This window comes from Nicotiana tabacum, chromosome 6 (assembly GCF_000715075.1).
Source record: "Nicotiana tabacum cultivar K326 chromosome 6, ASM71507v2, whole genome shotgun sequence".
NCBI classification, from domain to species: domain Eukaryota; kingdom Viridiplantae; phylum Streptophyta; class Magnoliopsida; order Solanales; family Solanaceae; genus Nicotiana; species Nicotiana tabacum.
In genome coordinates, this window is record NC_134085.1 from 186,983,326 (window position 1) to 187,055,414 (window position 72,089).

The following is a 72,089-nucleotide window of genomic DNA, read 5'->3' on the forward strand; positions in this document are numbered from 1 at the left end:
AGTTGTATATGAACTTTTTGTCCTCTCTCTCCGGGAACAACATAAGGGCTGCTTCTCTGAGGTTTGAGATTTCAGTGAACGAGCTTGTGGGCAGTGGAATGTCCATGATCTCTTCCTCCATCTCTATTTCTTCTTGTTCTTGAGGAGGTGGGATATCCATTTGGTTTTGATTGAGGGGAGGATCCTGGCTTGCTAGGGTTGCCAAGGAAAGATCAGTGGATTGCCAATGGTCATCTCCAGTAGGGAGAAGAATGGGAGGTTTGGTGGTATATTCATGTTGAGAGGGGGGTTGAAGTATGGATGGAGGTTCCAATGGTAGTGCATGTTGTGATAAGTGCGAGTGCTAGATCTGGGGCTAGGGGATCTAGCATATTGGACATCCACATGTGGTTTAGGTAGTTGTCTAGGGCCAATCTCATGCCTTTAGATATCATCTGCGCCAGGAAGGTTGGATTCTGAAGAACTATCAGTACCTCCCTACCTTCTATAGTCATGGTGAAGAAAACTGTTTGGCCTTGTAGCCCTTGCTCGATCCATGACTGAGGTTGCTGGGCAGGGTTGGGAAGATGTGTTACATACACTAGTTAGTGATGAGCTATGTGAGGGGGCATGGGAGGAAAATTCTCCATCGGATTCGTTGGAGGCCTGAAGTGGTAAAGAGTTGGATTTCTTGTTAATACAGGAAGGAGGGGAATTATCATGCTGAGATATTGGAGAGGGTATTAATGGAGCCTCATCAATAGAGTGAGGACAAGAGAGTGATGATTGAGAATCTCTGTTGTGAGATTTATTAGAGGATGTATTGGTTAATTCTTGCGTGGAGTAGTGTTTATTAGAGGCTAGTGTATCAACTTGCATGGCCATTTGTCCATCCGCCATAGCCGCGTGTGTTGGTGAGGAGTTCTGAGGGTGTTGATTAGGTTGTTTTTTTGCAACTTGGGGCCTACCTAATAGGTTATTAGAGGGTTCTGTGGGACTTGAGTGTAATTCTTTTTCATTAGGTATAACAGGTTTATACACGTTTATGACACGTGTCACATTTGTTTGAGAAAGCTGCTTTGTTTGTATCGAAGAAGATGGAAATTGCAGAAAAGCGGCGTTAAACAATTCGTTGGGCTCTTCACCCTCTTTATCAGGTGAGTGGAGTAGATTAAATTTATTGGAGAGAGTGATCTTCTCTTTAATGGAGCTTTCTTGGATTGTGCTTTTGTTGTCGATTGCATCTAACACTTCACTTTAACTCAAAAGATTAACAAGACTTTATCCAAAATATTTTAAGCAACAAACATAAACAAATCAGGCTTTTATATGATCTTTCCAGCAATATTAATACTTCCCCTAAACTTTACAGTAACAAAAAGTGACCCAAAAAAAAAGCTTAGATCAAACAGAATTCTTCGTTCACCAACTCAACAAATCTACTCCTAAAAGTCTTTATAGAACCTTTATACTTTCTATTATAAAAATATTAGCATCAATATCTCATAAAACCCACTGGGACTGCGACTCTGCGAGTGATAATATTAAGAATCCAAATGCAATCACACATGAGAAGTGAAGAAGTAAAGCATTAGTAACATGGATCTAAAACATTTGAATCATATACTGGACCTTGAGCAATAAAACTTTCTCAATGTATTGATAAGAAATTTCAAATAAACCAGCTGGTACAGTTGCAAAACGTCAAACCCAATGTGAAACCAAGGAAACTGAAGCGGAGCTAATGGATGTAGCTCGGACGACCTCGCACTCGACGGTAACCGGACCTTCTGAATGGGTTTTGCCTCAAATTTTTCAATCGATTTCGGATGAAACTGGCAAGTTTTAATAGTGATTTATTGGCTGGTTTAAGGTGGTGCTTTTGGGCGGCTCGCTGGTGACTCGATGGCAACTGATTTTGGACTATTTCATGTCGGTGTTAGTCATTTTAATATTAAAATTATAATATTAAAGTGCATTATTTTTTGTGAGATAGTGGTTACAAATTGACAAGAAAGTGATTATTATTTTGTTGTAACTCTTGAAATCACTAATGCCATGATCTACTACTTATTACACACTAAAACTTATATTTTGTAACCACAAACTCATATTCTATTATTTTATTATCCTACTATCTTATTATTTATTTCAAGGAAGAGATTCTACACCTATAAATTGTGGTGTTTATTCTTTGTTTTCAGTATGAGAAAAGTGTTATAGTGTACGTGAAAAAGGTATGACTGATATTGTGAAAAAGAGAATTAAAAGAAAGAGAAAATCTAAGTCTCGAACTTTTTCTCTACAAAAGAGAATATTATTTTTGTTGAAGGAAGGAGTTCATTCTGATGGAGCTTTGGACTCAATAACTTGCCTAGAGTTTGTTCGAGTCATACGACATTGTTGGGCTGCTGTATTTTGGAGGGGACAAGTCAAGAGTATTGTTGTTGGACTTGTGAAGATGCTACCACAGTAGGCTTGAATCTCCTTAAAAAGAGCGATATATCCGTGCCTCAGCTTGAAGATATTATTTATTTTTCTTCATCTTATTTTTAACTGTAGTTACTTATAATCTCACCAACATTATAGTTAGCTAACTGCATTTATGTGGCTGATTTTGTGGTATATAAGGGCGTTTTGGAGCCGGTTCTAAGGTGGTAATGGCAGTGGATTTACATAGTCCCCTTCTGGAAGAGTTGGCCCTTCCCATTTCTACTAAGGGATTTTTTCATTCATGTACACTATTTGAAACCTTATTACGAAAAATGTTCATGTTGTTGAATTTACCCGACCTAAACACGGTTTAGTTATAAAATATATCCAATCTATTATTAGTGCTTAAATTAGGGAATTTAGTTATATCTTTTTCCTATTTTCTCTCCACTCATCTTTTAATAGGACTCCTTCCAATTGTGTATTAACTATTTTAATCCATAACAAACGGAACTTCAATCACACAAATTTTAGAGCAAACACTATTCCCGTTCTGTCACAAGTTCATAACTACCAAATAGTTCTAGTCCTATTCTGTTTACAATTTGGGTCAAATTAAGCATTAAAGTTTTTTCTCCTTAATTTATTTTACTTTTTTTCCCCCTTCAGGCGAGGACTTGGGAGTTGAAAATAAACCTAGAAATTACAATTACCACCTTCATTTACAAGAAGACAACGATAAGTATATGTAAGCAAATGTCAATGACGAATATTGGTGGGTTATTGCATTACTGAAGTTATCTTAAAGCAGTTTAAGTTTTGCGTTGCTCTAATTAATCTGAGACTTCGCGGTCTGCTCTTGGACTATCGCTCTTTTGAATGTGTTCATGGTTTCAAGAAACTTGTAAAGTGCCTACAATAGTGAGACTCAAATAATTAGCGGCATCTCGAACAATATATGGTACAACAACATACAAATTTAAAATATTTTTCGTACAAATTTAATACAAATTGACATATCTATAATAATATACATACTAAAAACAAATTTCATTTAACTAATTATATAGTATACACTTATTTACAACTTATCTACAACTTTCATACATTATTTTTTCCTAGTTAAATGTATCTACAATATCACACAACTTAAATATAATTTTCATACAATTTATATACAAAATATCTTTTGTATGTATTTTGTATCCTATCTATACATAGTAAAAACAAATTTCATATAGCTAATTATATATTATATGTCACGACCCAAACCGAATGTCACGACCCCAAATACCCGGTCGTGATGACGCCTATCATATTACTAGGCAAGCCAACCCAAACCATTAACTACAACGAATTCCTTTTATAAAACCATTTTCTAACACAGGTTTAAATACCAATTTCCATAATAAGTGTTTAAAAACAACAAAATATAAGCAGAAGTCAAATAAACATGAACTACACAACCCCAAATATCTGGTGTCACGAGTCTAGAGCCTCTACTACATAACTGATTGTCTGAAACAACATAAGTCTAGAAAATGCGGAAAAGAACAAGATAAGGAGGAGAAAACTGGGCTGCGGACACCATGCAACTACCTTGAAATCTCCGGCAACCTCTGGATCAGCTAAGGACACTCACTCTGCCACTCTGGCACCTGGATCTGCACACAAGGTGCAGGGAGTAACGTGAGTACGCCAACTCAGTAAGTAACTATAGTAAATAAGGTCTGAAAGCACTGACGAGCAGTTAAAAATCATGTAACTGAATAAACAACAGGACAACAGGTCAACTTCACAGTTGAAAACCAGTTTCGTCGTAAATCATCAAATTTCAGTTTAAACACTTGAAATCATATACTTAGCAATTTTTCCAATAGAGGCTTATTTTAAAAGAAGAGTGAAATCAGTGAAAATAACATAATTGGGCCCCTCGGGCAACCTCTCAGTCACTCGTGACTCAACTCTCGTCACTCAATACTCACTCTCAGCACTCAGGCTCATTCATATCTCATAGTAATGGAAATTATAGTAACCGTTGCGGTGTGCAACCCGATCCGTAATTTATAGTCGACTACGCTAACTGGGGGTGTACAGACTCCGGAGAGGCTCCTACAGCCCAAACGTCATATCGCTGCGGCGCGCAGCCCGATCCAATACATATATTGTTGCGGCATGCAGCCCGATCCAATATATATATCGCTGCGACATGCAACCCAATTCATATAAGTATCGTTGTGGCGTGCAACCCGATCCATAATATATATACATATAATATCCTCACTATTAGGTTCTCAACCTCTCTCAGTCATTAACCTCATAGCCTCTCGGGCACAACAATAGAAATTAGGGAACTCAGTCCAAGCAGTCCTCACAATTAGAAGTGGAGTAATAAAACCAGTTTTAAACATTTAAACAGGTAAAACATGACTGAGGATATGTTTTCAACAAGTAAAGTGAGGAAAACAGTAAAAATGCCCTTAAGGGTCTCAACAGGTCGGCACAAGGCCTCAAACATGGCGTACAACCAATAATACAATATAAATGACTAAAGTACGGAACAATATAAGATTCCAAATCAAATACATAGCTTAATAGTCGCTAAGGGACGGACCAAGTCACAATCCCTACAGGTGCACGCCCACACGCTCGTCATCTAGCATGTGCGTCACCGTATTTATCAAAACAAGTCAAAAACCGGGGTTTGTACCCTCAATTCCAGATTTACAATGGTTACTTACCTCAAACCCGTGAAAATACTACTCTGCAATGCCTTTGCCCCTCGAATCGGCCTCCTCTCGCATCGAATCTATCCAAAATCAGAATTACGGTGTCAAAATATGCTAAGGGAACGAAGCCCAAGCGAAAACAATCAAATAATACCAGAAATCTCGAAATTGGCCAAACCCAACCCCCGAGACCACATCACGAAACTCGATAAAAATCATATCAACGGAATCCTTATGCTCCCACGAGTCTATATATATCAAGAACACTAAAATCGGAGTCCAAATGACCCCTCAAATCCTCATTTAAAGGTCTCTTACTCTCAAGCCCTAATCCCCAATTTTTCTTCCTTAATTTCCACTAAAACCATGATTAAACAATGGAAAAATGATCTTAAACCCAAGTAATTAAGTTTAGGGAACTTATCCAACTGATATCCTTTGATTCCTCTCGAAATCCTATGCCTTAGCCTCTTTCCCGTCTAAAAAAATGGAGTATTTTGCAAAAATTCGCGAAGAAAGCAATATATACCTTCTGGCCAGGGATTTTTCGCATCTGCGGCTATATTTCCGCTTCTGTGGTACCGCATTTGTGGTTCTTCCTCCGCTTCTGCAGAAATCACTTACTCACCTTAGTCCGTATCTGCGGTCCCCTACCCGCATCTGCAACATCGCATATGCGGTCCTCTTAGCCGCTTCTGCGGTTCCTACTCCTCAAGCCATTTTGCTTCTGCGATCAATTCCTCCGCTTATGCGGCGCCGCACCTGCGGTCCCCAATCCGCAGGTGCGGAAATACCAGAAGCAGCAACTTCATCAGTTGCAACAAAGTCCAAACTTCTCCGTTAACCATCCGAAATTATCCCGAGGCCCCGTGACCTCAACCAAAAGCACAAACATATCCTAATACCTTATTCAAACTAGTACCAATCTTCAAAACACCTCAAATAATATCAAATCAACCAAAACACATCGGATTCAAGCCAAATTTTCTAAAAATCTTCCAAATTCCGCTTTTGATCAAAAATCCAACCAAACCACGTCTGGATGACCTGAAATTTTGCACACACATCCCAAATGAAACCACAGAACTACTGCAACTCTCAGAATTCCATTCTGACCCCTATATCAAAATCTCACCTATCAACCGGAAATCGCCAAAAATCCGATTTTGCCAATTCAAGCCTAAATCAACTCCGAACCTCAAAAATTCATTCCGATCACGCTCCTAAGTCACAAATCACCTCCCAAAGCTAACCGAACCATCAGAACTCACATATGTGCCCTCTAACACATAAGTCAACATCCAGTTGACTTTTCCAACTTAAACTCACTCTAAAAAGACTAAGTGGTACAAACTTTACCAAATCCTTTCCAAACTCGATCCGACCAAATTGATACCACATAATACGGATAAAAAAAGCATAAAGAAGCAGAAATAGGGAAAATAGAGCGGTAACTCATGAGATGACTGGCTGGGTCGTCACATCCAAGGGCGGTGACGGGCACCCGGTACCTTACTCAACCGAGTACCAACATAACATATCTTTCTTATCATACTATTGTCACACCTCCTTTTTACCGCAAGGGCGCAGGGGAGTTTTTCCAATTAAAGGACAATCGAAACAGGATTTATTATTTAATTCAAAGTCGCCACTTAGGAGATTTATGGTGTCCCAAGTCACTGGTTAAATCCCGAATCGAGGAAAAGATTGACTCTGTATTACAGCCCGCGAACCAGAAATCTGGATAAGGAATTCTGTTAACCCGGGAGAAGGTGTTAGGCATTCCCGAGTTCCGTGGTTCTAGCACGGTCGCTCAAATGTCATATTCGGCTTATTTATCTAATTTTAATACATGTTGAACCTATGTGCAAATTTTAACTTTTTACCGCTTTTATTATTATTATTCTTAACGAGAATTGCAACGTCGTGAAAACACATCTCGAACCACGTCACATCAATGCACCCGTGGTTATTGACACATTTCGACTCCGTTGAGATTTGGATTTGGGTCACATAAATGTGCACCCGAGTTTAAGAAAGTAAATTATTAAAAGCGCGTCTAAAATGACTAGCACGTTATTATCTTTGGGGAGGGCCGTGAAATTCACTAAATGGCCTATCCCGAATTCTAAATGTTTTATTTTAACCATTTATTAAGGGCCCCGCAATTTATATATTTTTGTTTTGCGATGCTCGTCTCATTTATTATTTAAAAGGCAAACCTAAAAGCGACTATGATTTGCTATTTTTATTTTGTCTCTAAAAATTAAAGAAAAGGCCCTAATTAATTAATACGTCAACAACCTTACTATGAGAAAGATTGCCTCCAACATTGGGCCTACAAGGACGTTTGCAGCCCAACGAGCCCGGGGTTCGAGCCTGGACGGGAACATCGCAACACGAATCTGGGCAGCCCAATCAGCTCCAAATGAATCATCTGATGGCCCAGACCCAAACAGTACTTTATTTACATTATCAGTACTGAACTAGTACTCGAATAACTTGGTATTTTAAACTATTGGGATACGGAAGTGAACTATATGAAATCCGGAGCTATTTGAACTTATTTTTACAATTATTGAAACGAATCAATGCTTAAGAACTGTCATGAAAAAAATAAACTAACACTAACCACTTTAATGATTCACGATTTCCTAATAGAACTGCTGAAGGATACATTGAGACTAAAAACCATTCAAGCCTATTTTATAACTACTGAAATTAAACATTCAAGGTAGGCCTTTTAACTAAGGTTCTAAAAGAACTACTGAAATCAAGTCACACTATACAGCCGTAGTAAACCATCCAGGGAAATTTTGGCAGTCTACTACAATCCCTATACAGCCTGGTCATATTTAAATTACCTGTTGAGAATGAAACAAAACAGCCACTCCAGGTTTTTTCTTATACTACGCTAAACGGATTCACAAAGTTCTTTAACACGAAATTAACTATGACTAGTCATGAACTACTATGTACCATGAATTTGGCTACAACCAGTACTCAACAGGTGTAAGAATCAACTAACAAGGAATTAACTACAATTGGTGATTTACTGGGAAAACCAATCCAAGAAAACTAAGCTATAATAGTCTATAATCCAGTTATTGCATAGCCCAGTTCAGTTCAGCCAACGCAACTATAAACAAGAGTCTAAACATCCTTAACGAACAAAAACGTTCAAATATACAAATCAGAAACTGAATTAAATTAAAATCTTCAGGCTTCAATTACAAGTTCATCCTTTACATTTCAGCTTCACAATTATTGAAGTCAAGCGATGTACCTGGAATTGGAACAGAAATAAATTAGAAGAAAGATCAGCAACATCAGTAATACGAGCAGCAATACAACAGCAGTTCACAGCAACAATTTGAAGTTCCAAACAGCCACAAACAGACTCAACCGAGCTTGAGTCAAGCCAAGATTCTACTACAAAACTGATCTTTTAAACTCTCAGAAACTGACTTTAAGCTTTTGAAATTAGTTCCAAAACTGACTGCCTTTCAAAAGAACTCTCAAAAACTCTCTGAACTCCTCAGAATATTGTTCAAAGACTGACTAAGCTCTCCAGTCTTTAAGCTTTAGAAACTGATTTTCAAGACCCTCTCTAACTGATTAAAGACTCTAAAAAATGATCTCTGAAACTTGAAGCAGAGAATTTTAAAACTGTTTATGATTCTCAGGGAGCTGGACTACTTGCTGAGATTTTGACAAGTTAATTAAGGTAATGAAACAGTAAAAGATCTCTCAACTCTCTTCCTTAAGGTCTGAACCCCCCTATTCTAAGGTCTGCCCTGTATTTTATACCCTAAGACAGACCCCTTTTCCAGCCTGTTTTAACACTTAGATCATTAAGAAATGTATTTCTTCCATCATATTCCCTGACAACCACTACTAAGTGTCTAATTTCATTATTTAATTCAAAGGTGTATGGGCAGCTTGAATTTAAAACTCAGGCGTGCCCTGACAACCAGAATGGGCTTCCACTTGATTTTAACACTTTCACTTCAGTGATTTACCCTTAACTTCATTAACTAATGATACCTAAACTGACTAACAAGCATGATACAGATTCAAACAACAGCTAAAACAAACAAATTCACAAAACTCAACTAATTAACCAATTCAGTGTTTTATTCCAACAGCAAAAAAACAAGATAACACTGAATTGCCCATAAGATTGTTTAACAATACGCACGAGCATGGGATGAACAAGTTCTATTAAGCTGAAATGAACCAGTTTGACTGACTAAATTATTAAACAAGGCAGGGTTTCACACAACTGACTATACAGACTTGTGAGACCAAGAACAGATTCCCCAAATATTATGACAAACAAAACAGCGAATTGACAATAGAATAAACAAAATGCCAAACGTTTGTTCTTGATAAACAAAATGGTCGAATAAACAAAATGCCAAAACAGAGGACTGGTCGAGTTTCAATCCAAAAAAGACCAGAGAAAAGAAAAAGAGACGGGGAAAGATTGACAACAGAGTAAACAAAACTAGGAAATAAACTCACCGGCCAGGCTCGAACTGGGAAATGACATGCTGAGTCAACACAACATAATGCCAAACATTTGTTCTTGTTGGAGAACAAACGGGCGTCATTATTTGATGTTGAAACAGACTTGAATAAATCAAGAAATCCAAACGAACGACCCCCTTGTGCATTGGTCCCAATTTAGGGTTCTAAGGCTTGAACTTAGATTTGATATTCGACGAACTTTGGTCTAATTCGAAAGAAATCCATGATGAATTCGTTATGAAGGAGTCACGGGAGGTATGTGGTGTTGATTTGGGGTCGATTTGGATGAACTAGGGTTTGTGTTGATTTCTTTGATCTAAGATTCGAGAGGCTCGGGGGTGATTCGAAGAAAAATGAGCGTGGATTCGGAGAGGGGATGGTTTGGTGGTTCAGGGGTGTGATTTTGGCGGTCATTGGAGTGGTTGTCGCCGGGTTATGGGCAGTGGCATGGAGGGGCAGCTGCTAGGGTTTTGGGGCTGTCTGGTGAGAGAATTGGGAGAGACGAAGGGGATGAGGGTTTGGGTGAGTGAAACGGGTTTGAGGGTTTAGGGGGGGGGGTCTTTGGTATGATGAGATTAAAGAATTAATCTAAGCCGTTGGATTACGAAAATCTAACGGCTGTGATCAGTCTCTTAGGGCGAAACGGGGTCGTTTGGTTTAGTAGGGGTGGAGGGTTGGACCGAGTTCAGGGACCGGGTCAGGGTCGGGTTAAGCCGTGTTATGAGAGGGGTGATCTGGACCATTGGATTGATTTAATCCAACGGTTTGGATTACACGTGACAAAAACGACGTCGTTTGGTTTGGTCCAGTGGCGGATTGGGTTGGGCTAAAAAGACTGGTAATTTGTTTAGGCCTGGATATTCGGCCCAGTTCCGATTTTCCTTTTTCTTGTTCTGTTTGTTTCTTTTTCTTCTTTTTCTTTTGTTTCCTAATTAATAAAACTAAAATTCTAAGTTAAATTATAAACCAAATTAGCTTAACATACTAATTAATTCCTAATAACAATTATCACACCAATTAAATACCAATTAAAATAAAATCACACAATTGGACGTTAAATGCTAAAAATGCAAAGTACATATTTTTGTGATTTTCATTCTCGTAAAACCAAATATTGTTTAATTAATTCCTAAATTGTAAAGTTAAATCCCAAATGCACAGGCAACATATTTTTTGTATTTTTCCTTAATTAAAATAAAAATAAACATGCACAGACAAATACAAATAAATCACAAACAACACAAAACTATTTTATTTTGAATTTTTGGGAGTAGTTCTTGTAGGGCAAAAATCACGTGCTCACAACTATTATGGGTAAATGTGCCAAAAGGGTCATCATGAGATAAACATAATAAAATATAAGTTAACACTAGACATATGATGACCTAACATGACATAGAAACTTATATATGTGACATATGTGCCTATAAGACCAAAGTGATCACTCATACACTGAACATAGGCCGACAATGCCATACAATTTTCACATACATGACATCTGTCTACAAGTCTCTAAGAGTACATAAACATCATAAAGGTCGGGACAGGGCCCCGCCATACCAATTAATACATGTCTAAATCATACTAACCAAATAGGCAACTCCGGAGCAAGTGGAGTGCACCAACACCTTTCGCTGAGCTGATAGCCTACTAGGAGGAATGTAAACCTGTCTATCGGGACCTGTGGGCATGAACATAGCATCCCCAGGCAAAAGGGACGTCAGTACGAATAAAGTACTGAGTGTGTAAGGCAGGAAAGCATAAACAAGAACAGTAATGTAAAGAGAGATAGAGGAAATACAACCTGTAACATATGAGTGCCTCTGGGGGCTACTAACATGAAATGCATAATACATATATATACATAAACTTTTAAAAACATACGCCTCTGTGGGCATCATTATCATCACATCGTACCCGGCCTCAAAGAGGACTCGGTAAAAACATACCCGGCCATTATAAGGCTTGGTAGAATCGTACCCGGCCACGTGGAGCTCAATAAACCCAACTGATCAGTGGTTGCACAATAAGTGTCGTACCCCACCGACTATAGCGCGGCTCGGTAGAGTAAAATAGATACATATATATAATGCATGCTAGACTCATGGAATCACGTTCTAAACCTTTCGGAGTGACATAAGGTCGTTGCACCTTCGATTAACATTATGGACATCCATACCTTCAAAATGAACCTTGGTAAGATTCAAGGATCATACACACTTGTTTAGAATAACTTTATAAGGAAAGAACAACATGGACAACCTTAGTTTCTAGGAGTAGATCAGTTATGAATTAGCGTACCGTTTATGTTCATTTCACTTTAGATCAGCCAATAGAAAGAAGTAAGTTCCTTAACATACCTTAACCACGTTGAGTCCATAATACCTCCCAAGCAACTCCACGTTGAGTCCATAATACCTCCCAAGCAACTCTTCAACCAACTCAACTCAATCTACCATTGCATAAGGAGATTCAAAATCAGTATTGAATAAAGGCTAAGTCTGCAACTTAAACTTGTAGCTCGTTCATATAAATTCGGGCAGCATCTCCCCTGTAACAAGAGTCTCCTTCAATACCATATACCAAAACAAATTACCAGAGAAATCCAGCAATACATAATTATGAACAACAAGACACCATAAAACAACAATAAGTCATAACTATTTTACGACGAGCGACAAGCTCCAATTGAAATTCGTATACCCCATATCACCCCTTATAGACTTTTTACTTTAACTTAATAGTATCATTAACATGATAATAAAGTCATTCATCAATAATTCCAGCCTTATACCATATATCCATAACACAGAAAACGATCCACAATTCCAATTATTCTTAATTAGCAACTTTATTCACTAGTTCATATCTAGTTCATCCATTTAACTTAACCAATGCCAAGATAACCTTAAGCGCCTGTAGGAACACAATATAATTATCTCCTACAGTGTATGCAAGCCAAAATCCATGTTATATTTAGCTTGCAACATCCCAAAACACCCCAATCAATTCATACCAAAAACGACGACTATAGTAGTGTCAAACACCCCAAAAATATTACAAAGAATGACTAATCCATCATTTCGCCATTATGTGGTGTTTATCCACACCATTTATCCTCCAAAAACTCCATTAAATAGAAGCAAAATATATAGATCAAAAGCTACACGAAACAGCCCACAAGACAGTCCATTACAAATCAAATAACTCGAACTCACGGCTTCCGATCACCGTCCCGTGAGTTCTAACTATTATGAAATGAATTAATCAACCTTAATTGACATTTAATAGCTTGAAACCAGAAATTAGTCATTTTTATTAACTTCAAAATACCTTCCAAAACTCAAACTACAAAGAAAAAGAGAGGCTATATAGCGATACTTACGTCGTGGGGATCGTTCTAGTGTTATTGCTTCGTGATTTCGTGCCATAGATGATAATCTTGTTGGATATCCTTGTGGATAGCTTGAGGGTGAGGTTAGGAGTGATATTTGGTCTAGGTCTCTGGAATAATGGAGAAGGAGACGAGTTTGGGATGTAAATATCCCGTTTTTCCAAAAGTCAAAAAGGTGCCACTTGGCACCCTCACATAGGTCCTCCTTCAGGCACTTCTATCTTTTTATCCGGATGTCATATGAACAAACGGTTTAGAGCGTTGGAAACTAAATTCCAAGACCTTAAATTTGGTATATAATATTTCCCAAAAAGACCTCATATAATATACAAAATTTATTGCTCAAAAAGCTCCATTACAAGGCAAATCCTTAGTCGGTTTTTCCACAACTTAAATCCGATTTTTCTCAAACTTTATACTTCATATCCAAACATCATATATAGTCATATCATGGCTTTAAACTCATTTAAATCATGATTAACAAGTCTCACATTCATCTTAACTTACTTAACACTTCGGCAAACCTTTCTTATCCTTGTAGAAGAATTTCATCCTTTTTGAGCTTACATTAGATAATCCTATAATGATAGTGACGTCTGAAGTACGGGGTGTAACAACATGTACCCTTATAGACATTTGTCCTTAAATATTAACTCTTAAAGGCTTGCAAAAAATGGGACGTAACGCCAAATATACGTTCAAAGAGGATCTCATTTCTAAGCTTACATCAATTGACTTACGACGTAATTTCACGTACAAAAACATGGGTTGTAACATTATACAACTTATCTACAATTTTTATACATTATTTTTACCTAGTTAAATATAACTACAATATCATACGACTTAAATATAATTTTTATACAAATTTTATACAATATGTCTTTGTATATATTTTGTATCTGATTTGTATATATTTTGTATCTGATTTGTGATTCTTCCTCTCTAAAATTCTAATCAAACTTACTCTCTTAATACAATTTTGATACATATCAATAACTCTATATAAAAAGATTGTATTGATAACTTAAATGCAAATTTTATACAACGATCCATACATTATACAACTATTGTTTTACTTTCATACAACATTCAAATAAAAAAAAATATATAACTATAGCAGAATACAATTTACATACATTTATACTACAATTTTTCTACAACTTCGTAAGTACATGATATGTCATGTGTTCTTCTTCTTCTTCTTCGAGTTTCAATTTGAAATTCAGTCAAATCAAGTCTTATCTTCATCAAAACACCCTCAAAATTGAGATATAAACTCCAAACAATATTCTTGATTGTTTGTAAAAACACCCAATCAAACAAATAACGGTTTTCGAAAACCCAAATTTGATTTCAAAGCTTCAAAGCTTTTTAATGGATGTCAATGGTGGAGAGTCAAAATTTATTGATTGACAATTTCAATTTGAACACTAATTGTGCAACATGAAAGGAAATTAAGTTAAAATGATTGAAATCCATTGATGAATTTCATTAAAACTCTATACAATAAGAAATCATAAAAAACAAAGAACATCAAATGAAGAAAATTGAGAAAAATAACAGAGAAAGAGAGGAGAGAGACGATGTCACGACCCAAAACCTAGACCCGGTCGTGATGACGCCTCTCGTGAAGACAAGGTTAGCTGACACAACACCCAATTCATTTTAAACAATTAAAATAACACAATTTAAGTCATTAACATGATTAAATCCCAAAAGAAATAGTGAAACAATACAATTTGCGGAACAAACACAGCCCGACATCGGGGTGTCACCAGTCATGAGCCTCTAACATAAGTCTATAAGTCTGAAAGGGTTTATACAGTCTATTACAGAACTAGAAATAGAAAGTAAGATAGGAAGGAGAAACATTGGGCTGTGAACACCGAGCAGCTACCTAGTGGACTCCAAATAGCCTACTGGGAGCGATCAACCCTCACTGACAGGACCTGAAGCTCTTGAATCCACACACAGGGTGCAGAGAGTAAAGTGATTACTCCAACTCAGTGAGTAATAACAATAAATGAAGACTGGGCGATAAGAAATCACGTAAAAACACAACAACATGCTATAAAGAGGCAGTGTAAAACCAATAAAATGCAATAAAATAGTGAAATCTTATAAAAACACCTTAGTTCAGAATAATCTTCTTTAAAATACCTTTTTGAAAGTTAAACAAGTAAAATGAAAGGCAGCTAGAAAAGATAAACACATAAAATCCGTCCCTCGGGCATAATGTCAACAGAATCAGCCCCTCGGGCCATAACATGGAACAACACCAGCCCCTCGGGCTATATCTCATATCATAATGGGTACACGCGCTCACTAAGGGTGTACAGACTCCGAGAGGGGCCCCTTACGGCCCAAGCGCAATATCAAGCCATCTCGTGGCATAATCAAATAGGCTCTCGGCCTCATATCAAGCCACCTTGTGGCGTAGAACTCAGGCCCTCAACCTCATAATCATAATCAGTACAACATTGTTGCGGCGTGCAGCCGATCCCATAATAACCTTACAACACAGGCCCTCGGCCCTACTCAATCAGAAATCTCTAAAAGTCACTCGGGCACAGTAAAATATGATGCTTAGCCCAAAATATCATTTAAAGTGTTAAAACAGAGTAAACATAGCTGAGTTAGGAAAATAATATAATATAGCATGACTGAGTACAGATATAAAAATCAAAATAGTTAGGAAATAGCAGTAAAAATCCCCTAAGGATCCAAAACCGTTGGCACGAGGCCCAAATATGGCATTCAACCCAAAACATAATCATAGCAAACAGTTTCTAATCAAATACGCGGTAAAATAGTCATTCGGGATAGACTAAGTCACAATCCCCCAATGGTGCACGACCTCACGCTCATCATCTAGCATGTGTGTCACCTCAATATAGCATAACGATGTGAAATTCGGGGTTTCATACCCTCGGGACAACATTTACAATCATTACTCACCTCTATCCAATCCAAACTCTAGCCCGCGATGCCCTTGCCTCTCGAATCGGTCTCCGTATGCTGCAAATATAACCAAAATCAGTGCAAAACCATCAAAACATGCTCAGGGAACAAAACCCACTCGAAAGAAATTAAATTACAACACAAATTCTGAAATTGGCCAAACCCGACCCCCGGGCCCGCGTCTCGGATCTCGATAAAATTACATCAATAGACTCCTTATCACTCCCCGAGTTCATTCATATCAAAATCACCAAAATCCAACCACAAATGATCCTTCAAATCCCTAATTTTAGGTCTCCAATTGCAAGTCCTAGTTCTTCAATATTTAGGCTTAAATTCAACAATTTTCATGATTAATTAGGTAGAAATCACATTAGGATCGAGTATTAAGTCCATAAATCTTACTTCCAAGTGTTTCCCCTTAAATCCCTCTTCAATCCTGTGACGACCCGGCCGGTCGTCTTAAGAATTAATGCCCCGATCCCCTATTAACTGCTTTCCCCAAGTTTATTTATGCTAATGTGATTTGCCGGGATACTCGGTTTTGAGTTTTGAGGAGTTTTGGGACACTTAGTACCTAAATGAGAGCTTAAGTGTTAGAAAGTCGACCAAAGTCGGAACAGTGGGGAGACAGCCTCGGAATGGAAATCTGACGGTTCCGTTAGCTCCGTTAGGTGAATTTGGGGTTGGGAGCATGTTCGGAATGTGTTTTGGAGGTTCGTAGCTAATTTACGCTTGAAATGCCGAATTTTGAATTTTTGAAGTTTCCGGTCCGATAGTGAGATTTTGATCCGAGGGTCGGAATTGAATTCCGGAAGTTTCAGTAGCTCTGTTATGTCATTTGGGATGTGTGTGCAAAATTTTAGGTCATTTGGACGAGATTTGATACAGTTTTTGATCGAAAACATAATTTAAGGGTTCTTGGAGTTCTTAGGCTTGAATCCTATGTGAAATTGGTGATTTGATGTTGTTATAAGAGTTCCGAATTGTTGATCAAGTTTGAACGATGTCATGGGATGTGTTGGTATAATTGGTTTGAAGTTCCGGGAGTTCCGGGTAGGCTCCGGGATGTTATAGTGCAAAAATCATAGCTGTAGCAGGTCTACAGGGGTTGCAGGCCCCAGAACTCACTCACGCGATCCTCACAAAAATTAGTGCGCCTGCGTTGAGTGTTATGCGGACCGCACAAAAGTGGCCGCGGCCGCAATAGGCGTCACGCGGACCACACAAAGTGGGGCGCGGCCGCGGTGAAGGGCTCTCCCGCTGGTCCTACTTCGGAAGCTCATATCTTTTTATCTACAAAGAGTTTTGAGGTGATTCAAAACGAAAGTTGTAGCTCTTCGTGTCTAGTTTCCAGAAAAGTAAAGATATTGCAATGTGGACATCTGTAGCAAAAGTTATGGCCAAAATACTAAAGCCTGTCACTGCAGAGGGAGGCATGTGCGGCCGCACGTTGCCTTTGCGCGGACCGCACTGACTTGCGCGGACCGCGTGAGGTTTGGTGCGGCCCGCAGTAGCTGGAAACCTGAGGGGTACCTATAAATACGAGGTTTTGGGTTTTATTTAATATTTTGACCTAGAGAGCTCGGATTTTGGCGATATTTCGAAGGTTTTTCAAGAAATTCATCGAGGTAAGTGATTTTAACTCAGATTTGGCTAGAATACATGAATCTAACACTGAATTCATCATTTAATTCGTGATTTGAGAGGGAATTTGGGAAGAAAATTGTGAAACCTTTCAAAAATGTAAAATGATGATTTAAAGGACCAAATAGTGTCGGAATTATATAATTTTCATATGGTTAGACTCGTGATAGTGCGAGGTTTTTGGGAATATAAATTTTTACCGATTCCGAGATGTGGGCCCGAGGGGCATTTTGGTCATTTTCCATAATTTAGCGTATTAGCTTTGAATTAAAACATAGGATCATTTGTTTGAGATGATATTTACGATATGCAATTGAATTGATTAGATTTGGGCCATTTGGAGTCGGATACTCGTGGCAAAAGCGTGGTTTCTAGTTGATTTTGAGCCGGTTCGAGGTAAGTGGCTTGTCTAACCTTGTGTGGGGGACCTTTCCCCTTAGGATGTGCTATATTTGATAATTGAAATGCCCTGTACGTGAGGTGACGAGCGCGTACTTGAGCTAATTGTTGAAAATCCGGTTTTTCCTTAAGTATTTCAATTGAGTTCTTTTCTTGTTTTATTCTACTTGTGAATTTAGCATGTTGCTAGTCTAGAAAGGCATGTTTAGTTGACTTAATTGCCTATTTGCTTAAATTGCATTACGTGAAGCATGTTAGGCTAGAAGTAAATGTTTACTCGGTATGAATTAGCGTTTAATTTAATATTCTTATGTTGTTGCTATGTGTTTTAAATTGGGACTACGGGTTAGATTCCCGGGAGATTCCCCCTGCACATTTACTTTGGGACTACGGGTTAGATTCCCCATGCATATTTACTTTGGGACTACGGGTTAGATTCCCGGGAGCTTCCTCCTGCACATTTACTTTGGGACTACGGGTTAGATTCTCGGGAGATCCCTCGTACATATATTGAGGATACCGAGAGATTCTCGGAGTACCAAGAGATCCCTAGTACATATTGAGGATACCAAGAGATCCTCGGGATACCAAGAGATCCCTGACTTATATTGAGGATACCGAGAGATCCTCGGGATACCAAGAGATCCCTAGTACATGTCGAGGATACTAAGAGATCCTCGGGATACTTAGAGATCCCCGGTTACTTTCCTTATGGTTTGCTTTCATCATTATTTCCGTTATTGTACTCTTATTATCCTGCATAGATTCTTACTGTAGGTTCTCAATTGCACTGCTTATCTTATCCTGCCATCTTTATATTTTATATAACTTCAGTAGGGCCCTGACCTTCCTCGTTACTACCCAACCGAGGTTAGGCTTGGCACTTACTAAGTACCGTTGTGGTGTACTCATGCCTCTTCTGCGCATGTTTCTTTTTCATGTGCAGATCCAGGTACCTCTACTCAGGCGCACTATCAGTGAGGCAGGAGGACTACGGAGACTTCGAGGTAGATCTGCTGCGTCCGCAGACCGACGAGTCACCCTCTTTATTCTATCTTTAGTACTTAGTTCTCTTTCCTTCCATTTGTTAGATATTCTGGAGTTTGGAGCCTCACTATACATTTCTGTAGCCTATGTTTTCCCGTGAGTTTCCGGGTTTTGGGATTGTTTTAGTCTTGAGATATTGAGTCGTATATGCCGAGCGGCATTCAGTACAATTTCCTTTTTAGATAATTAAATATGGTATTCTATTTTTCCGCAATTATTATGTTTCTGCAAGTGTTAGGCTTACCTGGTCACGGAGACTAGGTGCCGTCATGACATGTTCACGGTTGGTGAACTAGGGTCGTGACAAATCCTCTTCAAAAAGCTTCAAAATCGCCCAAAAATGGAGGAACTTATGCTCAAAATCGCAGAAATGGGCCTTTTAAACATTCTGCCCAACTATCTCAATTCCTTCTTCGCGAACGCGGTCAACGCCTCGCGTTCGCGAAGCACAAATTTAAGTTGACCAAAATCCCTCTTACGCGAACGCGATGACTCCCTCGCGAATGCGATGCCTCAGCAGCTCAAACCATCGCGAACGCGTCTGCTATCTCGCAAACGCGATGCTTCCTGACTCCAACCCTTTGCGAACGTGGGACCTCCCTCGCGAATGCGAAGGCCAAATCTCCAGCCTCTCATCCTAACCCTTCGCGAACGCGAGGGCCCACTCGCGAATGCGAAGGCCAAAAGTCTGCAACACTCACAGCAAATTTCTGTAACTTTTCACAACTTAAAATGATCCGTTTAACCACCCGAAACTCACCCGAGGCCCTCGGGACCTCAATCAAACATGCCAACGTATCCCATAACATCATTCAAACTTGTTCCAACCTTCGGAACGCTCAAAACAACATCGAAACACCATATTCGCATCGGATTCAAGCCTAAGAATTCCAAAATCTTCTAAATTCTGCTTTCGATAAAAAAGTCTATCAAACCACGTTCGAATGACCTGAAATTTTGCACACACATCCCAGATGACACAACGGACCTACTGCAACTTCCGGAATTCCATTCCGACCCTATATCAAAATCACACCTATCAACCGGAAAAAGCCAAAATTTCAATTTCGCCAATTCAAGCCTAAATCTACTTCGTACCTCCAAAATACATTCCGATCACGCTCCTAAGTCCCAAATCACATCCCGAAGATATCAGAATCATCGGAACTCACATACGAGCCCTTTAACACATAAGTCAACATCCGGTTGACTTTTCCAACTTAAGCTTACTCAAAGAGACGAAGTGCCTCAAACCTTACCAAAACCTCTCTGAACCCGAACCAACCAACGCGATAACACAAAATACAACTGAACAAGGCAATAAGAAGCAGAAATGGGGAAAACAGAGCGGTAACTCATGAAACGACCGGTCGAGCCGTTACAGACGAAGACAGATAGAGAGACGAAGAGAGAGAGAGAGAGAGAGAGAGAGAGAGAGAGAGAGAGAGAGAGAGAGAGAGGGCAAGTATAAAGGGATAAGGAAATAATTGATATTTCTTATTCAATTCCTAATGTAAAGGGATACTCATTTAAAGCTTATTTGTATATAATTGGTAAATTGTATATGACTATGTAATTAAATTGAAACTTGAGTAGGGAGGGTAATAAAGTTTCAAATAGTGTATAAGAATATAAAAATCTCTTCTGCTAAATAGGTCCTTTTCACTCTTTTCTTTTCACTTTTTATGTCTTATTAAAGTACTTTTCTTTTTGGATTTCTTTTAGAAGATACTAAATGAACAAACAAAATTCTACTCTAATTAAATTAAAGCTGCCAAGATAAAAATATTAATAAACTATTTTTAGTTTAGGAAATATATAAAGATTACTAAAAAGAATTATAAAATCATTAGCTTGAACATAAATATTTTTTGTGAATTTCCTTTTCTTTTTCTAATAAAAACAAAGTAGTATTTTAAATATGAATCTTTTGTTGGAAATATAAATATGGTCAAAAATTATATGCTCATAGTTATGAAGTACATAAATTTTAATCCCAACTAAACATTAAAATTTCAAAAGTGCCACAGTTCGGACACCATGAGTCCTGCTTCTATATAATAGTAAAGTAATAAGGATAAAAGTACATTGGATGGATTAGAGCGTAAAAGGAGAGAGAATGATCAAAGTTTAAGACCCAAGACATGTACACTTCAAAAATTCACCTGCACATTGCCATGCACTGATCATGAACAATGCTTATGTTTTTTTTTTATGGACTAGAAACTTTAGCGAAAGTGTCATGTCCTCTCCTGTAACAACAAAATATATTGCTTCGCCTAAATTAATTTGAGCATCCTGAGGAGCGTAAAACACTAACACGAAATTGATACTTGTTAGCCAAAGATATAATAGTATAACTATCGTCTCTACAGTGATTGAATTTGAATAATGTTTAAGTAATTTTCAGTTTTAACGACATTCAAAATAATTAACAATTTAATTGGGGTGTTTATGAGATAAAATTAACTATTAAAATTAAAGCAAAAAAAAAAATGATCACAGAAAACTAGAGAGTAAAGCAATGAGTCATTATCAAGACGAAGAATAAGGGTTTTAATATAATAGGTGCAAGATTGCTATCCTGGATATGACACTGTTATCTTTCACTCTTGAGGTTTTATCGTTTCCCACGAATTCAATAGGTGATTAGCTTATACTTCCGATTCAAACTCCTCTCTCGATTAAATCTAAATCTTTCAAATAAGCTAATGTGAAATGTGGTAAAACTTGCATGAATCTATTGATAGGAATGATCTAAGGGAAACTTCTCGCGAATATTTCTCAATCTTAATTTAAACAGTAATTCAAAAAGCTCTCTCGATTATTTCAAAGAATCACCAAAATAAACTAAGGCATACGCTACTGATGGATTATTATATGCAACGGAAGCAATCCCAGTATCAAAATCACATGTAATCTAGACAACTAGTGTATACGGGTTTTACGGGTTACCTCTTGAAGCGTGAACATATCTCTTCTATCACGTGAGCCTTCAGTTCCATAACTTCTCAATGAATCTCCATCACCTGCACAATCGTGATCCTCGAACGTTCCACGGTCTTCTACTGTGTTATCCAAATAATATCTGAAAATAGCAATTTCATGTGGGCGAAATTTTCTAAGGAAAAAGGCTGAAAATTTCGTCCACCATCTCTATCTTCTCTAGGTGGAAAACCTTATGTATTTATAGCACAAGTTTTAAGGGTTAAAACCCTTTTTCAAAACCTGTTTGGTTTTCTTTTCCACCAGAAAAAGATTCCTTTATTTTCTATTATTTAGGCACATTAGGGACCGCAGAATTTAATTAACAAGGCTTCCAATTATGGAATTAATTTGTAATATTTGAAATTAATATTCACCATAATTAATTACGAATTATTCCACTAAAAATTCGTAGTTGCACTCCTTATTCAATTTCGAAATTCATCCATTAAATCTTATTTAACTCCCCATGTTAAGATCCAGATACTAATCAATTAAATTAAATTAGTGACGATTTAGTTTATTGATTATTTTCTTTAGACTTTCGCTTAACTTATTTCATGTGTCGGATACAAAATCCACCGGCTGGGTTAACACATGAAAACTTATAAGCTTTCATAAAGGTGTATTATCAATCTCTAAACCGAGACATGGATTCCATCAACTAACTATTATTTCGCCAATGTACATTATTATTATACAATTTACCAGGCATATTGACCCACGAAAGAATCTTTCCTTTTAATAAATCAAAATAATAATAATAATAATAATAATAATAATAATAATAATAATAATAATAATAATAATAATAATAATAATAATAATAATAATAATAATAATAATAATAATAATAATAATGTACATAGCTAATAATAATTATATCAAGATTAAGAGTATAAGTACATTTAATGGCTAGAGAGTTTATTTTATTAAGTCAGTATAAAATACTTATCTCTACTTGATCCGTTCAATACATACAAAATGTACTAGTACAAGAAGTTGGAATTAAATCATTCCCATAATCAAGATAAATTATATTTAATCTTGTGCTAAAATCATTCCTAATGGTTTGTCCAATTCCATCATTAGATTCTGAATTCAAATTTATACTTATAAGACTGTTGATTTAGTCTTCCGTGTATATGTCACGACCCAAATTTCCCACCCTAGGGAGTCGTGATGGTGCCTACTAATGTGAGCTAGACAAACCAATCCTTTAACTACTTACTTCTTTAACCAATTATTTCTTTTTAATAAATATAAGGCGATAACGTGATAACAGCGGAAATCCAAATTTAAGCGGAAGACAACCATAAAATATATGAAATTTGTATCTATTACAAATACTTAAGCCTTAACCACCCAAAATCTGGTGTCACAGTGTCACAGACAGTCTATGATTGCTACGTACAAAGTCTGAAGAAATAACAGTACACTGTTTCTGAATAAAAGGGAAATGAAACAGGAAATAAGGATAGGGGGAGACGTCAGGGCCTGCGAACGCCTGCATGACTACCTCGGGCCGCCTGATGAACAAGAATCAGCAATTCTACTGCGGTCCGGAGTCTACAACACTGGGGTCTGCACAAAAGAGTGAGAGTGTAGTATCAGCACAACCGACCCCATGTGTTGGTAAGTTCCTAGTCTAACCCCGGCGAAGTAGTGACGAGGCTAGGACCAGACTAACAAATACACCTGTGCATTTATATAATATACAGCGGAAAGTAAAGCAGAAATAAGCAAGTAAAGGTGGGAGGGGAAAACATGTTGCAGGGGTATACCAGTATTAATAGTAAATCCAGAGTAACAGTCTAAGGGCAGCTTAGAATTCACAGCAAAACAAAAGAAACTAGTATCCAAACTAAACACACTTGTATCAATAATTGTTGCGGCGCCCAACCCGATCCCAATATATATAAACACTGTTGCGACGTGCAACCCAATCCACATATATCATTGTTGCGGCGTGCAAACCGATCCACATATAATATTGTTGCGACACGCAACCCGATTCACATATAATATTATTGCAACGCGCAACCCGATCCGCATATAATATTATTGCGGTGTGCAACCCGATCCACATATAATATCATTGCGGCGTGCAACCCGATCCACATATAACATTGTTGCGGCGTGCAACCCGATCCACATATAACATTTTTGCGACATGCAACTCGGTCCACATATAAAATTGACAATTATGACGAGAGTCCCGACAAGGGATCAATAAGGTCTACACTATCCTGGCAACGGATTTGACAACATAAGTAATTACGTCCCGGCAAGGGAGAAACAGCTATAACCAAACTTGTTACAACATCTAACTACCTCAGCTATAATCAAACTTGTTCCAGCATCTAACTACCTCGGCTATAACCAACTTGTTCTAACATCTAACTACCTCAGCTATAATCAAACTTTTTCCAACATCTAACTAACTCAGCTATAATCAAGCTTGTTCCAACATCTAATTACCTCAGCTATAATCAAACTTGTTCCACGAGAATAACCATAACCCTTACCCAACACAAAGAATCATCAACCTAATTAAGCATCCGTAATACCAATTAAGAACACAATGCAAGGGAACCACAATTCAACAATAGCCCAGCAAGGGGGCAACATAATGATCTCTTCTCTTTCTCACTTTTACTTCACAATTCACTTCACAACTCGAGCCAATGCTCTAGAGGTTCAATTATCACTTATACTTTCACAATTCGTTATACAACTTGAGCCAACGCTCCTCAATGTTCATAGGTCACAATTCTTTCCACAAACTTTACCCAGCAATAGAAACTTTTACCAAGGAAAGAATAATACAACGAAGTCATGAAAATCACAATATAAGACTCATGGTCATGCTCGACACCAACGTATAGATACTCGTCACCATACCTATACGTCGTACTCAACAAGAAACAAATAGCAAATAGGACACAACTCCTAATCCCTCAAGCTAAGGTTAGACCAAATACTTATCTTGATGTCACGAACACAATTTACGTTTCAATTATAGCTTTACTCCTTGATTCCACACCAATTCGCGTGTATATAGCCATAAGTTACTTAATTACATCAATAAACGCTAAATGAATCAACCCCAATGCATGAAAATGAGTTTTACAAAGTTTTACCCAAAACGTCAAAAATCGCCCCGGGCCCACATGGTCAAAACCCGAGGTTCGAACTAAAACCCGATTACCCATTCCCCCATGAACCCAAATATATGATTTGTTTTGAAATCGGACCTCAAATCGAGGTCCAAAGCCCCAATTTTTTTGAAAAACCTAGGTTTTATCCAAAACAACCAATTTCTCCCATGAAAACCATTGATTTTAAGTTGAAATTATGTTAAAAGATGTTAATGATTGAATAAATCTAGTTAAAAATGACTTACAATTGATTTGGGGAAGAAGAAGCCTTTGAACAATCACCCTAGTATGTTTATGTTTTGAGAGAACATGAAAAATGGGTTAAAATTCGTCTAAGTATAAAAGTTGCAGGTCTCAGATATGGGAATTGTGAATAGGGGTTCGCAACCGACCTCTGCTGGGTTGGGAAATGCGAAGGGTGAATCGCAATTGCGACTGGGGGTCTCGCATTTGCGACTGTAGGAGATTTAGGCGGGTGTCGCATTTGCGAAATATACTTCGCATTTGTGAAGAAGACTGCCCATGCCACCTCTCGCATTTGTGATGCATGGCTCGCATTTGTGAGCTCGCATTTGCGAGACATGCGAAGCTTGCATGTATGAAACACACCAGCATAAAACCTGCAATTTTTTAAGTTCAAAATGCACCATGTGGCCTATCCAAAACTCACCCGAGCCCTCGGGGCTCCAAACCAAATATACACACAACCTCAAAAACATCCTACGGACTTATTCGTGTACTCAAATCACCAAAATAACATCATGAACATCGAATTAAACTTCAAGATCGATGAAATTTCTCAAAACTTCTTTAAACAGCAAATTTGCATTTAAGGTCCGAATCACGCCAAATGGGTTCTGTTTCTTACTACTACATGTTTCACATAACATTTCACTTTCAAAAACCTTTATATTTTTCAGAAAATAATTTCTTTCAAAAATTCATTTCTCGGGCTTGGGATCTCGGAATTCGATTCCGGGCATACGCTCAAGTCCCATATATTCCTACGGACCCTCCGGGACCGTTAAATCACGGGTCCAGGTCCATTTACCCAAAATATTGACCGAAGTCAAATTAATTTATTTTATAGTCAAAATTTATCATTTTTCACAGATTTTCACATTTAGGCTTTCCGGCTACACGCCCGGACTGCGCACGCAAATTGGGGTGATGATAAAAGAGGTTTTTAAAGCCTCAGAACACAGAATTCATTTTAAAACAAGTGGTCATCACAGTATAAGCTAAACTCTATACACTAAATCATCTACTATATAAGCAAAGGACACAGACTAATATATGATCTATTTAAAACTTTATTAAAACTGAATAAGCAATTATTTCATAATAAATACTATATCTAAACCAAACCCATGGTTAATAGTATATATTCCAACAATCTCCCACTTAGACTTTTAACCATGACAATTATTAGAATATACTATATCCAAATGCATGGTTAATAGTATATGCCCCAATAATCTTTCACTTAGACTCATAACCATGCATCTACAACTTTCTCAGGCATTCTTTTAAATGACTATTAAAAGTCTTCACCAAATAAGATTTTGTTAAAGAATCTTGCCAAGTTATATCTGATGCAATAATTGTCCAATAGTGCTTTGCCGTAACTATCTAGTTTGGTATTAAACTCTTCAGGGATCCTGTTACCGAAACTATCCTAAGAGTGTACACCACTATGATTTTCTTTAGAATTCTTTCACTACGAAAAAGTACTACTAATATTCACTTCATTACCTTACGACATTGAAATATTAGTGACTTCTTACTATAGTTGTCACGACCCATTTCCATAATAGGTCATGATGGCGTCCAACACCATTGTCGGCAAGCCAACGCGGAAATACTAGATAAGTTCCCATTTACTTTTACCCAAAATAATTGCAATGACTTCTTAAGTTGAACTAGAAATAATAAATGATCAGTAAAGCCGAAATAATCATACAATCCCAAAATAATAGTCTACTAATGTGTGTGCCAAGACCTGGTGCCATAAGCTATGGACAACTAGTAGAATATACAAAACAATCACACTATCCTACTGTCCGAAACAGAATAGATAGCAAAAATACATAAGAGAGACTTCTTCAGGCTGTGGAACGGCATGGGAAAGAGAGCAGCTCACTGTAGAAGTCTCGAAATCCGCTTAGGGATGTGCACCAGACTGATAGCTAGAGACACCTACCTCAGATCCTGTACAATTAAGTATAGAAGTGTAGTATGAGTACATAAACAATATGTACCCAGTAAGTATCCCGTCTAATCTCGAAGAAGTAGAGACGAGAGGTCGATTTGATACTTACTAGGGTCAAATAATATGAGAAAGAATTTATAATAAGCAAGGATCGCACAATTAATTAACATTTTATGGCAAGGAAGAACAGTTCTTTCTCCAGATAATATCATGGGTATCCATTTACGTTTCAAGGCATATATGAAGTTCATTCCACATAAAACACTAAATAAAACATGCGCAAGTAACACCTCTAGACATGTAATTTTTTATCTTCCCTGAAATTTTATACCTTTAATGCTTAGATATTAATTTTAGGTCTAATAGTACTAATTATTTTTTTAAAAAAAACTACAAAAATATTTTTCTTTATTTTATGAAGTTTATATTTTTGTCTTGTTAGTTATACTCTTAAAAAATATATACAAAAATAGCCTTGACACTTAGTTTCCAAAAGAAAAACAAAAATAAAATAAAATTTATTTACTTATTTTAGTATTTAAGTTGTAGGGTTGAATAAATATCAAATAATGTTTAAACTACTTTGATATAGCTCTTAATTTCTTTTAATATTTCATGGTTAAGCAAAAAAAAAAAAAAGATTAAACTAAATAAGAAACAAAGAAAAAATGAAAAAAAAAGTAAGTAATGAAGCAAAAATAGAACGGAAGAAGCAAAAGCAAGAAAGGAAAATTAAAGTGGCCCCATTTTCCCATCTTTCCTACAAAAACCACGTGCCCACCTAACAGAATTATTCCCTGACAACACACACCCACTCTTTTCCAACGGATTCCCTCTCTTCGTCTCTCTCTTATATATACAAGAAGACACTCAATAATACAGGGAGACAGAACAAAAGAGAAAGCTGGAGGAACGCCTAAAAAATCCATCAAATCCGTCGTTTACTCTAAACGATCCTCTCCAACATAAAAAAGGAACCGAATTCAAAAATCCATGGCTGCTCTTTCTTTGGCTTGAAGCAAACAACCGCAGCGCACAATGAGAGAGAGGAACCTAATTCCAAAGTAAAAAACAGAAAAAAGGAAGAGAGAGCCGATTCTCATCTGCTTCTTCTTCAGGAATCAAAAACCAAAAGAAGGATCCCTTTTTCGGATTCCCAAAAATTCCATTTAATCTTATAAATTTTTCTGCTCAAATCCAACGCCTCCTCTTCTCTTTGCCATGTTGATCAAAATTTTCCATCAATTCCATTGATTAGCTTCATTCCATTTTGAAGCAAGTCTTTATCGTATTTGGTTAACTTGAAGACAAAAGTTTGGAGCCGCATACTCCTTCTCTGAAACTCACTAATTTTCTAAAATCCTCGCACAACCCAACTCTTTCTCGAATTGGTTTTCAATTTTAAAAACAGAGGCGCTTTTCCTTTGCTCCGCCGAGGTAGCGAGTTTGGAGGTCCTTGGATTCCGGCGAAGTTCTTTGCATAAAGGTTCTTTCTTCCTTCTCTGTAATTTGTAAATTTTTTATGACGTTCTTCATTTTACTTTTTGTCTTTAGTTAGCAAAATCTTTCTTATTAAAACCGATTTCATCTTCTATTCATCTCAGTTGGACAGTTTCTCGCATTTGATATCATTTTATTTAAGGTTATCCCTAAATTCTAAATAAGTCCTGATGGATTTTTGAGTTAAGATTAAATTGACCATGATTACTATTATTTCTTGTAATTAGTACTATTTTTGGTCTATTAAAAGTAAATTTGGCAGATTTCTCCTCCTTGAATTTGTGTGTATTGATTGTTAGAATATTGATTGTTAGAAGAAAGTATTATGTAGGCATCTGTAGTAACTTCCACGTTCAGCTCATGTGTTGCTCGATGATATAATTCTGTTTCATGTTAGTCGTACATGATTTTAGATGAATTTTTTTATTTCGTTAGTTAGTTAAGTATACATTGATGAATGTGACGATCCGACCCGCCGTTTCATGAGTTACCGCTCCGTTTCCCTTATTTTAGCTTCTTTACGCTTCGTTATCCGTATTTTATGTGAACGGGATGATTAGTTCGAGTTCGGAGAGTATTTGGTAAGAAATGAGACACTTAGTCTCTTTTAAGAAGGCTTAAGTTGGAAAAGTCAACCGGACGTTGACTTATGTGTTAGAAGGCTCAGAAGTAAGTTCCGATGGTTCGGTTAGCTTCGGGAGGTGATTTGTGACTTAGGAGCGCGATCAGAATGGGTTTTGGAGTTGTAGAGAAGATTTAGGCTTGAATTGGCGAAGTTAGTATTTTGGCAATTTCTGGTTGATAGGTGAGATTTTGATCGGGGAGTCGTAATGGAATTCTGAGAGTTGCAGTAGCTTCTTTAGGTGATTTTGGATGTTTGTGCAAAATTTCAGATCATTCGGAGGTGTTTTGGTCGGGTTTTTGATCAAATGCGTATTTCGGAAGTTTTTAAGAAATTTAGGCTTGAATCCGATGTAATTTGATGGTTTTGGTGTTGATTGTGGTGTTTTGATGATTGGAAAAAGTTTAAATGATGTTTTAGGATGGGTTGGCACTTTTGGTTGAGGTACCGGGGGCCTCGGGTGATTTCGGATGGTCAATCGGACCAATCCTGGTTTTTGAAGTTGCAGATTTCAGCTGAGTGTTGCAGAACCTTTTTGTTCTCTACGATCGCAGGAGTGCAATTGCGATGGCATAGAAGGTTTGGGGAAGATCGTTCTGATTGCTCAATGCGATCGCGGAATAGGGTATGCGATCGCATAGGTTGAGGAGGTTGTTCATTGTGATCGCATGAGGAGTAATGCGATCGCGTAGTGTTAAATGGACCCGAGGTTCTGAGGGGTACTTTGCTCAATGCGATCGCGGAGTAGTGTATGCGATCGCGTAGGTTTGATTGGTGAAGCAGTGCGATCGCAGTTAAGGGGTCGCGTTCGCATATGACATTGGAGGCTTGGGAAATTTGAGCTATGCGATCGCAGAGGCTTGGATGCGATCGCATAGAGTAAAATCTGGGCTGACAGAAGGGTTTTAATAAACATTTCATCCGCGAACCAAACTCATTTTTCCACCATTTTTGAGCAACCTTGAGAGCTTTTGGACTGGAATTGAAAAGGTTTTGACAGGAAGTGATTGAAGGTAAGTCCTATGAACTAAATACATGATTATATTGTGAAATCATCCTTAAAATTCATGAAAATATAGTCAAATTGTAAGAAATTAGGGCTTGAAATTGAAATTCTAAATTTGGGATTTGAGGGGCCATTTGTGGTCCGATTTGAGAGATTTTTGTATGTATAGACTCGTGGCGAGATAAGGAACCCGATGACGTAAAAATTTCTGAGTTTCGAGACGTGGGCCCGGGGCTCGGGTTTTGCTAATTTCGGGATTTTTGATATTTTTCGAATGTTTTCGCTTGGGCTTTGTTCCCTTAGCACATTGTGACGTATTCGTTCTGATTTTGGATAGATTCGACGTGTGTAGAGGCCAATTCGAGGGGCAAAGGCGTCGCGAGCTAGAGAATTAGCCAGTTCGAGGTGAGTAATGGTTGTAAATGATGTCCTGAGGGTTTGGAACCCCGGATTTGCACATCGTAGTGCTATATTGAGGCAAGATACGTGCTGGATGATGAGCATGGGGTCTTTCACTACTGGGGATTGTGACTTGGTCCATCCCTATTGATGATTTTACCGAATATTTGACTGAAATTCATTTGTTATCATCATGATTTGGGCTGATTGCCATATTTGGGCTTCCTGCCAACTGTTTGAACCCTTCGGGGATTTTTATCACTGTTTCCTCACTGCTTGACTTATTATTTTAACTCAGTCCTGTTGATATCTACTGTTTTACAAGCTCAGCCACTTTTATTCAAATTTGAAACTTAAATGATGTTTCTACATCATGTTCTGGGCTGAGAACTACTGTTTTACTAATGCCCAAGGGGCTTGTGATGATTTTTGGACTAAGTGAGGCCGAGGGCCATATGTGAGGATATGCTGAGTGATATGAGGCCAAGGGCCTGAGATACTTTATATGCCACGAGGTGGCTTGAGTGATGTGAGGCCGAGTGCCGAGTGATGATGCCACGAGGTGGCTTGATATAGCGCTTGGGCCGTAAGGGGCCCCTCCGGAGTCTGCACACCCACAATGAGCGCGGGTACCCATTATGCTGAGTGATTGATATTATGCCCGATGGGCTGATATGAATGATTGTGAGGTAGCCCGAGGGGCTGATATGAGTGATTGTGAGGTAGCCCGAGGGGCTGATACTGTCCTGAGAGATTGATACTGAGCCTGGGAGGCTGATACTGTACTGAGAGTGAGCCCGAGGGGCTGATACTATGTTGAGCGATTGATACTGTGCCCGAGAGGCGGATTTCTACTTGTTATCTACCTGTTAATTTTACCGGTTTTACTTGTTTCAAAAGGAATATCATTTGATTCTTCACTGATTTACTACTTTTAGTGATTTTTATTGCTTGATATGGAATTGCTTTGTGCCTTTACGTGTTTTCATACTTTCAGCCATTATTTATAATTATTACTCACTGAGTCGGAGTACTCACATTACTCCCTGCACCATGTGTGCAGGTACAGGTATTCCTGAGGCATAGAGCGAGCTTTCCTGCCGTTCTGTTTTCATCGGAGTTATCGAGGTAGCTGCATGACGTTCGCAGACCCGATTTCTCCTTCTATCTCCACTTATTATTCCGCATTTTAGACATATTTCTGTATTAGATTGTTGAAACCTTGTATTAGAGGCTCAAACTTGTGACACCAGATCAGTGGGCTATTTTACAGAGATTTTTCGTGATTATGATTTCCGCACATTTCATCTGTTAAATTCATACTTCTATTTATATTAAATTGGTATTAAATCCCGAAAATTGGTATTGAATTGTAAAGAAAGAGGTTGTGAGATGTTAGTTGGTCGGGCTTGCCTAGCATTGTGTTGGGCACCATCACAGTCGGGTTTGGGGTCGTGATAATGAATAATTTGGGTTGGACATAGGTTTGAATTTGGTTGATATCATTGTTAGTGGCTTTAAATTTGTCTGGGCTCTTAGATTAAAATACATAATGAGGGCTAACCCATTTCTTCCATAATCCGTAAATGTTCAATGTATGATCTAAAATTAGCGGATTCAATATCTTCAAAATACTTTATTATTCATATCCATAATTCAATAGCCTTGCAATAATCTCGAAGTAGTTTACAAAAATAACTTATGAACATTCCTAATTTGTTTTAGTCAAGTAAAGCCCTTTGGAATAATTTAAGGTGTGTCATGCCAAATAAAATTCCTAAGTTCATGGCCCTCATATAATCAATAATAACTCTTTTAAAATCGGGGTATGCCATTAGTTGAATTTTCTATGGCCCTCGCAAACTTGAAAGTGCGTAGTTACTTTAGGCGCGCAGTTTAACTTAATTTCCTTAAACTCGGGTATGCATTTCATGTGACCCAACTCCAATTCTCAACAACGTTAAATAAAATGTGTCGTGGGCCGCGGGTGCATTTCATGTGGCGTGGTTCAAGACGTGTTTTAAATAACCTTGAATTTTCCTGATTAATTAAAAGCGGTTATAAAGTTAAAATTGCACCATAGATTAAAACATGTACTAAAATCAGATAATGAGCTGATTATAATAGTTGAGCGACCGTGCTAGAAACACGGAACTCGGGAATGCCTAACACCTTCTCCCGGGTTAACAGAATTCCTTACCCGGATTTCTGTGTTCGCGGACTGTAATACAGAGTCAATCTTTTCTTCGATTCGGGATTTGAACCGGTGACTTGGGACACCATAAATTATCCCAAGTGGCGACTCTGAATTTTTAATAAAAATAATCCCGTTTCGATTGTCACTTTAAAGTGGAAAAACTCCCTTATACCGCTTCCCTCGGGGGTGTGTAAAAAGGAGGTGTGACAACACCGAGGGACGTACGGCCCGATTCAACATAAAAGTAAATTATGCACTTCCAAGGGTCGAACGGCTCGAATAATAGATGCATCTATTACCCTTCTTGCGAATCACACGTGCTACGCGGTCAAATATAAATAAACTCATCAACAAGCAGACAATAATGTATATCTGAGGAGTAGTTATTCACAGGAATATTCAAATTCTCTTTTAAAAGACCAAGCAGATAATGTGCCTCTTACTAGCCTAATTTACCTTGATCAACATATTCATACGAATCCGAATTTATCATCAAGTTACAAGAATATCACATAAAGCATGCTTTTGGGTCCTAGACTACCCGGACTGAACATAATAGTAGCTACGCACGGACTCTCATCACCTAGTGTGTACGTAGCCCCCGCATATAATAGCAATTAGTTCAATTATCACACCTATGGGGACAATTCCCTCTTACAAGGTTAGAAAGGAGATTCACCTCGCTCCAAAGTGCACTTCCAATACCAAAAACGAACCCAAGCCCTCAATTCGGAGCCGAACGATCCCAAATTAGTTAAATAAGGTAGGAACTAGTCAATATAAACTCACAAGATTGAATTCTAGCTATTTAAGCAATTTTTCAACCTTTAACACAAGTTTCCTAATATTCGACCCCGGGCCCACGTGCACGGATTCTGAAATTTTCCGAAGGAAGTTGTTCTCTATAACCTAAGGATCAATAATATATGATTTCTAATCCATTTCATAACAAATTTCGTAGTTAAATCTAACTTTTGTTAAAACCCTAGGTTTTGCCCTAACCCCTTGATTTTACCTAAATACTAGTATTTAATCTACCTAAGACACAAGTATTAAACTAAGAATAGGTGGGATAAACTTACCTCAAGATGCTAGGTGGAAGTCTTCTCTCAAGAGCTCCCAAAATCGCAATTGGAGGAGTGCAAAGTGTCAGAAATGACTTAGAACCCGTATTAAATGAAGCTCATTGCTTCAACGATTTTCACATCTACGGTCAGGGGACCACATCTGCGGTCCCGCTTCTGCGAGGAAGAGACCGCATCTGCGAAAATAGGCCAAGCGGGCTGGGACCGCTTCTGCAGTCTTGAAGCCTCTTCTGCGGTTCCTGGCTTGGCCTGCGTTGGCCGCTTCTGCGATAGGAGGACCGCTTATGCGGTCTCACACCTGCGGTCAACCAACCGCAGGTGCGGTTATGACAGAAGCAGATGCTTCAGCACTTCTCAAAAATTCCAACCTCACTCGAGCTTCGTCCGATTGACGCTTGGGGCTCCCGGGCCCCACCCGAACATACCGACAAGTCTAAAATAACGAGACGGACCTACTCGAACCTTCGAAACACCTGAAACAACTCTAAATCTAAGAATCACCCCTTAAAACCAATTGAATCCAACTTATGAACTTCGAGTTCTTAATTTTCCTCTAACGAGCCGAAACGCACTTAAACTACTCAGATTGACACCAAATTTTGCGGGCAAGTCTTAAATGTTACTTTGGACCAGTACCAGGATCCAGAACCAACATACGAGCCCGATACCCATGGGATCAATCATTAATTAGTTTCTTTTAATCTTTAAAACTTCAAATTAACAATTACTAATAAAAATTCTTTACCCGGGCTAGGGACCTCAAATTTCGATTTCGGACATACGCCCATGTCCCATATTTTCTTACGGACCCTCCGAGATCGTCAAATCACGAATCCGGGTCCGTTTGCTCAAAATGTTGACCAAAGTCAAACTTAGCCTTTTTAAGAAAATCCTTAGGAATTAAATCAACATATTTTACTCCAAACTCTTCCAAATCTCGAATCAGCCATCCCCGCAATTCGTAAATTAGTTAAAGCAAGCGCGGGAAGTTTTATTTAAGGGAACGGGGTTCTAAAAGGCAAAATAACCAGTCGGGTCGTTACATTCTCCACCTCATAAACAAACGTTCATCCTCGAACAGACATAGAAAAGTACCTGAGCTGATGAATAAATGTGGATATCTACTCCACACGTCCTCCTCGGATCCCATGTCGCCTCCTCGACTGGTTGGCCCCTCCACTGGACCCTCAGCGTAGGAATTCTCTTGGACCTCAACTGGCGGTCCTGTCTGTCAATAATGGCCACTAGCTCCTCCTCATAATCCAAACTCTCATCCAGCTGAATAGTACTAAAGTCTAACACATGGGATAGGTCGGTGTGATACCTCCGAAGCATCGATACATGAAAAACCGGATGAACTCTCGATAAACTGGGGGCAAAGAAAGCTCGTAAGCAACCTTCCCAACTCGCCTCAATCCTCAAATGGGCCAATAAACCTTGGGCTCAACTTGCCCTTCTTCCCGAATCTCATAACACCCTTCATTGGCGAGACTTTCAAGAGGACCTTCTCGCCAACCATAAATGATACATCACGCATTTTCTGATCCGTGTAACTCTTCTGTCTGGACTAGCTGTGCGAAGCCTCTCCTGAATCAACTTTACCTTGTCCAATACATGTTATACTAAATTTGTACCGTATAACTTAGCCTCACCAGGCTCAAACCACCCGATAGGAGAACGACAACGTTGACCATATAAAGCCTCGTATGGAGCCATTTCTATGCTGGACTGATAGCTGTTGTTGTACGCAAACTCCGCCAAGGGCAAGAACTTGATCCCACTGCCCTCCAAAGTCAATCACACATGCTCTGAGCATGTACTCCAAAATTTGAATTGTTTGCTCGGACTGCCCGTCGGTCTGGGGATGGAATGCTGTGATAAGCTCTACATAGGTCCCCAACTCACTCTGAATAGCTCTCCAGAAATGGGAAGTGAACTGAGGGCCTCTATCTGATATGATGGAAACAGGCACACCGTGCAATCGGACTATCTCCCGAATGTAAATCTGAGCATACCTCTCTGTTGTATAAGTATTCGCCACTGGAATAAAGTGGGACAACTTGGTCAACCTGTCAACAATGACCCATACTGAATCAATCTTCCGCAAAGTCCGCGGAAACCCAACTACGAAATCCATGGTAATGCACTCCTACTTTCACTCTAGTATAGGCATCTGCTGAAGTAGGCCACCCGGCCTCTAGTGCTCATACTTGACCTGCTAGAAATTCAAACACCTAGCCACATACTCCACTATGTATTTCTTCATCCTCCGCCACCAATAATGTTGCCTCAAGTCACGATAAATTTTCGTAGCTCCCGGATGAATGGAATACCGCGAACTGTGTGCTTCCTCTAGAATTCTCTCCCTCAGACCATCTAACACTAGGAACACATAGATGAACCTGGAGTCACAAAACACCATCCTCGCCAATAGAAACCTCCTTGGTACCTTCCTGAATCACCGTCTCTCTGAGAACCGCCAAATGTGGATCATCGAACTACTGGGACTTGATCTGCCTCAATAATGAAGACTGAGCAACAACACATGCAAGGACTCGGCTGGGCTACGAAATGCCCAACCTCACAAGTCTGTTAGCCAAGGACTGAATATCCAAAGCTAGTGGTCTCTCCTCTGCTGGAATGAATGCCAAGCTACCCATACTCTCTGCCTTTCTGCTTAAGGCATCCACGACCATATTTGCCTTGCCTGGATGATAAAGAATGGTGATGTCATAATCCTTTAGTAACTCAAGCCACCTGCGTTGCCTCAAATTAAGATCCCTCTATTTAAAAAAATGTTGTAAGCTGTGATGATCCATATAAACCTCACATGGTACCCCATACAGATAATGCCTCCATATTTTAAGAGCATGAACGATTGCGTCCAACTCTAGATCGTGCACAGGATAATTCTTCTCATGAACCTTCAGCTGGCGCGACGTATAGGCAATAACCCACCCCTTCTGCATCAATACATATCCCAATCCAACACGTGAAGCGTCGCAATATACTGTATACATCCCTGAATCGGAAGGCAACACAAGGACAGGTGTTGTAGTCAAGGCTGTCTTGAGCTTCTGAAATCTCGCCTCACAATCATCGGACCAATGGAAAAGAGCACCCTTCTAGGTCAATCTAGTCAGAGGTGATGCAATAGATGAAAAGCCCTGCACGAATCGTCTGTAGTAACCTGCTAACCCTAGGAAACTCCTAATCTCAGTCACTGAAGTAGGACGTGACCAACTCTGAACTGCCTTAATCTTCTTGGGGTCCACCTTAATACCCTCTGCTGACACAATATGCCCCAATAATGCCACTGACTCTAGCCAGAACTCACACTTGGAGAACTTATCATATAGCTTCTGCTCTCGCAAGGTCTGAAGCACTACCCTCAAATGCTGCTCGTGCTCCACCAGGTTGCAGGAGAATATCAAGATGTCGTCAATGAAGACAATGACAAATGAATCAATGTAAGGCCTGAATACCCTGTTCCTCAAGTCTATGAATGTTGCTGGGTAGTCAAGCCAAATGACATCACCATGAACTCATAGTGGCTATATCTAGTCCGGAATGCAGTCTTCGGAACATCCGAGTCCCAAATCTTCAGCTAATGATACCCTAACCTCAAGTCAATCTTGGAGAACACCCTAGCACCATGCAACTAGTCGAACAAATTATTGATATGAGGCAACAGATACTTGTTCTTGATGGTGACTTTTTCCAACTAGCGGTAATCAATGCACATCCGTATAGTCCCATCCTTCTTCTTCACAAATAACACTGGTGCACCCCAAGGCGATACAATGGGTCTAACAAACCCCTTTGCTAACAACTCCTCAAGCTGCTCCTTCAATTCCTTCAACTCCTTTGGAGCCATACGGTACGGTGGGATAGATATAGGCTGGGTGCCTGGAGCCAAATCAATGCAGAAATCAATATCACGATTCGGTGGCATGCCAGGTAGATCAGAAGGAAACACATCGGCGAACTCTCGAACTACTGGAACTGAATCAATCGTTGGAAACTCTGCGATGGTGTCTCGAACATAAGCCAAATAAGCCAAACACCCCTTCTCGACCATTTGCCGAGCCTTCAGGAAAGAGATAACCCGACTAGATGTATCAACTATGGAACCCTTCCACTCCAACCTCGGCAACCCTGGCATCGCTAAAGTAATAATCTTGGCATGGCAATCTAGGACAGCGTGATACAGATATAACCAATCCATGCCCAGGATGATCTCAAAATCGATCATATCAAGCAACAAGAGATCTGCTCTAGTTTCGAAACCACGGAGTGTAACCATACAGGACCGGTAGATCTGATCTACAACCACAGAATCACCTACAAGAGTAGACACATGAACAAGAGTGCTCAAAGGCTCATGAGAAATAACCAGGAAATGAGCAAACAGAGATGATACATATGAATAAGTAGACCCGGGATCAAATAATACCGAAGCATCTCCACACGGAAATAATACCTATGATGATGGCATCTGAGGCCAATGCATGTGGCCTGGCCGAAAGGGCATAGAATCTGGCTGGAACACCGATTGGCTGGCCTCCACCGGACTGAGCAGTAGCTGGCTGACCTCTCCCTGCCTAGCCTCTACCTCTAGGACGGCCCCTACCCGTCTGCTCTCCACCTCTAGGTGGAGGGGCAACGGTGCTGAAATCATAGGTTGTTGACTCTGCTACACTGCCTTGCCCCAAAATCTGGGGCAGGTCCTCTTCATGTGACCCGAATTTTCCACACTCGTAGCACACTCTCGGTACCATAGCCTGCTGCCCTAAAGTTTGAGCCTGATGACCCGAATACCCACTGGAGGAACCCTGGATGGCTGGTGGGCGATATGAACTCTCTGTCATGGCACTAAAGTGAGCACTGGAAGAATCCTGATGACCAGAATACCCACCAGAAGAACCCTGAATAACTGGTGGCCGATATGAACTCTCCAGCATCGCACTGAAGTAAGGTCTCACTGGAGTACCTTGGGGAGGGGGTGGTGGTTCTAAATACGGGGGTCTGCTGGGCTAAGCCCTCCCGAAGTGACCTCTACCCCTAACTGGGGAGCCTCTGAACTCTCCCGAAAACCGGGCCCTCTTGTCCTGCTAAATCTGCTCTCTACCCCTCTGGCAATACCCCTCAATCCTGTGAGCAATATCTACCACTAGCTAATACTCAGTACCCATATCCACCTCTCGGGCCATGGCAGCTCGAATACTGGGGTGCAACCCCACAAAAAATCTCCACACTCTCTCTGCATCTATGGGAAGTATTATGAGTGCATGGCGAGACAAATCAGAAAACCTCGCCTCATAATCATTCATAGACATTTGACCCTGCTCAAGATGTTCAAACTGATACCGCAGTTCTTCCCTCTCAGAGGGTGGAATATACCTATCCAAGAATAACTGTGTGAACTGACCCTAAGTGGGGGGAGGGGAACTTGCTGGCCTGCCAAGAATATAAGACTGCCACCATCTACGGGCCTTGCCCTCTAGCTGAAAAGTAGTGAAGTCAACCCCATGCGAATCCAATATCCTCATGTTGTGTAGTCTGTCCCTGCACCTATCTATGAAGTCCTGTGCATCCTCATGACGCTCACCCCCGAAGATAGGAGGGTCAAGTCTAGTCCATCTGTCCAACAACTTCCGCGGGTCACCGTCCGCAGCTGGTCTGGGCTGGGGCGCCACTGCAGCAACTGGCTGGGCCCTATCTGCAAGTAGTGCACCCGGAGTGTGATACACTGCAGCTACATGTCCAGGAGCCTGAGCAGTAGGGGTTTGTGCTCCCCCTCCTGCCTGTGATGTAGATGGATCTGCTGGAAATAAACTAGCCTTAGTCATAGAATCCATGAACCATAGTATACGACCCATGACCTCCTGGAATCCCGGTGCTGTCATAAAGACCGCGGGGGTAGGCTCATCTGCGGGCACTTCGCCCTGCTCCTCAGTGATAGGATCTCCCGCCGGATCTGCTGGTGGTACTACTAGGATAACTCTGGGACGCCCTCGTCCCCTACCTCGGGCCGGTGCCCTCCCCCAGCCTCTGCCTTGGCCTCTAGCAATGGGGGGAGCAGCTCCGCCCGGGTCTAGAACATCAGTCGTGTGTGTCCTCACCATCTGTGAGAAAATAGAAGAGGGGAAATTTAGCATAAAAACCACTGTACGATAGGAAATGAGTAAAGAGTAGTTTTGTCTAATACCCTATAGCCTCTCGAAGATAAATACAAACGTCTCTGTACCAATCCGCAAGACTCTATTAGTTTTGCCCATGACTTGTGAGACCTACATGAACCTAGTGCTCTAATACCATGTTGTCACGACCCATTTTCATAATAGGTTATGATGGCGCCCAACACCATTGCCGGGCAAGCCAACGCGGAAATACTAGATAGGTTCTCATTTACTTTTACCCAAAATAATTGCAATGACTTCTTAAGTTGAACTAAAAATCATAAATGATAATTAAAGCCGAAATAATCATACAATCCCAAAATAATAGTCTACTAATGTGTGTGCCAAGACCTGGTGTCACAAGTTGTGGGCAACTAGTAGAATATACAAAACAATCACACTATCCTACTGTCCGAAACAGAATAGACAACAAAAATACATAAGAGAGACTTCTTTAGGCTGCGGAACGGCATGGGAAAGAGAACAGCTCACCATAGAAGTCTCGAAATCCGCTCAGGGATGCGCACCAGACTGATAGCCAGAGACATCTACCTCAAATCCTGTACAATTAAGTACAGAAGTGTAGTATGAGTACATAAACAATATGTACCCAGTAAGTATCCCATCTAATCTCGAAGAGGTAGAGATGAGAGGTCGACTTGATACTTACTAGAGTCAAATAATATGAGAAAGAATTTATAATAAGCATGGATAGCACAATTAATTAACATTTTATGGCAAGGAAGAACAGTTCTTTCTCCAGATAATATCATGGGTATCCATTTACGTTTCAAGGCATATATGAAGTTCAGTCCATAGAAAACACTAAATAAAACACGCGCAAGTAACACCGAGGGACGTACGGTCCGATCTAATATAAAAGTAAATTGTGCACTGCCGAGGGTCGAACGGCTCAAACCATAGATGCATCTATTACCCCGCTCGCGAATCACACGTGCGACGCGGTCAAATATAAATAAACTCATCAACAAGCAGACGATAATGTATATTTGAGGAGTAGTTATTCACAGGAATATTCAAATTCTCATTTAAAAGACCAAACAGATAAGGTGCCTCTTACTAGCCTTATTTACCTTGATCAACATATTCATATGAATCCGAATTTATCATCAAGTTACAAGAATATCACATAGAGCATGCTTTTGGGTCCTAAACTACCCGGACATAACATAATAGTAGCTATGCACGAACTCTCGTCACCTAGTGCATACGTAGCCCCCGCATATAATAGAAACTAGTTCAATTATCACACCTATGAGGACAGTTCCCTCTTACAAGGTTAGAAAGGAGACTCACCTCGCTCCAAAGTGCACTTTCAATACCAAGAACGAACGCAAGCCCTCAATTCGGAGCCGAACGATCCCAAACTAGTTAAATGAGGTAGGAACTAGTCAATATAAATTCACAAGATCGAATTCTAGCTATTTAAGAAATTTTCCAACCTTTAACACAAGTTTCCTAAAATTCGACCCCAAGCCCACGTGCCTGGATTTCGAAATTTTTCGAAGGAAGTTGTTCTCTATAACCTAAGGATTAAAATATATGATTTCTAATCCATTTCATAACAAATTTCGTAGTTAAATCTAACTTTTGTTAAAACCCTAGGTTTTGCCCTAACCCCTTGATTTTACCTAAATACTAGTGTTTAATCTACCTAAGACACAAGTATTAAACTAAGAATAGGTGGGATAAACTTACCTCAAGATGCTAGGTGGAAGTCTTTTCTCAAGAGCTCCTAAAATCTCCAATGGAGGAGTGCAAAGTGTCAAAAATGACTTAGAACCCGTATTAAATGAAGCTCACCGCTTCAGCGATTTTCAAATATGTGGAGGGGACCGCATCTGCGGTCCTGCTTCTGCAAGGAAGAGACCACATCTGCAAAAATGGGCCAAGCAGGCTGGGACCGCTTCTGCGGTCTTGAAGCCACTTATGCGGCTTGAGAGCAGCTTCTGCAATTCTTGGCCTGGCCTGCCTTGGCCGCTTCTGCGATAGGAGGACCGCTTCTGCGGTCTCGCACCTGCGGTTGGCAGATGCTTCAGCACTTCTCAAAAATTCCAACTTCACTCGAGCCTCGTCCGATTGACGCTCGGGGCTCTCGGGCCCCGCCCGAATATACCGACAAGTCTTAAATCACGAGACGGACCTACTCGAACCTTTGGAACACCCGAAATAATGCTAAATATAAGAATCACCCCTTAAAACCAATTGAATCAAACTTATGAACTTCAAGTTCTTAATTTTCCTCTAACGAGCCGAAACGCACTTAAACTACTAGGATTGACACCAAATTTTGCGGGCAAGTCTTAAATGTTACTTTGGACCTGTATCGGGCTCCGGAACCAACATAAGAGCCCAATACCCATGAGATCAATCATTAATTAGTTTCTTTTAATCTTTAAAACTTCAGATTAATAATTTCTAATAAAAATTCATTACCCAGGCTAGGGATCTCGGATTTCGATTCCGGTCATATGCGCAGGTCCCATATTTTTCTACGGATCCTCTGGGACCGTCAAATCACGGATCCGGATCCGTTTGCTCAAAATGTTGACTAAAGTCAAACTTAGCCTTTTTAAGAAAATCGTTAGGAATTAAATGAGCATATTTCACTCCAACTCTTCCAAATCCCTAACCAGCCATCCTCGCAAGTCGTAATTTAGTTAAAGCAAGCGCGAGAAGTTTTATTTAAGGGAACATGGTTCTAAAAGGCAAAACGACCAGTCGGGTCGTTACAATAGTGTTCAATGTTCAAACATCACTCCCATTCAATAAAGGCATATCATGTCTATTAATGTTCTCCCACTACTTAAATGCAATGGAACGTCAATTCTGACGTGTGGGTCTTGATGTTCTTGAACATCTAGTTATTTTTTTTCCCAGTTCCTGTAAAAATAGTTTACTTCTAGGAACATGTTTTATTAAATAGTCCTTATCTAGAAAAATGTATTTGTTTTAACAATTGCCTTATTTTCTTTAGGACAATAAAATAAAACTCCATTCATTTTTTTGGATATTCAATAAATATGCACCTATCCATTCTTAGTTCCAACTTACGTATCCGCTTTTCCGTTTAGCACATATGCGGGACAATCCTATATCTGAACATGCCACAGACTGAGCTTACATTCAATCCACTGTTCTATAGATGTCCCAGATACTAACTTAGAAGGAACGAAATTTAGAATGTAATTTGCAGTTTCCAAGAAATATTCCAAACACAAATAAAGCAAATCTGAATAACACATCATTAATCTATCCATGTCCAAAAGAGACTTATTTCTTCTTTCTACTACACAACTCTATTATGGAGTTTATGGTGTAGTCAATTGGGATGTAATCCTTTATTCTGATAAGTAACAAAAGAACTCTTTAGAGAGGTGCTCGCCACTACAATCAAATTGCAGTAACTTAATATATTTCCTTAGTGCTTCTCCATTCCAAGTCTTAAAATCTTGAATTACTTAATTCATTAAAACTTACGGTGCATAAAATAAATATATTAATATTTTGAGTAATCATTTATGAACGTCACAAAAATACTCAAAACTATCTCTTACCAGTATGTTCATTTAACCATACAAATCAGAAGGGACTCATTCTAACTTATCACTAGTTTTATTTCCTTTTGAAGGGAAACAACCTTTAGTCAAATTTCCTTCCAAACAGGATCTACAAGTTGATAATGCCCCTACTTTCAATGAATCTTAAGGTCCATCCTTGACCAACTTGAAATCCTATTCAGATTAATATGACTTGGACAAAAGTGCACAAATAAGTTTTACTCAATTTTGAAGAACATATTCTCTTATGAGGTAGACTAATATTGTTCTATTCAAGAGAGACATTAATATACAATAAAAAGGTCATGCATTCATGTACCACAAGAGATAAATGTTTATCAAACTCAATAACTCAAGAGTTATTCGCAATATAAAACAAATATCCATCTCTTATTTTGCCCAAAAATCGGAATTAAATTCCTTCTAACAAAAAGTACATATATTGCATCGTTTAAATTAATGTCTTATCACTAAAAGAAAATTTTAACAAGTAATACGACAAATTGCATAAAATCATCGTAGGGTTGAGATAAAAATATTAAATAGATCATAATAAGTCAAAACACTGAAAATTAAAATTCAGACTGCATTCAATATTTACATACATACATGCATCTCGAATAATAAATTTTGATGGGAAAAGAATCATTGATGCAAAGTATATTATATAATGCAAGAATTATACAATCCAAAAATAAGTAGAACCAACTCAGATGGAGAGTGTACTATTATTTTCAGTCAATTGTATATAACTTTATAGTACAAAATTTTTAAACACAATACACATATATGTCATGCATCTTGAATAGCAATTTCGATGGAAAAAGAACTACTCATGCAACATACATATGTAATGCCATATTATTCACTCCAATAATTAAAACAGACCCAACTTAGATGGAGAGTATACTTTTAATTTAAGTCAAGTGAACATCATAATTAATAGCTCTAGTTCCATTGACCCAACATGTATACTCAGATGGAGAGTAAGTACATGATATCAATTACTAGTACTTCACCTAGTGAGTTTACAATAAATTTATCCGATATGGAGGAAGACCTAAAGTCAACGCGTAAATTTATTACTCACTTGAAATTAATAGTGGAAGACCGTAGAAATATATTTCTATTACCACTCAATCATGATTGTATTTGAGTTACAAAATTGATTCAACCCTTTAAACTCAGATAGAGAGTTAATACAGGTTATCAATAACTAGTAACTATATCCAGTGAGTTTATAATAAATTTATTTGATATGGAGGAAGACCTAATGTCAACACGTAAATTTATTATTTAACTATAAAAAAAATGGAGACCATAGGAGTTAATTCCTATCACCACTTTATCACAACCACGATCTTTTCTCCGAGGATTAAATTTCATAATTAAAAAAATGTTCAATACCCAATTTAAATAGTCTTAAAACGCTAAAATTAACGTTTTTCACTATATAGCAGTGAGTATTTTTCACTGGGCTATTTCCAATAAACTTACCAAATTTCAGATCAATCGGAGATAGTTAAAATCACAATCTCCAAAAATTGCCCAAATTTGGAAAATTACCATTTTAAGCATTTTTTTAAGAATTTAAAATATAACCTACATTCTTATCATATACCAATTCATGTCAAATCAGCATGCGTTATCATGTTACAGATTAGACATAAATAAAATGATAGAAATAATTACTTTTCGTATGTAAATCATATTTTAATCCATCAAACCTCCAAAAAAACTCATCTAAACGATCTCGAATCGTCAAAATACGATGTGATTCACTGCATAGCACTGAGTTCTTCTTAACTGATTATTTCCGATGATCCTACCAAATTTCAAGTAATTCGGAGATCGTGAAATTCATGATCGCCAAAAACTTGACCAAATTCGAATAAATTATTTTTGGTGTAGTTAGGATTAAATCCACGTGATTTGCATTCTTGCTATATATCATATCAAGTTAAATCATCATGTTTCAGATTTAACACAAATATAGCCGATATATAAAGAATAATTTTTCATATCTATAACAAATTCAATTTAATAAACTGCTTGAAAAACCATCTAAACGACCTAAGAATGCCGAAAACAACATAATTCACTGCATAGCAGTGAGTTTTTCTTACTAGATCGTTTTCGATGAACCTACCAAGTTTTAGGTCAATCGGAGTCCGTCAAATTCATGAACACCAACTTGTAACCAAACTCAGAGAACAACCGTTTTAAGTAGTTTCATGAATTAAAATAAATATGATATTGATTTCTATTTTCCTTATAATTATACTATGAGCTCAAAGCATATATTATGTTCTTCCTATTTCTAGGATACATAATATCTCCTTTTGCAATAAATTATCCTTTTATTAAATACACAAGAACCTAAGATATTATATTTTCTCCTGTCTGGCAAAAAACTTAATATCTCTTCTCATGGGTAGAGTTGGTATCACTAGTACCTAAAGATAAAACTCTTTTCTAGTTAAGAACCTCCACCACTAATGTAGATTTATCAAGGATACTTTTCACATGATACATTAAACAGATTTTAATGACTCAAATAAATAGACCATTTTGTGGATCCTACTTATTAATCATAATGCTCAATCCATAAATAGACACAATTTCACATGTACAAATTTATTAAGAATTTTTCATGAGTTCAAATAAACAAACCACTTTAGTGGTAACTACTTATTACTCACAAAATTCTTAATTTACGACTGAAGATACATGTAGCTCATAAAATTATTTTATGGCAGATTATGGACCACAACTTAAAAGCCATGCCAATAATATAAAACTCATATAGAATACCGTCATATTTCACTTAATTACAACCTCCAACCAGAGAACACAATATTTCATCGAAAATCCAAGACTAGTAATCACGCAGGGCAGGAAAACATAGACTAAAATTTGAGAATTTGTGCATAAAACAAATATGCCAAACACTCCCATCATTAGTCATCCAGGATATCAAACAAAGAATTTCACTTTCTTACAAAATAATTATATCATCACACAATATCAATTATACCTTGTAAGACCTAGTCAATAAAATCATACACCTCTATTATTGAATTTAATTTAACAACATGTCTATTTACTAATAGCCAATTTGTAAATCAATTATATCACCAGTATTTAATCATGGAGACTTTGGGGAGACACCCCACCACCATTGAATTAAAAACGAATTAATATTATTAAAAAATAACTTTCAAAAAATAGAAAAACGTCCAAAATACAGTCCAAACAACCTCAAAACGCCAAAAAATACCATGATTCACTGCAAAAGCAGTGTGTTTTTCTCACCACGTCGTTTTCGATGGACCCACCAAATTTCAGCTCAATCAAAGTCCGTCAAGTTCGCTGACCTCCGAAAATATCGGCAATTCGGTCAAAATCAGGTTTTGGTTTTTCTAGGGTTTACCCAAAAAATTCAGATAATCTCAATTAAGTATCAATAAAAAATAGATATCTCATGATTACAAGAATAATTCAAAATTTTGCACAGTTAATTCACAAAATAGCAGTGTAGTTTTTCAATAGTTAATTCACAAAACAGCAGTGCAGTTTTCTAGAAAATCACATATACATATAATTCAAAAATGCACATAAACACGATATTCTTGTTTCATGAAAAACTTAGTTATCTAATTAGATGTGAGTGAGCTCTTATACCAATTGATGGATTATTATATGCAGCGAAAGCAATCCCAGTATCAAAATCACATGTAATCTAGACAACTAGTGTATACGGGTTTTACGGGTTACCTCTTGAAGCGTGAACATAACTCTTCTATCATGTCAGCCTTCAGTTCCATAACTTCTCAATGGAATCTCCATCACCTGCACAATCGTGATCCTCGAACGTTCCACAGTCTTCTACTGTGTTACCCAAATAATATCCGAAAATAGCAATTTCGTGTGGGTGAAATTTTCTATGAAAAAGGTTAAAAATTTCGGCCACCATTTCTATCTTCTCTAGGTGGAAAACCTTATGCATTTATAGCACAGTTTTAAGGGTTAAAATCCTTTTTCAGAACCTGTTTGGTTTTCTTTTCCACCAGAAAAAAGATTCCTTTATTTTCTATTATTTAGGCACAGTAGGGACCACCGAATTTACTTAACAAGGCTTCTAATTATGGAATTAATTTGTAATTTTCGAAATTAATATTCACCATAATTAATTACGAATTATTCCACTAAAAATTCGTAATTGCACTCCTTATTCAATTTTAAAATTCATCCATTAAATCTTATTTAACTCCCCATATTAAGATTCAGATACTAATCAATTAAATTAAATTACTGGCGATTTAATTTATTGATTATTTCCTTTAGACTTTCGCTTAACGTATTTCATGTGTCGGATACAAAATCCACCAGTCGGGTTTACACATGAAAACTTATAAGCATTTATAAAGGTGTATCATCAATCTCTAAACCGAGATATGGATTCCATTAACTAACTATTATTTCGCCAATGTACATTATTATTATCCAATTTACCAGGCATATTGACCCATGAAAGAATCTCGCCCTTTAATAAATCAAAATAATAATAATGTACATAGCTAATAATAATTATATCAAGATTAAGAGTATAAGTACATTTAATGGCTAGAAAGTTTATTTTATTAAGTCAGTATAAAATACTTATCTCTACTTGGTCCGTTCAATACATACAAAATGTACTAGCACAAGAAGTTAGAATTAAACCATTCCCATAATCAAGATAAATTATATTTAATCTTGTGCTGCAATCATCCATGATGTTTGTCCAATTCCATCATTAGATTGTGAACTCAAACTTTATACTTATAAGAATCGATGATTTAATCTTCCGTGTATAAGCTAAACTCTATACACTAAATCATCTACTATATAAGCAAAGGACATAGAATAATATATGATCTATTTAAAACTTTATTAAAACTGAATAAAAAATTATTTCAAAATAAAGAATATATCTAAACCAAACCCATGGTTAATAGTATATATCCCAATAATCTCCCACTTAGACTTTTAACCATGACAATTATTAGAATATACTATATCCAAATGCATGGTTAATAGTATATGCCCCAATAGTTACATAATATTCATTAAGATGTTCCTCTTTCAATTAAACACTATAAAAAAATTACAACTAATATTAAAGCTCCTCTAATAAATCTAAGTAATTAAACAATAGTCAAATCCGTAAACAACAACTCAGTCACCAAATCATGTCAAACCCCAAGATAAACTACTCCATAATCATAGAGGAAGTCTGTAACGACCCGACCGGTCGTTTTGAGCTCTAGCGTGTTGTTCAGCAGTTTGAGGCCATGAGTAGCTTCACTTTAGGTATTATGACTTTTGTGCACGGTCGTAATTGAATTCCGGGGAATTCGGAGTTGATTTGGAAAGGGAATTCCCATTTCGGAAGCTTTAAGTTGAAAGAATTAGTAAGATTGGATTTCTGAGTAAACGACCTCGGAATCGGGATTCGAAGGTTCCAGCAGGTTCGTATAATGATTTCGGACTTGGGCGTATGTCCGGATCGGGTTTTGGAAGACCCGGGAACGTTTTGGCGCCTATTGTGGAAGTTAGTAATTTGGAGGAATTTCATAAGTTTGGGTTGAAGTGCATTTCAGGGTTATCAATGTCCGTTTGGGATTCTGAGTATAGGAATAGCTCCGTATGGTGATTCTGGAGTTGGGAACGCGATCGGAAGTGAGTTCGGAGGTCCGTAGGTTATTTTAGAGTCATTTGGCTAAAGATAGAAATTTGAAGGGTTTTGAGAAGTTTGACCGGAAGTGGACTTTTTGATACTGGGGTCGGAATCCAGTTCCGGAAATTGGAGTAGGTCCATAATGTCAAATATGACTTGTGTACAAAATTTGAGGTCAATCAGACGTGATTTGATAGGTTTCGTCATCGAATGTAGAAGTTTGAAATTCTAAAGTTCCTTAAGCTTGGATTGGGGGTCGATTCATGATTTTTGCGTTATGATTTGAGGCCTCGGGCAAGTCCGTAATGTGTTTTGGGACTGGTTGGGGTCCCGGGGGGCCTCGGGTGAATTTCGGGTGATTAAAGGATTGACTTGGGGTTTGAAAGAATAGCTTAAGCAACTGATATCTCGTACAACCGCACCTGCAAAGTTTTGGCCGCAGATGCGGTGGTGAAGGGTGAAGGATGGGACCGCAGATGCGGTCAGGTCACCGCAAAAGCAGGACCGCACCTGCGGAAGAAGGAGCGTAGAATCGAAAATGGGATGGGATCCCCGGACCGCATAAGCGGCAATTGGTCCGCACCTGCGGGACCGCAGAAGCGGTCAAGAGACCGCAGGTGCGAAAGGACTGGAGGCAGTGAGCTCTCTTTAAAAATCGAGTTTTGGTTCATTTTCACTTCGGTTTGGATGATTTTGGAGCTTTCGGAAGAGAGATTTTCTTCATCTATGTCAAGGTAAGTTGTTCCCATTCATTAGACGTTAAATACATGGTTTTGTTACGGATTTGAGCATGAAAATTTGTAGAAACTTGGGGTTTGAGGGAAAACCTAGAAAATTGATGCTCTTGGATTTTGACCACGATTTTGGGTATGAAATTAAGAGAAAATCATATAGTTGAGTTCGTGAGTTCATGGGTAAACTTTATCTTCAAAAAATTTAGGAATCTAGGCACGTGGGGCCCGAGGGCAATTTTGTCAACTTTTCGATCAGGGTTAAGAATTGTTATAAATTAGATTGTAATGAGTAATTGAACATATACTAATGGATTTGCATAATTATTGGCTAGTTTTGGAGCATTGTGCATCAATTCGAGTCTTCGGAAGGGCGTGGAATGCCGGTTATGGATCTTCCGAGCGAGGTGAGTCTCCTTTCTAACCTTGTAAGAGGGCATTGTCCCCATAGGTGAGGTAATTGGTTATGTGCTCCTATTTGTGGGGGCTACGTACGCACGAGGTGACGAGAGTCCGTGCGTAGCTACTATTATGCTATTGTCCGGGTGGTCTAAGACCCAAAAGCATGATGTACTTGGAAATATTTGTAATCTTATTGACGATTTGAATTGCTTAAATTCTATCGAATTGGTAAATGAATATCTAAAAGGATTAAACTTCATTTTTCTTAAACCGTTAAAAAGGGAGAATTTGGATTTTCCTTGGATAGTTGTTCCCTAATGAAGTCTTGATTAACTGTTTGAATATATGATTCTATGTGTACCTGTGTCGCATGTATAATTTGCGAGCAGGGTTTTTGTTTATTTTATGTTGACCTCGTCGCGTGGATGATTCGTGAGCGGTAATAGATGCATCTATGGTTCGCGTCATTCAACCCTCAGCAATGCACATTTTACATTTACGTTGATTAGGTTGTACGACCTCGACATGATATGTGCATGCTTATATTGTTTGCTCTGAGAATTTTGAAGTTCTTATTTCCTCTTCCCGGTTTGAGAATATTTGTATAAACGATGAAAAGGAATTTGAAAAATTTCTATAAAAGAAAGAATTTCTTACCTACTTCATTCCATTGAACTACAATCATGTTTATAAAAATTACCGATTTACTATATTATTGAGATAACATTATTAGACCACTAGTAAGTGTTGAAGTCGACCTCTCATCTCTACTTCTTCGAGATTAGACGGGATACACATTGGGTACACGTTGTTTTCGTACTCATACTACACTTGCTGTGCATTTTTGTTGCACAGGTTCATATGTGGCTAGTGGCTTAGCAACATGGTTGATACGGAGACTTAGGTGAGCTGCATTATCGAGACGACCCGCAGCCAGCAGAGTCCCCTTCAGAGTATTTTACTGTGCTTTTCATATCTGTCCACTTTGTATTCCGGACATTTACTGTATTTTATTTCATTCCCTAGTAAATGCTCATGCACTTGTGATACCGGGTTCTGGGATGATTATGGGGTATCTTGTATTAACTTCTTAACATTCATATTTGATTTGAAACGATTATCCTTTACTGGTAAAATTGAAGGAAAATCATAGTTTTTCAAAATTATTAAAACAAGAATTTATATAAGTATTTTGGTTGGCTTGCCTGACAGTAGTTTCCGGCGCCATCACGACCCTTAGTAGATTTTGGATCGTGACAAAGTCATCACAAATATAATTAAAGAGTAAGAAAATATCAATCTAACGTTACAATTCAAACTCCCGTATTGAACTGATAAAAAGATGATAAAATCTTATGTCTTGTAGCCTCCCATGTTCCCCAAAAGCTTCCAAGGTCAAAAGTCCTCTAAAGATCATGTTTTTGGTGTATTTATATCATGTAGGAGTGGGCCCGGACAAAATTATCCTTTTCAAACCAAAATAGAAAAAATACTCTGTAAAATTTAGGTGCGGCGCATGGCGCACTGGAGCCTGGAGCAAAGTACCATCTCCAAGCTACAACATTTTTTTGAATTTATCATTGTATAGGGTTTTGGGTTGCCAATTAGGCACTCAATTATAAGAGTATTTAGAATTTAAAATTTATGTGTTCATACAGTAAACTCAAGTTAATATACATTAATAATTAAATTTATAGTTAAATATTTATAAATATTTAATAAAATCTTAATACATATACAAAGTACGAATAAAAATTACTATTGAATTTACGTGAATCATAAGAAGTATGGTTCGTCTATGCGCCCGAAGGGCTTGATAAATGACTAGTCATGTGGTAGGACTAGAATAGAAGCCTATGTAACATAAAGATGATGATGGTGGTCCTAAGAGTACATATGTACACTTATGATAGAAGCATAGGCCCAATTGACAAAGTCGGGGATGAGAAAAGTAATTGGTATTTGCTTCACGTTTATCACTACTTAGAACATGTTACAGTTGGTGTGTAGTAAACTGGGCATACACTACCTTATCAATTTGTGATTAATATATATATGAAATGATTGTAAGATATGTTCTCTTACTTGTACCTTTGAGAAGGAATGAGATGTGCAAATGCTAATGTAATTGTAAACGAATGTCAATATCAAATTTCAACCAACAATATTCCTATATAACACCTCACTATAAAAGCCAAACTTTTTCAAAACCATTTTTTAAGTTATGTTATAATAAATATTCTCTATAACAACACTTCGTTATAACATCCAAAAATATTCGGAACAAAAGAGGTTGTTATCCGAGGCGGATTCGGGATTTAAACTTTATGGGTTTAATATCTGAGATTTTAAATATTGAACCCATTATATTTTGAAAGTTGTGAGTTCATAACTATTATTTATTATAATATTAATAAATTTTTACACATAAATTATGCTTTACGTTAAAAATAATATGAATCCGGTACCATAAGGCTAAAGGCTAGATACGATTGTTATAGATAGGTTTGATTGTTTCAAATTTCAACTAACACTCAACAACTCAGCTTGTGTTGCGCCCCTAAAATCCAAGTGAAATCGCAATTTGCGCCCAAGTCGTGTCCTTTTTCTTTTCCTTAATCTGAAAATTCAAGCCAGCTATCACTTAACAAGAAAATCTCTACATGCAGAAGAATCCAAGATGGAATATATCCAATATTATTTCCTCTTATCAATACATCATCGTGGATTACTCAAAATCACACATTTCCTCCTTAACTTATGCTACTCAACTACATGACCAATTTACCAAATGCAACAACAATCTCCCGAAAATAAGGACGATAACAACAACCCAATGCAATCCCGGTCTGGGAAGATAGTTTGTAGGCAAACCTTATCCTTACCTATAAAGATAGAGAAACTGTTTCCAAAATATCCGTTCCCCGAAAAAAAAACAATAAAATCAAATATATTAATTCCAACTTCTAACCTATGATGAATTCTCTGCTGTAATCTTTTTCTGTACACTGCAATAAAACTTCGAAAACACCTCAAATAATCATGAAAAAACGTGTAAAAAATGAAAATTTTAACAAATCAATCAATGTGGTAAAAAAAAATGCAATAGCTAACTTGGGCCTACTCCTGGGCCCAAATTAGATAAACCTCGGCCTTCATTTTTATTGAAGGAGTTGATCTTCTCTAGCTTCAATCCAGCTCTGAACTTTGATATGAAGTTTTCAGCTTTTGTGTTGACGTCTGGACTTGGACAGAATAATGGCGACGGCGCAAAGGCCGTCCGATCACCGCCGACATATTCCGCCGTCGGGGTGCTCTCAGCTGAATCTATATCTTCAGGTTCAGGCGAACCAGAACGTGAGCTGACGGTGCTGTCTATTCTCACGTAGTCACCTTGCACCACAAACTTCCATGCGTTCTTCTTGTAGAACGGTGGCGGTGGAGGCGGTGGCGGAATTGGTATTAATGGGGAATTCCCACCGCTGTTCGAGTTCTCCTCGACGCTGTCGAAACTTCTTATTTTCACTGGCTTTGGTGCTGGAGTTCTGGTGATCGGGGCATTTTGGTCATTTTGGGCATTTGGTCTTGATATCCTAACCGGCGCCGCCCTGACAGGCGGAGGAGGAGGTGGTGGTGGAGGCGCATTTCTCTTTCTCCTAGCTTTTTTGGATGTGAACAGGTTCTGAAACAACGAAGGAGGTGGTGGCGGAGGTGGAGTGATGAATGTTTCCGGCCATTCATGATAATGGAGAGGAGGAGGTTCTGATTTATGGAGGAGAGCATCAAAATTATCGACACTCTTTGACCTGTTTTTCCTCTTCTTCTTATGATACAAAGAATTGATAAACTCTTTTGTAGCACTTGCACCACCTCTTTTCCTATCGCTTTTACTGCTCCTCGGCTCCACGTATTGCGGCAATGGTGGCGGTGGCGGTGGTGGAGGTGGAGGAGGAGGAGGTGTCACCGGTGCCCTAACAACTTCATTTGCTTCTACCTCATGATTTTCCCTCTTCTTCCTTGTTCTCTCCTTTTTACGCGGAACACTATGAGTTGCTCTCTTCACCTTCTCCTCATATACTACTGGTGCCGGAGCTGGCGGAGACGGCGGCGAGAGCAGAGGAGGAGTTGAAGATGGTGGAGTAAATATAGCTTCCTTTTTGGATTCTAAAGGATCTTCATAAATAGTTTTAATATCAGGTTCCGGAGAACGATCGACTTCTCTCCAGCTACGGCGGCGATGAAGCTGACCGGGATCCGAAAACCGATAAGTATCAACATGAGTATCGTCGTAGAACCGCCAATGATCTTCGCCGGAGATCCACCGCGGCGACACTTCACATAAATCAGGATATGAACTAAAACTCCTCCTCAATCCAGCCCCACCATTATTATTGCTCTGATTGTTGCTATAGGAATTTCGATCCACATTATCGTACCATGTGCGAGGAGTAGTTGGATTTGGATTTCGTATTTCATTAAACCATCGACTATTTGGGGTTGATGGGTTTGATTTCTTAACTTCATTTCTAATAATTGGAGAAGTAACTTGATGATAGTCATTGGGATTTCTGTCTTCATTCTTGTTTTTGCTGAGAAAACCAAAGATCACAGCAACTAGAACCAACACTACATTGAACGAATCCCAGCTTTTCTTTACACTGCTTGGTCTAAATATACTACTATTTGTGAAAGAGAGACTTGAGGGAACTATGAAAACTAAGAAGAAAATTGCTGTAACCAACAGAAAGACGAGCAAGAGAGCGGAGTTAAAGAAAAGAGACGACAGGTGGTGGCGGAGGCGATCGGTACGGCGGAGATCGGTGGTGTTTTGCAGCCAAAATGGGGTCAAGTCTTCCCCATCATCTGCCATTGATTTAGGCCTAATGAGAACTTGCTTTGGACAAAAGGAGCTCTTTAGGAGACAACCTTTAACTTGGTTTGAACTTTGCGTCTTTGTTTTTTTTTTTTTTAGCTTTGTGGTTGTCTTGGGGTTGGGCACTTTTTGTTGGATGAATAAATTAAGGGACTTTGTATTTATAATATATAGAGAAAACAATGTGTTTGGGAAGTGTAAGATTACTTGTGGGGTTGGAAATGGAGCAGTTGTGGGAATATTGAAAAGAGTATTTAGGCATTAAAGTCTGGTCATTACGCATTATCTTTTGATTAAATAATGAAACTAAGTATAGTATGATGCAAGAGTTGGAAAATATCACATGCTTGGCTGCTGCTGTTTTAAGAATGACAGCCTATAATCAATACCGCGTACATTGTAATTAAAGTATCTTTCAACACTCGCTTCTAACCAATCATATGAGCTACTAATTGACATTTTGACCAGTTCTTTGGAAACGTTTACGGATAATTTTGACGTTTATTACAGCCAGCGTACAAATTGCTCAAGGATTGGACATTTGCTAAAGTAGAAGTGCACAAACAGCCATTCTTGGCGTTCTTATTCACAATTTGCCGGTACTTATTTTATCATGAAAATAATTTCAGAACAATTCAGAATATTTGTGTCTTGAAAAATTAAACAAAAAAATTAAATTCATAATATATTGGTGAATTCCTAAATAATAGCCCTTTAGAGTGGCTATCTGCTGTCATATGGATAAGTTGGATCCAGATATTAGAGATTTTGGAGACATTTGAAGTCATTTTCAAGACCTTCAATCCTTCACATACCATTTAGCTAGCACCAAGAAGAAATCCATCCCCACGTCAAAAAGGTAAAGAAGTATTCACATTCAATGTTCATATCAAATTAAATAATTTAATTTTAATAGTTAAATGTTAAAGCAAGAAGGTACATTATTTAATAAGAGTTAAGTGATAAATACATATACAAAAACACATATATTTTACGGTTATTGTTTTGATGTAAACACCAAATGCTTTTTACATTTTTACCTATCAAAACTATGATGTTAAGTATAAGAAACTAAATGAGAGTTGAGAGTTGTTGAGACTTAAAACATGGCTTCTAAGGCCTAATAAGACGATAACAAAGAATGCACCAACTGACATTTGAAGTGAAAGAGAGAAAAAAAAACGCGTAGAGATATATATCGTGTGTGTTCACTTCCCCTTCCGCACGTCGCCATCAACTACGCTCCCATTCTAATCAAAAACTCTTGCCAAAAAAAAATTGTATAGAAATCCTCGGGAACAATTTTCCTTACCAACAACCTCCTCGGTCAGAAATCAAAGCTCGTCGCATCGGATATGCTTAGTGCAGTTTATATTTCTTGTGATTTGCGAGCTATTGCATAGTAAACAGGTTACCTAGTAGCGACTGCGAAAATTTTCCAATAAATTAATTAAAAATCAAATACTAATTGACAATAATAAAATAGTAATTTATGGCTAAACAGCCTTTGGAAACTTCCAACATAAGTTATACCTTTGAAGTTTGACGATTTCAACAGCCTACAATATGCAATGTGCTACTGTAGTACTTCCATTATTTCTTTTTTTTATGGCTCAAATGAATAATTAACAATATATTTTTCCATAACAAGCAATTTTTAGTACTTTATTGGCTAAAATCTTTATTTAGTAGTAGTAATAGTTTATCATGGAAAATAAATGTTTAAAATTATGCACATGAATTGAGTGCATTACACTGATTCTACTTCTACTAATTGGTTATCAAATCTCTCACGTTAGTCCCACTAATCTGGCGTCCAGGCAAATTAATGACTTTTTATCGTTCTAACTAGCCTGTCATTTGTCCAGAACAGATGTATTGTTACAAAAGCTTCTAGAAAAATTAAAGCAAATCCACATCTTTTCAAACCAGTGACCTTTTTTTTCTTCATAAACTAAGGCCGAACGCCTCCTTTAGATGGCATAAATTCGTAGTTGATTTATAAATCAAGCTTAGTTAATTAAGCTCTATGAGTCAACTTTAAGCAATTTTTAAAAAATTATTTTGTGAATAATATAAAATTTATGGATTATGGTCTAACATCTTCATGGGATATAATTTAACATTTATTTTGTTTTTGAATTTTTTTTAAAATCATGGATGCTTATGAATTTTTAATGTTTTAATGTAATTGTGAGTTTTTTTTTTTAAATTTTTAATAAGTCAAATTTATTTGCAAAAGAATGGTACGGCATACATTTATTGGTGTATATAGGTAACTTGAATTGTCTCGGTTAATTGACGTTTACGTAATTCCTTTTTTTTTCTTTGTATAATCGTAAGGAAGCACATCCCATATGAATTTATCCATTCTTTAAAATGGATCGAAACATCTAATTAAATGTGAACGAATTTCATCGATCCGATAACATTAAAAGTAAAGGAATTTCATTTTCCAATAACATTGTTAGGTATCGGTTTAATATGCATATGCTTGCGAATTTTCTGTGAGTATGTGTATATTGTAGTAAGTGGTTAGAACCATTCATTTGCAAAATCTAAATAAATTCGTAACAAATTAACTTTCAGAATATAGTAGGAGTATATATTTCAAATTTCCAAGACCTATGGTAACAAATTAACACTCAATCTAATTGCATATTCCAAAATCCAATAAAAAATATTTGATTTCGACATATTCTGCAGCTGTTTTACAAGCTATAAAAGGACACTCATGGTTACTTCGATTATCCAGAGTAAGTAAAGAAACACAACAAGATACTGGAGACTCGTTAACTATATTTCTAGAACTAAAAAAAATGGGTAAGCTTTTGACTTGCATTTTACCTTTAGTGAGATAATTTATAGCTATAAAAAGCCTCTATGATTTGTTTCAAACCAAAAGTTTCAAAAAAAATTCTTGTTATCCTAAACTCCGTGCTCAATTTAATACCTCATATAATTTGGGACGGGGGAGCCTTGTAATAAGGTCGTAAATCAGATTTTTTAAAATGTGAATACTTATTTTTTATCCATCTTTTTTATTGGTTGCAGTTGGAACGATGATCCCGTCAATAAAGGTAGCAAACACCTGTTATTAAATACATACAAAAATATTGTGTGATCAAGGCAACGTTGAGCCAAAATATTTTCCATTTTGCAAGCAGAAATTTGGATGCATTTAGCAGATTCGCTTTGACGGTATCTTTTGTGCTTGCAATTATCCTTGCTGATCACCCCTCTTCTCTTTCCTTTTTAATAAACTTTAATAATTGTATATGATGTTATTAAAGTATTCTTTGTACACCAGGAGCTTTGTTAATGAAAATTCTCCCTTTATTTATACTAGTATTTATAGCGGCGCGTTGGGCGAAAAATATTATATATATTTTTTATTAAAAAATATTATTTGAAAAATACGATATACATAAAGAAGCATGAAAATGATATCATTTTAGGAATATGTAAATATACTGGATATTCATACATTCAAGTCTATCCAAATTCTACTATTTTTTCTTGACTTACAATTTGATTATTTAAGTAGTTGAAGTAATTCAAAAAAATCAGGATAAAGTTTGCATTTAAAATATTTATAAATATTTTCTCACGACCCAAACCGATGGGCCGCGATGGGTGTCTGAGTCGTACCTGTCGAACACCCTTAAGCATGCGATTAAAATATAAACATGAACACTATCTGCAGAATTACGAGAGTAACATGCGCGAGGAAAACCTGTCCAAAAGACATATATACATATACGCGCGGATTACAGTGGGCGAGCCGACAAGGCCGCGATAGACAACTATATACCCAAACTGAAAGTTGGCAAGGCCACATACTATCCAACTGTACATAAATGCCTACAGACCTCTAATAGAAATACAACTGTACAAAGACGAGACTCATATATATATATATATACACACACATACACAAGCATATCGTACTAAAATCAAAAGCAGCTCCGGATCAAGTGGAGCACGCCAACTCTCGTTGATCAAGCATCCTAATAAGGGGGACCGTCAGCATGCCTACCTGCACCTGTGGGCATGAAATGCAGGCCCCGTGAAATAGGGCGTCAGTACGAAAAATGCATTGAGTATGTAAGGCATGAAAATCAGTACGTAAAAGACATAAATGGAACATGGAATAAAGAGATCCAACTATAAATCTGTATAACTTTGCAAATTCTGAATATTTATAATATCATGCACGTGCATATAAATGTCGTGTCACGCATGGGTATAAGTGTACATAACATCATCAAGCAAATGAGGGCATCCCATCATATCATCTCGGCCACTGTGGACAACATCATCAACATATACCAACTAATCAGGTGGTGGTGCGTATATAACGCAGTAACCTTTTTCCCATATCCCATATACATAAATATATACATATAAATACGCGTATATAACGCTGTCTGGTCATGGGTCAATGTATATGCATAAATGAATAAAATACATGAAAATATGTTTAAAATCTCAATATTTTTCGAATAAGCTTTATCCAATGCGTATTATTTTGAGACCTATGAACAGAAGATATAAGAATATGTCACATGGGGAATCAAGAACACAGAGACCCCTAATATTTCTATGAATAGAGTCGTTTATGAAAACTGTGCATTTACTCGTTTCTTCTGTATAACTTCGATCATGCCAAAAAGAAAGAAGCGGTGACCTTAACATACCTGGAGTAAGAAAAACTCCGTATAATATTCTTGACGAAGATTGTACCGTACTCTTTTAGAACCGCAAAATTTTACGTTGCTACAATTCTAACAAATTCTCGTTGGAATTCAATTTGTTGCAAGAATTTCGTTGGAAATTTTGCTTGATGGAGGTTGAACCGTAAGGTTTCATAAAACCAATTCTTGTTTGACAGTATCTTGAATATAATTGAAGAACCAAATTTTGGTAATGTTAAAAACTAGGCTTTATGAGTCTTACACTTGTAAATGCCTTATAATCCTTAAATGGCCACTAAGCCACTATGACTAATAGTCATAGGCCACATTAGTGGCTTGCTGCCACGTGGGGGGATGGGTAGGTATTATTAAATCTTTATCTACTTATTAGGTGATTAGGTAATGTCCCGTTATGCGATAATTAACCAATTACCCGTATAATTAAGAATTATCTCAAATTATCTAAAAATACTACTCATTTTTAATATACTTTATACATCATATTATTACGGTCATATTGTACCTTGTATGGTACTAGTTCATAATTATCGGGTATTATCGCTCGACCCGTATTTTATATCAAATCGGCAACCTTCAACGAAACTCGTTTTCTTTAATTCGTGTACCATTTATCCTTCATGATGTTGATACTCAATTTTTTCTCAAACTATTTTTTAAATTTGCATATATGCCTTCAAAATCACTTGTTATAATAATTGGTATTTTTTCATAATTTTCCATATTATTATCAATTTAGTTTCTAATTTATTCAGTACTTTATATCCAATAATTATTCATAAATTATATTACAAGTAATTTCAAAGTATCTTTTAGCTCAATATATCATTTTTAATCCTATTAGGATTTAATTATTTCAGAAATTAGCCAATTTGGCATTGTTTGGCTATAATTACAATAATTTTGCAATTATAGCCTAGTTGTACACTTTATGCTATTTTAATTCAAAATCAGTATTTTTGTATTTTAAATATTAGTTAATTACCTTAATTTTACCTATTTAGCTTTTATTTTATTTTATCTAATTATTAGCTGTTTTTATTAATTATTTATCTAATTTTAATTGGGTATTTAACAATTAGCCACTCCCAATTTAAATTATAGCCTAAATCCAACCGGACCCCTAACCCAATTAAATAACCCACCAGGCCCAAGCCCAAACCCAAACCATACCCGACCCAATCCCTAGTCCAGTCTGGACCGTTGATCAAATCTAATCAACGGTCCAGATTCCCCCATACCATATTAAACCCTAATGACTACCCCTCATCTCTCATTTCCCCCTCTCATTCTCTCTCAACAGGTCTCTCTCTATCTCTCTCTCTCTCTATCTCTGGTTCTCTCTAGAACCTGATGGACCTTGTCCACCTTCTCCGACCACCTCCCTCGCTGGAAACCATGGCCTCTCATCATCTCCTAGCCCCTGCTTCACCCCACGCCGGTTTGACACTACCCTAAGGTCCTCAGGTGAACCTGGAGCGGTTCAACTCCTACCCATGGTCCTTCATGCCATTTTTCGGCCACCTCAGGCCGTTCGAGTAAGATCTATGACTTTTCCGGTTAAAACTGGTAATCCTTTAAGGTTTTCTCACTTTATCTGGGTTCTCTGAAACCCTAACTCTTAAGATTTTCCGATTTTCTTTTAGATCTATCTTAGATCTGTGTATACTATGAACTTTTGTTGTTTTTCTCAAAGATTTTTTTTTCCGACTTTTCTAAAGTAACTCTTCATCTTCGAACTAGGGTTCTTAAACACCTTTTCAAAATGCTTCTTTCTTCTGATTTTTGTATTAATCTGTGAGTCTCTATGGTTAAAGTGTTTGTTTAAGTTTTCTCCTCTATACAAATAAGTTTTGTATCGAACTTATTTTTTACTTGTTTTCATGAAAAATCTCTTGATTTTCGAATGGCTTGTCATCTTCCTAAATTAGGGTTTCTGAAAAATCTTTTTTCGAAACGCTTTCTGGTTTTAGGTGCTTAATCTCATGCGTCTATGTATTTTGACTAATTTTGTTGAGTTCTTCCTTGACCCTAACCAGCCTATGTCAAAATCCTAATTTTTTACGGTTCTTCATTTGTTTTCTGTGTATTAGCATGACCTACTGATTCTCATGTTTCTTTTGAGTTCTTGTGATTTCTTGTGACTGTCTTGCCTTGGTATGCTTCTACTGAGTTTCTCAGCCTAGACTTACATCAATTCTATGTGTTTGTGTTCGTCTTGACTGTTCGCATCAAGATTCGCATCTTTCTCACTGATTCAGTATCATTTGATCTTCATGTTTTACTGGAGTTGTGTGCCAATTCTTGACTACCCATGTCTTGCTCTATTTATATGTTAAACATGCTGACTTTTTTGCATGACTTTCTCTTTGATTGATTTTGAATTCCTTATTACTTGGTGTGATTTGAACGTTTTCCTTTGGACCCACCGACTTCTACCTTTCTACTTAATTTGATTAGTTGTTTGCCTTAATTAATTCTCCCTTGCCTTGTCTGCATTGCTACTTAATTCTTACTGATTTTTTTCTTAGTTTGAAAACTTTCTAAACCAAGCCTTAATTACATGTTCTATACTGGTACTATTTTGAAATCTTTCCTTATTTGTTATACTCCAGCCGTGTATGATTTCTTTCCTTACTTGTCACCTATTCTTTACCATTTACACTGACTCCCTCAATCAAAGGGAGATCTGAACCAATTTTTTATACTAAGTTCTATAATTACTGAAGAATTGATTCTTGCCTATTTTAACCAGTTTTCAAACTACTATATAAATGACTCTCTTCTATAGTCTTAAAAACACAAACAATAGTTGAGAACACACACACACACACTCAAACTCTCTTTTCTTTCTCTGCTACTTGTGCTAACTGCTTGTCTAGCCGGCTGAAAGCCAAGGCTAGACTGTGGAACTCTACTTGCTTTACTTTCTGCACTTTACTTCCTTAACTGGTATGTTCCTAGTTCAATTCTGAAACTCAACTCTATGTGCTCCCTGTCTGCTAATCCATGTCTCCTTCTGCACTAATTTAATGGCTTATGTGTTTAATTGCCCTTCTTGTTTACTGCGCCATTCAGTATGCTTAAGTTTTGCCCTCTCTTGTTCAAGTGTGTAATCAGCATGTCTGGGTCTCACTTGTCTTGTATGATACTGGGCCAACATGTTTACTTGAGTTCTTGTTTATTCCTCTCAACTAATATGCCCATAGACTCCTAATGTATTTGATTAACACTAAGTAGCATGACTAACTCTGTGTAATAGACCACTTCCCTGTAATTCAGCATGTCTACTGTTTTCTTACATTTTTCTACTTCTATTCTGCCCTAACCCCCCTAACCCCCAACACATTGTAAGCATGTGTTTGTGACACCCAGTCACTATGTGATCCAGAACCCTTCCCCCTACACCTAATGAGTAACTCTGTTAAGCTCCTAATATAAACACTTTGTGATAAACTATTGTTGTGACTATTTAAGTTTTGTAGTACTTCTCTGGTGTTAACCTATGCGCAAATATGCTTTCACATATTAACTACTTGTCCCAATTCCTTTTTTCCCTATTTGTGTTTGAACTATGTATGTTGGTTTGGTCTTGAGTTGCTGATTGCCCTGTTTCTTTTCTTCTCCAAACTATTTTTTTTCACTAAGGCAAACTCTTCTATTGCTTTTTTCCAAAACTTACTTCAAACTAATCATTGTCAAAACTATTTCAAACTCAACTCTTTTAAACTTAATTCAAGCACTCTCACCTTACTCCTAGACCACTAGGTTCTGCCCCTTTTATGTAAGCCTTGCCTTGGGACCCTTGAGCTCCCTCTGAACTTGGACACACAAAAGCTGGCCTTTCCACACTGTACTTACTCTGTCTTGGCTATGAAATCCGGGTGTGAGCACTGCCTGGGATCCCTTGAGGTCTTTAGGAAACTCTGACACACCTAGATATGAGAAAGACTATGGAATAATCTTGGCACTTGAGGTGATTTCTGAAGGTTTAGGCCTGTTTTCAGGCTTTCTATAGTGTAACTTTTATTTTTCTTATGTAATTCATTTCAGTATTGGTCTGTAATAATCTGTTGAAAACAAGTATTGGGGTTGGCTAGTGAAAAGGGATGGGGTAAATATGCATGTTATAGTTGTTAAGGGTAGAAAACATATTATTAGGTTTATATTCCTAATTGCACAATAGAAACCATGCTTAGGATTTATACATGCATTAGAAATCATGCTCTTAGGTCCCATGTTTATTGTTTCAGCATGTGCATCCTTACAAAATCATGTGTTAAAATCTGCTAATAACTAGCACTTTACCATTATGTTATGCGCTGCCATGTACACTTAGAGATCCTGCCTTAGGATAAAAACAATGCTAATAAATAGGTCATTTCTATATCTTCTGCATATTCTGAAAGTACGTGATACTTATGCATTTAGAAAAAAATCCTGCTCAGGTCCTGCATATACATCACTCTGCATTTTGTGCATTAGATATCATGCCTTTAGAACTGCACTCACATCCGCTTAGGCATCTCTAGTTTATTTATTAAAAAATAGATTAACCCAGCTGGTAATAATTCTAGAATTCTGAACATTTAGAACAGCATGTTTAGTAATACAATTCAAACAGTCTTCTCTAAATAACCCCGATAACTGGAACACTATTTTATACCTAGGCAAGCCTTAGGTGCTAAATTTGTCAAAACTAGAAACATGCTTCTTTATGTATGTTGCTTAATTATCAACTGTTAGAATTAGTAGGCAAGCCTGATTCAGACTTCTTTTCTGAGTCATGTAATAAATCTAATTTTGTTGTTGTCACTTAGATACCATGTATAGGATCTAAATGTGGACCTTATCTGTGTCTATGTGCATTATTTGTGGAGGTATAATTGAGCCTTTTGTCTGTTTTCTGTGTTTTCCCCATAAATACAGTCCTATGTGTTCTTATTTGTCACCTAGTATTTTGCCTTTAAACCCGAGGATCTGCCTAGCACCCCCCTTTTATTGGATAGGAGTCCTAAATTCCTCTGGGACTGATAGGAAGGGACATGTAACAGCATGCAATAGGGGTCGAGACCAACCTTCGCTTTAACTACCTTCACGGGGCGGGAAAGGGTAGATATGGATATGATGACCGATGCGTTAATACCATGTGTAGACCCTCTTTGAGGAGTGTCATACCGGGTATTGCATTGATGTGATACATATTATAAACAAACCTAGGACACCTCCCTTTACATTCCCTAATATGCTTAGATTGTAACTCTTTTCAAAATCTCGCTCTTCACTGATTGTTTTTTTTCAAACACTTGTGTATTTAAACTTAAATCCCCTACTATTTGAGTCATACTTGCTTATTTGCTAATTATACAAATTCACAAAAAGTTGTTTGGCCGGGAACCACACTAGTGGATCTTGAGGGGTGCCTAACACCTTCCTCCTTGGGATAATTTCAAGCCCTTACCCTATCTCTGGTTACCAAACGTAGTTATAAATGAACCTTATAGGTTCCCTAACACACCTTAAATCGTTAGGTGACGACTCTTCAAACTGCAAACCCCTTTCCCAAAAGGAAAGAGTTGTCCCAACCAAAATGTCATCTGTTGGGGATATTTAGGCTTTTACCATTTTATACTGTTTTTGTGAATTTGTACCCCTCCCTATGTGCAATTATTTGTTTAATTTCTTTAAGCATTTAATTTCTTCTTCCAAAAGCAAAACTGACATATCTTTCTTGTTTCCTTCCTTTATAATTGCTTTAAACTATGAAACTGCTGTATTTATTGCTTTCTTAACATGCAAATACATGGCAACTTTCTTTTAATTATTGCATAATCATTCTCAACATCATACTCCACTCGTTCCAAACAAATACTATAGCAATGCTTGATGAGTGGTTGCGCCCTTCCTATATCATTACCCCTAAATTCGGAAAGGCTTATTTGCGATAAAACTAGTCAATCGGCGGTACAGTCGACAGTTCTGTGCCCTCCCTCTTGAGTTGTTCGCTCAAGGGTATCATTCTAAAACCCCATAGAAACCTTACTCTGTTTAAATTGTTCATGCACTATGGTCAAACCTAGTCGGGTCAGTTATGTTGTCCCCATAATGATCCTTTAAGACAGCCTTATCCAAAAGTTCGATGGGTTTCCCTAAACCCAAACAGACATTATCACGTTCTGTGCATTTATTTGGAGAACTAAATGTCGATGTGTTGATCATAAATGTATAAATAGTCGAGTCCAGTGGGAGGTAGGGTCTAACCCTTTTGTTTTGCAGAAAATGAGGCCCGAGGTCCCCAGTTTTGGTATGGTTAGCACACCCCCACTCTTGCTAGACTGGTGGAAGAGTCTTCCATCAAATGACCAAGTCAATGAGTGGAAAGTGAGGGCCGCCAAAGCTAGCGAAAAGTTGGAATATTTGGAATACAGTCTGCTGGAATTGAAGGAAAAGTGAGGAAGAGAGTCACCGACTGCCAGAACACTGAGGGAAACGAAGGAGAACACCTGGCAAAGGCATTTTTACTGGTGAACCAACGCGAACTAGAGGATTTGATCAACGAGAGCATTCAACCTGAGGAAGGTCCTTCTGAGGCCAAATAGATTAGGTTTACTCGCTTTCCAAATGTAATAAGGCCAAGTGCCAGTAGTGACTTATTATTATCTTAGTATCATTTTTGGATTTGTCTACTTTTATATTATGGAATGAAACATTTATTGGCATCTGAAGTTCTCCAAATCTATTTGTCGCTAGGCCTACCTCGGGCACAAAGAGGTTTCCAAATTAGGGCACGCTTTATATTCTCGCACTATGTGTTTAAAATATTGCAATATTTTTTATAATCCTCACTAACCTGATTACCTTTTGTTTTATTTTTGTTTTTATTGTTCCCCTCCCCAAAGGTTAGTTCGTGCACTCTAGCATCATTATCTTATTTCATAAGATCCAAGGGCCATCTACCCACTCCTCCTCTTAGTCCCATTAAAGGCATGAACAATGGCAAGATGGAAGATTTAAACAACATCAGGAAGGAGAACACAGCTGAACGGGTAGAGGCTACTGATGGCCAGGGTATTCAGGTTCCTAACGAAAATATGTCACAACTTGAACAGAAACTATTGAAATTCCAGGAAGAGCTCAATTAGGTTCGAAATCTGGCAAACCTGTCATTTTCCCTCAGCACCCTAGATATCAAATTCCCCAACGCTCAAAACCCTACACCTTCTCAAAATATCCCAAAATAGTAGAATCATCCCGCGCCTCATCATCACGCAGCTCCACTAAAAAACCAATGCAACACCTTCCATACCCCAAACAACACTCCACTACTCATCCTAGAACCTCAGAACTCCACAAACGACCAAACACCCTCACCTTTATAACCAAGCTCCGCCACCAACCTATTAGTCATCTCCACCTCCTACATATCAACCTACTTCACCCAGATACTCCTAACCCGCTCATGTCTACCAAACATATAATGCTCAACCATCCCACTATCAATCACCCCATTCACGCCAAAATTTCCCTAAACCCCGACCTAATTTTGATCGCAGACCTCCGAAACAATATACAGCCATCGCTGAACCCATTGACCAACTGTATGAGAGGCTCAAAGCTACTGGTTTTGTCACCCCCATCCCTGCTGCAACCTCTGAGAATCCTTCTCAATGGGTCAATCCTAACAAGTCTTGTGCATACCACTCTGGCATGAAAGGGCACACCATCGATGAATGTTGCTCCTTGAAAGACAAGATATAGTCTTTGATTGATAACAAGATCATTATGGCAAAGGAACCCCCTCCAAACGTCCACAACAACCCTCTGCCAGACCATAAGGGTGGAGGTATCCACATGATTGAAGTAGAAAATGACTGGGATCCCGAGGGATCAATCGGGTTGATCGTAGAAGGTGATGACCCGAAGAAACCGACAATTACTCTCAATCCAATCGTAGTCCAGATCCAACCGTCCGAGGACGCTGAGGTGAATATGTTTGTAACTCTTGAGTTTGAAGCAGCGCCATCCGCAAAGACATCGGTACAAATTGAGGTTGAATTCGCGTCACCGGCAAATGCACCCGCACCATTTGAGGTTGCAGTCTTGCCACCCAAGAACATGTTCCATTCGAAGTAAGGATAGCCACACTGGTCCCAGTAGTGATGTCAACCATGCCACTATTCTATACAAATGTTGTACCCTGGGACTATACAGCCGAGGCGAGAAGGAAAGGCAAGGCCAAGATTGAAGAAACTGTCGTAGCACAGGGTATGACAAGAATTGGTAGAGTCTATACCCTTGAACATCTAGCTGAATCAATCAAGAAGGCCTCCAATCGGCCACCCCTCATTGAGACAGGTCCGAACGACCTTTGAAGGAAAATACAGGCCAAGGAATATTCGGTCATCGACCAGTTAAACAAAACGCCAGCATAAATATCCATTCTCTCTTTGCTACAAATTCTGAGACACGCAAGAATGCTCCGTTAAAGGTGATAAATGAATCATACGTACCAAGTAACATCACTAGGGGAAGTGGCTAATATGGTAGGACAAGTGCTGGAAAGCCATAAGATCACCTTTAATGAGTACGAGCTGACACCTGAAGGGCTGGGGTACAACAAAGCACTCCACATCACCGTGCAATGCGAAGATTATTTCATCACCAGAATCTTGATCGATGGAGGTTCTAGTCTTAACATTTGTCCACTGGTAACACTCAAGAAGCTGGGTAAAGGACTGCATAAAATAAAGGATGGAGCAATCAATGTGAAAGCCTTCAATGGTTCTCAGAGGTCCACTATTGGCAAGATTAGTCTATGTCTGTAGATGGGACCAACCTAGTTCGAGGTCGATTTCCAGGTAATAGATGTACCAACATCTTACAACTTGCTGCTGGGACGACCATGGATTCATGTCGATGGGGTCGTAGCATCAACGTTGTATCAGGCAGTAAAGTTCGAATGGAATCACCAGGAAGTGATCATTCACAACTACAGTAGCAACCCTAGATACAGTCGCCAGACCATTTCGACGATCGAGGGAAGAAGGAAGCTGGGTGGAGAAACTTACCACCATATTGAAAGGGTTAATGCTATCGACAATGACAAATGGTAGGATAGAAAAATCGAGAGTATACTGAGTTGGAGTAGGTACAAACCTGGCAAAGGGCTCGGCAAGAACCTCCAAGGAATCTCTAAACCCATAAAACTCAAGAAACATGGCACTACCTTCGGTTTAAGATATGAATACACCTGGGAATAATTCAATAACTGGTCGCCACCATGAAGCGGTCCTTACTGTCCACTAGAGCAGCCAATACCACATCTAGAGTAGACCTTCCAACAGGCCGACATTATTTATGGGTCAGATGAAGAAGAAGCACTTGAGTAGTGAAGAACTTGTTTTTAGAGGACAGTGATATGGAGTGTTGTGTTATTCTCGAGGAGGAGGGGGAGGAAGGCCCTTCCATACAAGCTATGAGTAGAGGGGCACATCTTAAGAATTGGACCATCAGGACAATCAAAGCCCGACAAGCCTCGGAGTAGCAAGGCTAAAACAAGCATTATTCACTATTTTATTTACTAAATAATTTTCTTTTCGCATTTTTCAATTCCTGCAATAAGATCTCCAATGTTCAAAACAGTTATTCAACTTATCAAAAGCATTTTTCTTATGAATTAATATTTATTGCTATTGTTTTCTCTCCTTACTTTACCAATACAACATTACTATTACTTATCTTGATGAACCAATGACTGTGACATGCAATGAGACAACGCAACAAACGTACATAGATTCAGAAGAAGATGACATACCTGACGAGATTATCAAAGAAGTTGAGAACTTTGAGAACAGACCTAAGTCCAACTTGGACGAGACCGAGATTGTCTACCTGGGAGATGCAGAAAACATCAAGGAAACACGAATCATCATTCACCAATCGCCATCAGAGAAGAAAGAATACACGAAATTTCTGAAAGAGTATAAGGACATATTTGCCTGGTCGTATGATGACATGACTGGTCTGAGTACGTCTATTGTGGCTCACAAACTGCCAACCGATCCAATGTGTCCACCGATAAAGCAAAAGCTCAGAAAGTTCAAGCATGATATGAGTTTGAAAATCAAAAAAGAAGTCACCAAACAGATCAATACTAAGGTTCTCAGGGTAGTAGAATACCCGACATGGTTAGCCAACATTGTGCCAGTGCCAAAGAAGGATGGGAAGGTCAGAGTCTGTGTCGACTACCAGGATCTCAATCGGGCCAGTCCGAAAGACGACTTCCTTTTGCCAAATATACACATCCTAATTGACAATTGTGCCAAGCATGAACTACAGTCATTCGTAGATTGCTTCACTGGTTATCATCATATCTGTATTGATGAGGAAGATGCTGAGAAAACGGCTTTCATTATGCTGTAGGGAGTGTACTGCTACAAGATGATGCCATTCGGCTTGGAGAATGCAGGGGCCACCTACATGAGGGTCATGACTACCATTTTCCATGATATGATACACAAGGAGATAAAGGTATATATGGATGATGTTATTATCAAATCCAAGAAGGCCACTGACCACATAGAAGATCTGAGGAAGTTCTTTAATAGACTGCGGAGATACAACTTGAAACTAAACCCTATAAAGTGCGCCTTTAGGGTTCCTGCTGGGAAATTGCTTGAGTTTATTATGAGCCACCGAGGAATAGAACTAGATCCATCGAAAGTCAAAGCCATTCAAGAATTACCACCGCCAAAGAACAAGAAGGATGTGATGAGTTTCGTGTGAAGGCTTAACTACATTAGCCGATTCATAGCAAAGTCTACAGTTATCTGTGAGCCAATCTTTAAGATGTTAAAGAAGGAAGCCGCCACCAAATGGACCGATGACTACCAAAAGGCCTTCGACAAAATCAAGGAGTACATGTCAACACCACAAGTCTTAGTCCTGCTCGAGACAGGTAGACCCTTATTACTCTACCTTGCAATGTTAGATGGTGCTTTCAACTGCGTTCTGGGGCAGCACGATGAAACATGGAGGAAGGAACAAGCCATTTATTATCTTAGTAAGAAGTTCACCCCGTACGAGGCCCGATATTATCTATTGGAACTCACCTGTTGTGTTTTGACTTGGGTAGCTCAGAAGCTGAGACATTACTTCTGCGCCTATACTACATATCTCATATCGAGGATGGATCTCTTGAAGTACATCTTTCAGAAGCTCATACCCACCGGCAAACTAGCTAAGTGGCAAATCCTATTGAGTGAGTTCGACATTGTTTACGTAACTGAGAAAATGGTCAAGGGATAGGCACTAGCAGACCACCTTGTTGAAAACCCTATGGATGGAGGATACAAACCCCTGAAACATATTTTCCTAATAAAGAGGTATCATAGGAGAAGACATTGCAAAATCCTATGACGGTTAGAGAATGTTCTTCGATGGATCAGCAAACTTCAAAGGAGTTGGCATAGGATTAGTCCTAATATTAGAAATCGGTCAGCATTATCTGATGTCTGCCAAACTCAGGATCCCCTGCACTAACAATATGGCCAAATATGAAGCCTGCATCTTAGGACTCAAAATGGACATTT

General features: G+C 38.1%; 1 protein-coding gene and 2 long non-coding RNA genes across 3 annotated transcripts; 1 reads left to right on the forward strand and 2 right to left on the reverse strand.

Moving 5' to 3' along the window:
• Window positions 1–10,960: 10,960 nt before the first annotated feature.
• On the reverse strand, window positions 10,961–13,177 carry LOC107804083 (uncharacterized). The gene is made up of 3 exons (XR_001652168.2): window positions 13,060–13,177; window positions 12,035–12,126; window positions 10,961–11,355 (listed from the first exon to the last, which is right to left on the reverse strand). It is a non-coding gene; the product is annotated as an uncharacterized LOC107804083 (long non-coding RNA).
• A 14,906-nt stretch (window positions 13,178–28,083) lies between these two features.
• LOC142182163 (uncharacterized) lies at window positions 28,084–32,512 on the forward strand. Its single transcript, XR_012711065.1, has 2 exons — window positions 28,084–28,969; window positions 32,074–32,512. It is a non-coding gene; the product is annotated as an uncharacterized LOC142182163 (long non-coding RNA).
• Window positions 32,513–54,019: 21,507 nt separating this feature from the next.
• LOC107768861 (uncharacterized) lies at window positions 54,020–55,780 on the reverse strand. The gene has a single exon (XM_016588011.1). It carries the CDS (start codon window positions 55,778–55,780, stop codon window positions 54,020–54,022), a length of 1,761 nt encoding a protein of 586 aa, XP_016443497.1.
• Window positions 55,781–72,089: the final 16,309 nt, after the last annotated feature.

Coding starts and splice junctions, on each gene's coding strand:
- LOC107768861 (XM_016588011.1), bottom strand. CDS start 55,780: ATGGCAGATGATGGGGAAGACTTGACCCCATTTTGGCTGCAAAACACC.